The sequence below is a fragment of the Echiichthys vipera genome (genome assembly GCF_963691815.1).
Source record: "Echiichthys vipera genome assembly, chromosome: 14".
NCBI classification, from domain to species: Eukaryota; Metazoa; Chordata; class Actinopteri; order Perciformes; family Trachinidae; genus Echiichthys; species Echiichthys vipera.
Window position 1 is genome coordinate 25,213,725 of NC_139839.1, and position 71,859 is coordinate 25,285,583.

At 41.2% G+C, this 71,859-nt stretch overlaps 4 protein-coding genes across 8 annotated transcripts in view; all 4 read right to left on the reverse strand.

Moving 5' to 3' along the window:
• Positions 1-53, reverse strand: part of LOC310956442 (uncharacterized protein) — a gene marked incomplete at its 3' end in the record, with an annotated part of 2,998 nt that extends 2,945 nt beyond the window's left edge. Inside the window, exon 1 of the mRNA XM_083926650.1 lies at positions 1-53. This exon is cut by the window's left edge and continues 26 nt beyond it.
• A 699-nt stretch (positions 54-752) lies between these two features.
• On the reverse strand, positions 753-8,220 carry capns1a (calpain, small subunit 1 a). The gene is made up of 11 exons (XM_083926400.1): positions 8,114-8,220; positions 6,897-6,951; positions 6,613-6,649; positions 6,428-6,520; positions 4,976-5,033; positions 4,750-4,814; positions 4,183-4,251; positions 3,043-3,121; positions 2,365-2,481; positions 2,179-2,237; positions 753-2,055 (listed from the first exon to the last, which is right to left on the reverse strand). Exons 2-11 carry the CDS (start codon positions 6,941-6,943, stop codon positions 2,029-2,031), a joined length of 651 nt encoding a protein of 216 aa, XP_083782526.1. The 5' UTR covers positions 6,944-6,951; positions 8,114-8,220; the 3' UTR covers positions 753-2,028.
• A 17,748-nt stretch (positions 8,221-25,968) lies between these two features.
• On the reverse strand, positions 25,969-44,724 carry LOC310956541 (RNA-binding protein Nova-1-like; the record flags this gene model as incomplete). Of its 4 annotated transcripts, none has more annotated exons than XM_083926801.1 (4): positions 44,428-44,724; positions 36,751-36,894; positions 27,357-27,523; positions 25,969-26,988 (listed from the first exon to the last, which is right to left on the reverse strand). In XM_083926801.1, exons 1-4 carry the CDS (start codon positions 44,600-44,602, stop codon positions 25,969-25,971), a joined length of 1,506 nt encoding a protein of 501 aa, XP_083782927.1. In that variant the 5' UTR covers positions 44,603-44,724. The 4 variants fall into 4 exon arrangements, with proteins under 4 accessions (XP_083782927.1, XP_083782926.1, XP_083782925.1 ...); XM_083926800.1 differs by having other exon boundaries at positions 25,969-27,018; positions 27,333-27,523; XM_083926799.1 differs by having other exon boundaries at positions 25,969-27,009; positions 27,312-27,523.
• A 2,272-nt stretch (positions 44,725-46,996) lies between these two features.
• kptn (kaptin (actin binding protein)) lies at positions 46,997-60,407 on the reverse strand. 2 transcript variants are annotated; one of them, XM_083926439.1, is made up of 13 exons: positions 60,003-60,407; positions 55,419-55,501; positions 55,259-55,343; positions 55,131-55,185; positions 54,321-54,399; positions 52,854-52,961; positions 52,681-52,754; positions 52,063-52,169; positions 50,536-50,640; positions 50,335-50,398; positions 50,071-50,206; positions 48,416-48,589; positions 46,997-47,498 (listed from the first exon to the last, which is right to left on the reverse strand). In XM_083926439.1, the coding sequence occupies exons 1-13, from the start codon at positions 60,202-60,204 to the stop codon at positions 47,334-47,336; spliced, it is 1,437 nt and encodes a 478-aa protein (XP_083782565.1). In that variant the 5' UTR covers positions 60,205-60,407; the 3' UTR covers positions 46,997-47,333. The 2 variants fall into 2 exon arrangements, with proteins under 2 accessions (XP_083782565.1, XP_083782566.1); XM_083926440.1 differs by lacking the exon at positions 52,854-52,961.
• Positions 60,408-71,859: the final 11,452 nt, after the last annotated feature.

Here is a 71,859-nt window from a genome sequence, read left to right on the forward strand (position 1 = left end):
ATCCAGAAATCTAATGATAAACTTCCTCATCGACAGGGTAGCTCCTGTAAAGCTAACCAGAATGAAGCTAGCGCGACACAAAGATGTCCGGTTCACGTTAGTTCACTGTTAGCTAACTTAGCCACAGCAGCTGGCTAAAGAATTAACGCTATTGACTGACGTGGTTGTATGACAATAGTACAGGATATGTACGTATTACATAGGCTTTCACGTGTAACTCAAACAATAATCACGATTATTCTGGTGATTTCGCAAAAACGTAGCCTCGTTTTGTATTTTTCATGTAACGTACTTTTATTTTGAAGGAGTACGCCTATCCTCTGGTACAGCAGGCTGACTTGATTCCACCAGTCCGTGGATTCAGTAGCGCGCACACAATAATGTGGAGGGATCAGGGACGCCAATGTGGTCAGAAAGGCTCGCGTACCTCAATATAAGCCATGCATAATATTTGAAAAAGTTCCCTTTAGCTGGATCTTTAAGGCGCCAGAGGTAATAGATTGGTCTGCATACACTATAGGTCAGAACAGTGACACATTACGGATGAATGGGCAGCTCTGAACCAATCTTTAAACACCACTAGCATTCCATTGCTAAATCCTGTTACTCCCCTTTTGGGTAAAAAGAAAAACGTTTATTAATGTTCAACAAGTCATCATTTTCAATCTTAATGGTGCAGAAGCAGACCCCAGTGCAGCCCGAATCAGATCCCCATACATACAGTTTGTAGTGCATCAAGAATAAGACTGATACATGTTAACATACCCTTTTTATTCCCAATATGGCACAGGTATTTATTTGACCACACTTTTTCAGTAACAGTTTAATGACTGTGGCTATAACTACATGGTTAAAAACGTTTAATAATGGCATCTTTAACATTGGCTGCATGCATTAGTGGCATACACGTTATATATATTATCAATGTACACACTGTGCTGGCGTTATCTGGTGCAGGCATTTTCGATAAGTACACAGGGATAAGTATAGTGATCAGTAAGCTGAAACAGAGATTGCTATGGCTAAGATGCATTACCAGCGTTTAACATTATATGGCAAAATATTAGCCTGACCAAACAAAATACTGTCTCTTGGATGTTTGTATGATACTATGAGGAGACAGAACTGGGATTCCTGACTGCGATGCACATACAGTTACAGCGCTACTCCGATGCAAAATTTTGCACACTACCACCTGCACTGATCATACAAATACACTCACTTATATTTAATGTATATAATTCAATGCCATATGTTTAGTTTGCTTGTGTTCATGGTTATATTTATGTAGGCACTGTCAAATCAAGTCAAATTCCTTGCAATGAAAATTGCCTGGCAATAAACCTGATTCTGATTCTGATTAAACTGTGATCTGCTTGCAGTAGGATGGGGTGCAAGTGCACCATAATTCTCACATCTTCCTTACCTTTTTTTTTTAATAGATTTTTTTTGGGAGTTTTTCCACACCTTTATTATATACCACAGACAGGACATGGGGTGAGAGAGAGAGGAGGAGACATGCAGCAAAGGGCCACAGGTCGGAGTTGAACCCGCAGCCGCTGCCTCAGGGACTGCTCTAACCACTGTTTCACCGACCGCTCCATCTTCCTGACTTTTTAAAGCTTCAAACAGAAAGATGAGCTGTCTAACATCTCACATGATGTTGGCCTGCTTCCTCTCGGAGATGAGGAAGATCAAAAGCAAATGGCAAACAAGCAGACCAAATGACACCAATTCAACATACTATCATCTTTATGTACCTGAAGCCTGTTTGGATCCTCAGCTATGGGGACTTTTGTGAGTGCAGGTCTGTGCTTGTCTGGCTTGGTAATAAAGTATAAATTCTGTCTTGCACGTATAATGCAACATTGAACAATCCCAAAACACTTGCATTGCATTCACATTCAAAGGAAACCTGCACACACAAAGGAATTGCTGAAGTTGTAGGGATGGGTGAGAAAATACGATGTACTGTGTAAACAAACAAAGTGGTTCTGTATAACAAGCAGGACGGGGCATCGTCTGGACTCAAGAGTACATGGTCAACTGGAGCCACTGAAAAGACAGAAGAGCAGAGAGGATGACTTTAGCAGTGAACGTTTACTATTTGCTGAATCTTTCAAAAGTCTGAATTCCAGTCGAAGCCCAATGACGATAAAATAAGTGAGATCCCTTTACCTCCTGAACATTGACTTTGATAGTCCCACTGTTATCCTTATCCAGGGTTTTGAAGGCACCTGCATCAGAACAGATATTTAGCCTACAACACCCTTAGTTTATGAGTCAATCATTATTATCACAAAGATAAAGCCGCAAGATCTGTAAATACATCCATTTATTTTAGGGCGGTTCTTTCACACTTACGGCACATGGCATCCAGCCTCACAAGGCATCCAATGTAGTTGTCAAAGTCCAGGTTCCCACTTTCATCGCTGTATCTGCGAATTATCATGTTGAACAGCTGGTCATTGAGAGGGAAGCCTGAGGAAGAGATCGAAAGATGAAACACTGTCTATGACTTCTAAACAGCATTTACACAAAGGCTACATGATGTACACAGGCTTAACACAGAGTACTGTACATACAAACAACTGATACGAGACTCATATCATGAACCCTTTACACAGAGAGTTCAGAAAGATTTGACTTTTATTTGACTGGCTGCCCATATCTGTCAGGCACTTTATCTACACTGTGTAACTAGTGTTCACTGGCTAGACAAGATGATCGAATCATGCCAGTAGAGGCTAAGCCAAACATAACCTCACAAATGCCCCGTTTGATGGAATTGAAGGATAGCTTTCCGTCTTAGAAAACACTGATACACATCCAGTATCTTGGATGTTTATAACACGCACAGCCACATGACTGTTGATGATTAATCACAAGCCCATTTGTAAGTTCTGTTACCGCATCCATGACTATGCTTTACCTGTGGCTGCCATTACTGGTGTTAATAACGTTTTATTTCACATCTTTTCAGTAGCTGTGCAAACATTTATATTACAATAGGGAAAATAATTATTGAAGAACAAATCTCACCAGCAGCTCTGAAAGCGTTGGGCAGCTCATCTGCACCAATGACACCGGAGCCATCCCTGTCATAGGATTTGTACACCCCCTAAACATAACAATAAAAAGCATAAAGCATGTTTGCGTGAACGTTTTCCCCGTAAGCTGATTCACAAAATACAAAGCTTTAATATGGGTAAGCATCTATTAGAAATTCCTTTAAAGAGTTATTTTTAACTAAAAATAAATATAAATGTAACTTAAGCTCCTTTCACACAGAGATTCTGCAGCAGTGCCGCAATGACCCTCATCCCCCAGATGGGTGGTTTTCTTGGTTTAATTCAACAAGCACCAAACACGTGTTTCATCACTGACAAATGGGTTCTTACCAAGATTTATCTGACAGGAAATTAAATTAATTCAAATCTGTTCCACATTAATAATGGGTGCCCTTCAGTCAACCCAGTATACTGATTCACACTATGTATACTGTATGTCTCTGTGTGGATCTATCAGTATATGTGGATGTATTGCACATTTGGCACACTTTTAGGGCTGAAACAATTAATGGAGTTACTCGATTACAAAAATGCATCGAGGCCTCTCGTGCGTTATGCACAGGGATCATTTTTCCACACGGACCGTTTTTGCGGCTGCACATCACTACAGCTGTAAAAGGCAGAGAATAAGATTGGGATCATTTCACACTTAAAAAAGAAGCCAAAAAGGTCCATGTGTCCACTGTGAACTAGAACTGTTCTACCACAACAGCCCGTTGTTAACGCAACTGCACAGAGCGCCGCTGTTCCGCTTTAAGGAGGGCGGTTGCCGTAGTGACGGATAAACAGGAAGCGAGTGTGTAACGTTGGCTAAAATATAATACAATTTTACGCAAAATAATTACTATTTTTCTTTTTATCCAATTACTCGATGGAATAATCGGTAGAATACTCGTTTACAAAAAGAGTCGATAGCTGCAGCCCTGCACACTTTACATTCCAATCAAAGTCCTTCATAACCTTAAGAGACAGCTGACACTGTATATTCTTCAAGATTCTGTTTCTTCTGTGTTCACTGTTCCTGAACATGACTAACGTCGGCTGCGGTAAAGGAGCTCTGGAGCACAGAAACAGATGTGTGGGACAAATTAAACGGGCCTGCTGTACTCACCTGCCACTTCTTGACATTGTTCCAGAGGTGTTTGAATTCATGAAAGCCGAGTTTCCCAGTGCTGTCACTCTGGAGCAGCATTAAGGACAACAGTCTTCTTCTTTGGCTCCAGCTTAGACAAACAGTTGCATTACTTGTGAGCAGGATGTATTTGCCCAAGGTGTGTTTTTTTAATGGGCCTTCCTCATTCTTGTGGTATACAATTCACGTGGAGCTCCCATTTAACAACCTTTGCACTGTTTTCTAGTTAAATGTGCTATAATTATTGATTGCTTACACATTTGCAGATTACATTACTTTCAACAGTTCCACTTAATTGTTATTATGACCCCTTACTTTTGGATAGCTGACATGCGATCAGTGCTTGACCTTCATACAATTCAAGGTCATTAATCCTTACCGTCCAATGCTACAGGACAGGAGGAGTGGAGCCTCATCCTAACTGTACACCAACATGTCCCAACTGTTGATGCATCTGTTCTGTTTATTTTTACTTTGCCATCGCTGTCAGCTTCATATGCACACCTGGATTACACAACATATACTAATTAATGGTAGAAAGGATACATCCATGACTGCCACCATGCTCCTACAAGACTCAATGCTGAAACCATCTGTCTTCAGGTCTCCATCTGAAATACAAGACACCATGTTACCATGTTATCTTATCTCTTTTAAAAGATACGTGCAGATGTGTAAATGTTGTAAAGGACTAAATCACAACAGAGTATGGATCACAAAGAACTACAAGAAATACACACAGGGATGTGGAAGAATATGACACACATCTTACGTTTTGAAATTATTCTGTTTAGGATGTTCATCAGCTCCGATGGGCTCACTTCCATGTCCTGTATGACAGATATTTAACAGTGTGAACATCCCAAAGTCAGCAGAAACTTGTAAGGCTCCCAACTGTACGGTGGAACAAAATGGAAGATGGAGAAACAGTCTTCGAACAGTTAAAACACCATTTAGGTGCTTGTACTCGCGTCCGTAAAGAATACTCCCACAAGAGAGCATGTTTAGAAGCAACGAGCAACACTCGCTCACCTCACAGAACAGATACAGTTGCACTGCATTAACTATATCAACCCCCACCAGCGTTTTCTACCACTGTATATGTGTTTTTTACATAGTCTGATCAGCTCTGTCTGTGTGTCTCTCTACAGACTTACCTCTCTGCGCTGTGCAGGGAAATAAAGTCAAGTCAGGTCTGCGGGGGTCCCCACGTGTTTGGGTTACATTGCTGCTTGTATTAATTAAATCTAATATATATATATATATATATATATATATATATATATATATATATATATATATATATATATATATATATATATATATATATATATATATATATATATATATATATATATATATAGTGTGGTTACTAGTGATCTCACGATACCAAAATTATGACTTTGGTACGATACCTGCCTAAAATATCTCAATACTGAAACGATACCATGGCAGAAAACTAAAATATCATCAAATGTAATGGAATAAAATATTAGATGACAGAATATGGAACTTTAAATGATCTATTTATTTTTAGTAATTAAAACACTTAAACCTAAAAGTCAAAATAAAAACATATATTTTTGTTAAAGCTGCCGAGATGTGTAAACCCCACCGGACAGTTAAACAGTAAGCTTTACCCCTGACTGCTTCGATCAACTCTGACAGTGAAAAAAGTTCAAAATGTCCCAAAATAAACACTCGCTTGAGTTAACGTTACATCCAGGGAATATTTATGTTATCGATCTCTAACCTGATCCTCTCTGAACCCTTTGAACAAGTCCTCATGTCTGTCAGCTCCATGTTTCCCAAAGTTGGACATTGGTCAGACAGGCTTCGTGCTGTCCGTGAGCTTGCCCTTACTGTCAGCAACGTAGTCAAAATACTTCCATATTTCGCTCTGTGCGTTTGCTTTTTCAACAAGCCTAGGACAGTCAGCAGGAGCACCACTGTCAGACATGTCTGTCTTACTGTAAGTGACATGGCCCCATGAAACCACGCCCACTCTGGCTGCAGGCAGTGAGGAAGCCGAGAGAAGCTGCACACAGACACACTTCCCTGCTGTCACACAAAGTTCATAAAGTATCCATACTAAAAAAACGTTAAAAAGTATTGTTTTAACGGCTGGGTACCGCGGTACCTTTTTAGTATTGGTATATCGTGCAACACTAGTGGTCACTGCAGAAATTTGAAGTCAAAGAGAGGTACATGTCTCGATGCTCACCTCTCCAGCAAGTTGCTGGAAGACTCTGCGGAACTGTTTCTCCTCATCGCTCTCATGCTGCTCTGCATATACAGCTGGCCTGCGTGGTGGAGGCTGCAAGACAGAGGCACAGTAAACATTAGAATCAAGAGTTAGCAGAAGAGCGATGGTTAGATAGGGATAGAAAGGTAATGGCGATCACTCACAGGGTCGGAGGGCACAAACTGCTGTGGGTCGATGTTGCTGGGATCAAAAAGGAAAAAGTTAAGTTACAAAATCACCTTTTTCAATTGATCGATCAAAACTTTATTTTAAGCACTTTTCATGCGAAGACATCATAAAGTGCAAAAGAAAACAAGAAGAAAAAGAACAATCTCAACCAAAATAACAACACCTAATAGAACAGTGCTCACTAAACACAGCCCTAATAAAACAATTATGAAGCAAAATAGGCAGGTTTAGACAAGTTAGAATGTGTGCAGATACTTACGAGACAGCATCAATGACGCCGCTGATGAGGGTTTTGGCAAACCACATCTCTGCAACTGTGAATGCAACACACAAGTTAAGCGACATACTGACACCACACACACAACACAAGCCCAGATTTTTTAAAACACTTCAACTTCAACACAGTGGGATCGTGGTTTTAAAACATGCATCTATCCATTTAGAAGTGTAATGCAATAATTAGAACTTCTGGCACCAGTGATCACTTGTGCCTTGGATAATAAAGAAGAAGAATTCCTTTTATTTATCTCGCAAGGGAAATTCAATTTTTTCACTCTGTAATTATTATACAGGTTACACACATGCACAAACAGGACCTATATACATGCAATGAATGCAGGTAGAAGAAGTCACAAAACTGAAAGTAGACCCTTATTCCAATGTGCTGCAGTTTCTCCTCTCAAAAGCAAATGTGATTATTGTTTGGAAAGTGTCTGGGGTTGTGTAGAGGTCTATTTAGTTTCAAGTGAAAATATATTAGTGGAGTTAACCATAACAAGAGAAGAAAGGACTAACGTACACAAAGTTTCACAATGTGATCGCATGTCACAGAAATGCACTGGCTCCAAAAGCAGCGCGGGTTGAGCTCGTTATCCATAAAACGGTGGCGTGTCCTGTGTTTTCTTCTACCACACATCGATAACCAGCGGCGCACCCACTACCCTCTAAAAAAGCTTTCCTGTTGTGGAAACAATTCAATGCCGCACCCAGACAGCGAAAAATAGATCGGAGCAGAACACGTTTCTAACGACAGTGAGCGTTAGAAAGGCCACTAGAAGACGAGCACAATGTCCCACCACAGCATTAACGCGACGTTACTGCTAAGACTGGGCCAAACATAAACTAATCTAACAGTTGACATACACTGTACAGTACATTCACATTACGCTCGACAGGCTGGCATTATGCAGGTTATCCTGTGTTACAGACCCAATCTGTTACGGCTGCTGAGAGCCACTGAGACCCTATCTAAACCCCGTAAAGCTCTTAACTGAACAGGAATGATTTTAATAAAGAACTGACGATAGCCGTACTTACAGTTAGCTAACTCGGCTACACTTGAGCTAAGCTAACATAAAGCTAACTTAAAGGGCTACAGGATCTGTCAAATGGCCGTAATTAACCACTATTTAATCCTCCATTGTTTTTTAAGGTGAGCAATACTTTGTCCATCTAAAACTCGACGTTTATACTCACCGTAGAGCAGCGGCGCTTTGTAGAGTTGGTCGCAGTTTCGGCTGTTTGACTGACACTCAGTGAGTTGCTCTGAACTCAGCTGGCACGAGCTCCGTCAACACGCCCCAACTGACGCCGGAGAGGAACCGGGAGCAGGAGGCTGACTCACGGTTGTTTCCGGCTTTGCTTCGGGCTTCAGGAAAGGAAAGGATTGGTTCAACGAGATGCGATACACTTCAATGTTTCCGTTTATACTGCCGTTTGCGCAAATGTCAACCATTTGCGAGAGTTTGTTTTGGGCATAAAGAGTGAAACAACGTTAAACACCGGTGAGTTACGCAACTCAGGTTGTATTTACACGTAAATAGTTAGTTTAAACTGCACAATTAACTGTAGCATTACATTTGGTATTGATGAAATATAAGTAGTTGAAAAGTATGAGTTGTCATTCAATATGTCTCATCAAAATATGCTGGAATTCACGTTTGACGGGCTTGACAGTGCGGAGATCTCCATACCGTCACGACAACTTCCGGGATAGACGATCAACCTCTTTTCATCCATATCATCTTTGTTGTATTTCCTCTTTCAACATGGGAGCCGACGATGTGTGGCTAAGCTGGGGTTTCTTCTTTTGGTTTAAAGTCGAGCAGAACACTTCTGAATAAGTTAAAGGTTGAATATGTAGAATCTTTATTAAAAGCTATACATTAAAAAAAATACACCCAAAGGGCGTTCTGAGGGGTACAGAATGAACGTTTTGCTTTTCCATAAAAACATATATTTTGTTTGAATTAATTTTTTTAATTTTTTTTTTGAAGGGTTTGACAATGACCTTCTGTCACATTCTGTTTACATTGGAGCAGCCAATAACGGCAGGCATTGCGGATTGCCGGGGTTGTCTGTTATTGGGTGCAGCTACTGTAGGCTGGCACTGGGTGAAATGGAGTTTGCCAATCCTGCAGCTGCTTATTTGTCCCAGAAGCTGAGTGACCGTAACAGACGGGCAAAAAACAGAGTCACTATAGGCCAAGCATTCACTCCATGGACGAGAGAAAGGAGAGAAACGCCATTCAAACGCAGGGCCAAGTGGCTACGCTTCTCCTTGATCGCTAACATCACTTTCATCTTTACTTAGCTGGAACGACTAATGCTAACGGCTAACGGCTTGTTTTTATGTCTCCTGTAGGCTACTGGGTCTGACCAACCTGGCAACCCAACTGCTGGAATTATTTTTTGTTGTTGCGACTATGATCTTGAGACACTAGATGGCGGTGTTCTGCTCATTCTCCATATTCAACCATTTACATTGTAGTGCCTGCAGTGCCTTTTAAAACCTTGCCTATTTGGAGTTTGGGCCCGTTCAGGATGGGGCGATTACTTGGCCCCTGCAGAGTTTTCAGGGGACTCGTCCACTCGGAGGGTGTGAACAGAAAGCAAGCCAGTTCTGAGCATTTGCTTTGCCGATTGCTTCGTCCACTGAACTGCAACATTTTTCCAAACAACTTCATACTCAACACTGCACTCCCTTGGATTGAATGGTTCTTGAGATATGCAAAGGACAGTCATACATTCATATATACTTTCACAGATAGACAGATATTCCTTCCTTTATAGTTAGATAATCCTGCTATAGCGCCTCTTATCGGGCACATGGCACCAAATTTTCCATGGTCACTCAGACATCATAGCTACACATGTCGACCAAATGTGGTTGCAATAGGAGATAAAACATTTTTTGTAGCCCTGCCCACAGCATTCGAGCAAAGTTTGAGGGCCAGCTATCAAAACTGTATGGAAATCAAAAGATGTTCTGTAGACCTACCAGATTTAAAGATGATTTCCCAGCATTTGTAGGAGTAGTGAGGAAAAACATACTTATTAGGATACAAACTAAAAATGGTTTATAAAAAAAGGTTTATTATAATTCCTTCATCTGTCCAAATTGCACCAATTTCAGCACAAAGCCTGTCTATGGGTACCCAGCAATACACCCAGTGTGATCAGATGAACAGTTCTTGAGAAATGCAAAGAACACAGACAGACAACACAGAGTTGTTCCTTGTTTAATAGTTAAATTTGTTTTTCAGCATGCTTTATTGTTTTCACTGTATACAATGGGCCCGCCTCAGTCACTATTTTAGAAAATATGGTACTAGAACTTTTTTATGCCTTCAAAACACAGTAAAAAAATATGAGGATGTCTGTAGATCAAAATAAGAAAACAAGTTATTCACTCAGAACTTGATAGAATATCATCTGTGGCTATACCACTGCTGTAAGTGTATGGTTTTTTTTAAATAACCAAGGCACTTCAACAAAAAACTTTTATTTTGTGAAAAAAGAAGTAATCAAAATTAGGGAACCATTTCAGATCCCTCCCAGTCATTGGTGTTAATCTGACACCTGGTGACATTGACTTCATTGTTGGACACACCCTATTTATCTGCAGCTCTCCTGGTTACTTTGTAAGATGGCAGCTGCTCTAAGGAGACTGAAACCCTGAGACAGCAGGTTGTCCAGATGAAGGCCAAAGGGATGACCCTCTCAGCCATCAGACAGAGGTTGGGCGTTCACAGTCTGTGATTTCAAGAATACTGAAACTTTACAAGGACACAGATAACACAGATTTGAGTCCCTCAAAAAGGCCGGTCGTCCACGTAAAACATGTGCACGAGAGGACAGGATGATGAGAAGACTCTCAATGGGGAATCAGTTCAACTCTGCAGCTGGAGTTGGTCTCCAGTTCAGTGCTGAACAGGACAAGGATCTATCTCTGCACACAGTGTCTCATCGTTTAAGACAATTTGGACTGAAAGCCCACTCTGCAATGACCCAACCTCTCATCAGCAGAAAGAATAAAAAGGCTAGACTTGTCTTTGCTGAGGAGCATGTTGTGTGGACAGAGGAGAACTGGTCCAGAGTGACTTCAGTGAGGAGAGGACGTTCACTTTATTTGGGTCTGGTGGAAACATTATGTTCAGCGTAGGACTGGGGAAAGACTGAACCCAAAGTGTGTAAAGAAGTCAGTTACATTTGGAGGAGGAAGTGTCATGGTTTGGGGATGTTTTCTGCAGCAGGAGTTGGGCCTCTTGTACAGCTACATGGCAGGTGAATGAAAATGTTTATGTGAATCTCCTTCAGCAACATGCAACACCTTCACTCCAACTGTCTCCCAATCAGCTGCACTTTTCAAGACAATGTCCCCTGTCACACTGGAAAACCGGTGAAGCAGTTCCTTAGAGCTAAGGATATTGAAACAATGGAATTCCCGGCCCAGAGTCCAGATCTAAAGCCCATAGAGAATCTCTGGAAAATCCTTGACCTCAAAGTAATGTGTTAGAAACCCACTACAGTTATTGAACTGTGGAAGAGACTGAGTCAGAATGGACTAAGGGTGTGGATGTGCTGAAGTCATTCAAAGCTGTGGCCTCTACACTTCCTGTTCATTTTTCAATCCTAGAGAAGAAAACATTGTTGAAATCTTCTCTTCTGACACAATCAACACTGTTCTCTCATTTTACATTTACTTTTTCACTAAATAAAGGTTTTTGTTGAGGTGCCTTGGTTATTTTAAAAAGTCATGCTAGTACAGCAGTGGTACAGCCACAGAGGATATTCTATCAAATTAAATCAAGTATTAATAGTTTGTTCTCTTATTTTGATCTCCAGTGTATTTTGAAAGAGATTTACCTCTTTAGGTTAATTTCAGCTTTGACTTCCACACATATATCATTTTATTTGAGGGTCATGTATGGCGCACAAAGGAGAACAAATGTCTTTTCTGTCCAATAAACATAATAATAATAATAAACAAAATATTGCAAATTTAGTTTATATATTATCATTACACTACAATTACATCATATGTATTCATATAAAGATGTATACATGCTGTACTCCATGCTTCTCTCACAGAGCCTGGCTTTATAAAAGTAGTTCTCAGGCATTCAGATCTGTGTTGTATTATCTGTCTCTACCACAGGTTTGTATCAGAGTGAGCCCTCTGATCAGGAAGGTCAGCCATTCTCTCACTGCACAAACCCTTACTGAATGCTACAAAAGGAAAATGACAGTGATCCTCTTTTAGTTGGAGCCCTCGTGGAGCCCCTTCATGGTCCCTGGACCCTAGTTTAAGAACAAATGCATTATAGTGATAGTTTAGGCCCACTGAAGCTTCAGCAGGATACTTTGCCATATCGGCCATATTGGTTTCCCTTGCCATACATCCTTCAGTTTTACTTTGCCATATCTAAAGAAACATTTTTATAGCAACTGAACTGGAACGCTGTTAAAAAAAACCTAACAATCCCTCTGAAGATTTGCCAATGGACTTAGGGCATGTTTAAAATGATAGCATACCACATTGCATAATTGAACACAGCTTAATGAGAATGAGAGACGATTGTGTTTTCTTTTATTTTGACAATATCCTTTTCTCTGATAATTGGATCATATACGCAATGATTACCACTTGTAATGGATTGTGCCAAACTGCCAGGGGAACTAATCTCAAGTCAAACTGCTTCTGTGTCTGCAGATGGACTGTTTCGGTCAAATGTTACATTTCATCCATCAGGATGTACTGGGGCCTCTGGGTTTCAGGTGATAATGAAGAACCACAGCTTCCCTTGTTCAAGTTCGACTGGCCCATCACCTCTGATGTCGATCCACTAATAGAAGACAAGAAAGATTTTAGAAGAAGCCACAAACCCCTGCAGTTCATTCATCATTCATTCGTTCATTTTATCAATCAGTTGATCAGTTTGTAATCTTTAGGATGGTATATCAGAAATTGAAAGTGAAATTCTTGGCCAACTGGCCTAAAAACTATTGAATAAGAATAACTGGAATATTGGCACAAAGATCCAAGTCATCTGCCTGTCCTGCCACAGCTCTTCGCAGGCCAGGAGGCTCAGCCACAGAACAGCACCCCCTCAGGCTTAACTGGCTCAACATGGGACTGAACACAGGTTTAAGAGCTGAAGGACAGAAAGTGTTCACCACGCTGCCTCCAAAGTGCCATGTCTTTGGACATGCAGATTTTAATGACGTGTGTGAGGGCTGAATGAAACCAGCAGGTGGAGTCCGAGAGCATTTGACAGCTGAGCCAGAGCAAACACATTACTGTATATTCTGCATTCAGCGTGCGACAAATAGGTAAAAGTCATTTACATCAACGTAGATCTGATATCACTGTTGTGAATCACAATCCTGTCTGTACTGCTGCATTTTAGTCAGGGCCCTAAAGCTCTGTCTGATTTTAATTATAACCGTGTTCCTAATGGATTACAATACATTTTTCTCCACAAATAAATTAGATTATCCTCCACACACACCACTCAACAACAAACTAACATGATATATTGACAAAATCAGACATCTGTGCTTATAACCTATAGAATCATCTGAAAATCTCCCCCTGCTAACATTTCTAAAAGAAAATAGTTTCCATTCATCATTCTATTTTCACCTATAATCCATAAAATAATTTCAACAATCGCCATAAATGTTAACCAGCGGCGTGCTGTGAGTCTGACATTTTGACAATTGAGTCTCTTGTTTCTTGACTTCAAGACAGTGTCTGAGTTTTTATCATAGCTACATCTCCTCTTAATCCCTCGTGGCCGGCACTATTACGGTCGCTTTGACAGACACTTCTGTTCTCTCCTCAACTGATAAGTCTCAGCACTACGATCATTCACCTTCATCACACAGCAATTGGATTTAGAAATACAGCAAAATGTCCATGAACAACAGATCAAATAATGTGCAATCTCAGAATATCTAAATATCATTTGGAATCCTGAAGAATCCGATCTGTAAACATTTCTCTTCTAGGGAGTCACAGCTATGATCATGATATGATTCGGCTTTTTCCTCCTTTTCCTAAACTCTGCAATTCACCCCAAATGGAATGCTGGTGTATAATCTGCCAAACTGCCATTTACTACCGTGTTTCAATATCTGGAGTGTAACCTGAAATTTAAGATGTGATAATATAACATGTGCGGTGCAGAAAGCTTGATATCTGTCCTTCAGATCCCACTCCAGCTAAAATTACTCCATCCATGAAATAGAGGTATCCATGGTTACATCAGGAGCCATGTTAAAGGGTGCCTCAGTGTGTCTCTGTTCTCGAGCAGTCCCCACCTTTTTCCTCATTCATCATTTGAAAGAAATCACTGTGCCACCTCAAGGTCGGAAGACAGCTATGATTTGGTTTTGCAAATGAGATTTGCAGTGAATAATTCCAATAACATTGATGAAGATAGACTGGCTATTAAATATCTCTGAATTATGAATGCAAACCACATCACATCCGCAGTTACCTGCCTGACTTTGAGGGAGTGAAATGCAGAGCTGATGTAGTCCGCTGCTACAGAGGCTGCAGGTTGAAATATCGTATAGGAGCATCCCCAGTACGACATATTTGCAGTCTTCAGAACAACTTGTTACCTTGACAACGCAATTTTATCATTCAAGCCCATTGCTACACTCTCTCACAGCAGGAATCGAATGTGCCTTAAATGTATACTGCTGCAGGGTTTTCGCCTCAATTCAATGTAGAAATGAGACATCGGATGGGTTGAGATGTGCAGAAAATCTGGAATTATGATTTCACTGCACAAAGGATGCTTTATAAGGTTAGAGAGGTGCTTTTGATGTAAAGTTCCAATCACAAAGCAGTTTGGACGATAAAGCAGACACTGACAGACAGATTTGAATTAAAATAATTCAGACTGAAAATGCTGTTGTTTCTCATAAATATATGAAACTATAGCGGAGATATTTGAAGCGTTCAAGTATTTCTGTAGTGGCATGGCATTAGGAGGGACGGACTGGAGGGGATCAGAGAGAGGAGTTCATACATTCAAACTGGTAAAACATGTGACTCCCCAACACCCAAATACCAGTGACCTTAGGCTGGTTACTATTCCCAATGACTTACTCATGCCGTTAAATGCCTAATTGTCAGGCCATGTCTGCAAGTTAGTTAGTCATTCTGATAAATGTTATGCTTTCCACGAGGCAAGTCCGTCTGATGGTGCGTCTCTTTCACTCAATTCCACAAGTTCCAAAGGACCTAAATCAAATTAGCGTTCTGGAGCGTAGAAGGAGAAAATAGGGAAAATACTATTTCACAAGTGGATACTCAGACGTGACTTAACGTTCATGTTTTATTCAAATAAAGGGTGGCATTGAGAGTTTTAGAAACACTGAGATCGTTAGCGCAGCACTGTTGTAAACATTATTCTGCTGCAGATCATTTTGACTACACACCAAAAACAGTAATATTTATTTGATTTTTGTACATCTATTTGTCCAGCTGTTTAATTTTAATTTCAATTAATGTGTCACTTATTGGCACCCGTTTCCTATTTGCATGATTTTCTAAATGCTGTATTCTGACATGGGCCACCCATGTCCTTCACACTGCAACACTGCAGGAAAAAACAGGATTTGGGGAAAATACTGAATCTTTTGATTTGTTCTGTTTCTCTTGGTCTGAATTTAAACATACCAAGAATAAAACACAATACCTTAAAAAATTAGCTTCTATAACAGAATTTAAACTGTTTCTCAGGAAAAACAATATTATATATATATAGACATTGTGGACACAACCTCAGTATAGCTGCCCTGTGTATGTGTATGTGTGTGTGATGTCACCTTCGTCACGTAGCTGAGCTCAAAAGATTAGGGATGTACTTGTTGGATCATGAATAAGGTCAAACAGTGTAGGAGGATGGGCTGTGTGCTGGATGGTTCATCTATGCCATAGATATAAAAGATATGAACTTGCAGAACATCGAGCTGTACACACTAACTTGACTGTTGTTCTGTGCAAGTGGTATAAAATATAGTTAAATATTTAGGAGTGCTTTTCATTAGGCTGTGCACCAATAGACCTGGCTCAAACCATATTCCAACTAAGTGACTGCGTGCACTGATCATCTTATTAACACTACATTGTTTGTGCCAGTGGCTCTCAACCAGTGGTCTGTGGACTTTATTGTTGCTATTAAAGAAGTGAGCCCAGTGTGAGTAAGACTGCATTCACATTACAGGGCTTTATGCTAAATTCAGCTATTTTTCTCCCCAGGTCTTTCTGCCTAGACTGTTCACATTCGTGTTTGAAGTGACTGATATATCTGACATCAGCGTGTCTATGTTGTGGACGGATCTCTGCCCTGAAACACATTACATGCAAACTATAATGTCACCCATATGCATGTTGGATCAACAACTGTCACATTTTATTAACTGACCGCTCTCCTGAGCTCCTAACGTCCGCTCTCCTCCCAAGGAATAGGAGCGAGGCGGATGGGCTGTGCTGTTCTGCTTATTTTCTGTAACCAGTGTTGTATTGAAACACGGTGGAGTCAAATAAAAAATATTAATAAGAATAAGAATTTAGCAATTTAAAGCTTCATCCACACAAGGCGTGTCACAGGGTTGGCGAAGATGCTATCGCCAAATGAGTGATGACTTAACTTTGGCTCATTTCCTGTAAGTGTAGCATGACAGTATAGTAGAATTAGCAAGCTAGTTAGCTACCTGGCTTTGCTAAAATTAGCCTAATCAAGTTGTCACTCATGTCCGCATAGTAATCAGAAGGACGCATTGAGGCAACAAGTACTAACCAATCAAAACACAGTAGGTCAGGAGGAGGCAGAAGACTGATGCTAGGGCCTGCTCAGTGAAGCATCATGATGTAGCCTCTGCAAGTTGATCCAATCGTCCTTGCCTATGAGAATTGCCATCTGTCCTTATTTCCTCTTACCAAAAACGAGCATTAATGTGACATTGGGAGGAGGGAGATATGCCCATCTAGCTGACTTATACCGAATTAGCCACATTAGCACGACCGCCCAGGAGCTATGTCCATGAGGCTAACGACACATGCTACTACGTAGATAACCGGGAGTGGGAGTCAATGGTGAGATTTTTTCCGGGACTGGGAGGGAACCAGAGTCATTTCTTAATTTTGTAACGGGAGCGGGATTTCTTGTTCCAGAAACTCTCGTGTCAGTCTCCAGCTGAGAACACACCGGCTCTGGGAGTCAAGTGCAGGCAGCCAGCATTTATGATATATGTTTTAAACTTATATTCAACACAATACCTGATCGGGGCTTAGGAAAAACACACATGAGTTCTGATCTGACTGTTCTCACAGCAGTCACAGAGGTATGAATCAGATTTGTGAAAGTGGTCCAGATCTGATTCACTACTAAAAAAATCAGATGTGTATCACAGGAGTGCACACATTTGCTTGTCCACCTCTGGTTCCTCTCTCTGTGACCACAGCTACAGAGAGTTCTCAAATGAGAATCTACAGTCATTTTCTCCACTTTGGTCCAGCCTGAAATATCTCAACAACTGCTGGATGATTTCAATCAACGACTACTGGATTAGGAGTCGATGGTTGAAATAAACCAGCAGTTGTTGTGGAATTTCAGTCTGGACATAATATCTTTGGTTTCAAACAAAATACATGTTAAACTATTTTGCTTGGATATAATCCGAGCCTGACATTAAGGCCTCACAGAGCCACTGTCTAGCTTCTACTCTCATATTCAAAGTAACTCATTTGCATCCCTCCCATGGTCCACACACACACACACACACCCACAAACACACACATACACACACACACACACACACACACACACACATACACACACACACACACACACACATACACACACACACACACACATACACACACCCACAAACACAAACACAAACACACACACACACAAACACACACAGTGATTGACATTTTCACCAGTTTGTTTGAACATTTAGGTCTGATATCCTTAGCATAGCCCCACCCAAAAATACCTGTGTGGGTGGATAGTGGAAGTCATAGTGGATCGGCCTTTGCAGTAAAACAGCCTGTGTTCAAAATGGGACCACAGAGGAGGCAACCATTTAACTAAATGAAACAAATGCTCCTGTGTGTAAATGGGCTCTGACCAAAGTCACACGGCCCCTCTATGGGAACAAAACACGCTTTTTAAGCTGAACAACATAATGAGGTTCTAAATGTAGTGTCCATTATCTAACACCCTCAGTAAACAAATCCAACTATCAAATGAATTCATGTCCACCAGGTGTGAAATGTATGCTGTTTTTCACCACATAACTGATTCCTCATTCTAGGAGCATTGTGTCCATGTAAACATGGCCCTTATTCACATCTATTCATAGAACGTGTTGGTTGCAATTCTATAAACACTCGACCTTTCACTCAAGCGAGACAGTGTAGAGCCGTGATACCCAACTTACGGCCTGCAGGCCAGATTTGGATAGGGTGCTTTTTATTTCATAATGACAAAAAAAATCTATTCTCACCGGACTTTTTTGGACTTTGAATGTTAATAAGGTGTCCTCAGATCAGTCCTGTGAAGATTAGAGAAAAGGTTGTGGTTGTCTTAGTACTTCCAGGACATAAACAGCAGCCCCCCAGGAGAAAGTCCTTGTTTTGGGACTCATCCACCACCCTGACCCTCCTGGTGTACTTTTTTTCTCTGGATGTAATTTCTACAGTCATAAATATGTGGAATAGATACAAATTACAGTGCATTAGTCTTGGTAAGTATATACTAACAGTGAATGGGGACAGCCTGGTACAGCTGACCTTGGTTTATTTGAAAATAAAAAATTTCAAACAAGATGAGAAACTATGGGCCTTGTTTGTTCATTTTCTCTGGTAAATATTATTAATGTTTCTTTATGAATTGGCCCCTGGCCTCCTGTCATTCTGCAAAAGTTGAGTATCCCCGGTGTAGAGGGGCAAGGTTGAGAATAAAAGGAACAGAAGACAAGTGATGTTAAAATGAACATTTATAATGACTCTTTGTTGCCGTCGCAAAAATAATCTTTAAAAAACAATTCAATTATTAACACTGAAATGCTGACTTCACTGGTAGTCCACGAGTCATAAAACACAACTCACTGAATTTCTTTTACAAACACAGTACTACAGTTACATTAAATAGTCATTACCGTTAAATCTATTAATGAATAATGTTCAAATAAACTGAGAATAAAAACAATGACACTTTTAAAATCCTCTCATTTCCTCACCATAGTAGCTGTTGTCTTTTAACCAACAGTGTATCATTTAGAAAATATACTGCTTCTGAGATGTTTCTCTGACAAAAGCAGAAAACAGACTGGCAGCATAACAATAATGGCACATGAGCTCAAACGTCGTACAATTAGGGTGATGTTTTTCAAGGGGAGTGGAAATGGGACGTAACCAATCCAGTGATCTAACATTTACTTATGTAGGCTGGCTGCCTTTTGGCTCAGTATGGAATTATTTGGCACTCTTGCTGACAAATATTTGCCACGTTTTCTATAATGGCACACTAAGACATTTTCCTCTCATTTCTGAATATATTCAGAGGACTTTTTCATTTTAAAAGACATATAAACGCTGTCCCAGAAAGCCCTTTAGGTAGTTAACACTGTGGACTTTCACAGATTCTCCTCGTCACAAACGCAAGACAGAACCGTTGTCATTGATATCAAAGAGAAATATACCCAATCGACAAAACATCACTTTTCTTAGGTTGCAATATTTGATCTTATGCTGTCAGTCCATTTTTTTTTCTGAGATGCAAAGAACAGAGGTTAAACAAAGTAAAAAATGAACCCGGAAAGAAAATTTACAATGACGTGTAAATGGTTGCAAGGTACTGGCATGCTTTCTTCAGTTTACACTTAAGCAAGCGTTCAACCCCGCAGAATTGTCCAGATAACCAGAAAACAAAAGAACAGTCTTGCAGAGTTTGACAGATAAAGTGGTGTAAAATATCCAACACATACATGAGTTCTTGGGGATGGAGAAGGTCAACTAAGTTCATGGGAGGTTCAGAAGGTCAAAGACAAAAATGGCCTCATGTCAGGTTGGCGAAGAATCCTGTATTTTCTCAGACGAAAGGGCTCAGAAATACCTTAATCCGTTTAAAGGGCGGACACAGTAGCAGGTGCTCAGTCTAATGGAACACAAACGCTGATGTGGTGTAGGCTGAGAGAGTGACTGAGAGGTTTTAAGAGAGGAGCGAGCAGTCTTTGCCAGTTTGTAGTGTTTCAAACCAGTCCTAGCCTTCTTGTGAAAGGGCTCTGTGGGGGCGGATGAACGTCCAGGACACATTTGGAGTGAAAATAAAAACAAACATAACAACTTTTGGAATGATACTGTAATTAGTTTGGCATTCAGATGTTTAGCAGTAAATGCAACGGCAGGGGTCTGTGGCACAAAACAATGAGAAATATCATTCATAACTAGGCCTTTACCTCTCAAAGTCTAATAGGTTTCCTCTGTGATTGTATCGTGTTGAGGTGGCAGAGGCAATCTTCATTTTGCTGGTGCCGATTTTGTCTCTCAGATCCGACTGTTCTATCAGCCAGACTTTGAGCATCCCTAAATACCTTCAGCCCAGTGCTTCAATCCTAGTTTGCTGGAGAAATGAAAACCAATTTGTAATTTAATGCAAAAGTGTACAAATCCCTCCTGGTTTTTACATGTTAGTTCAAAAGAAAAGCACTCAGTGATTGACAGAAACCTCTGCTGAAGGGAATGTGAAGGAGAAGCCTTCGAGTGAGGAAACAGGTGCTACTTTTCTATTTTGTCTGAGACTCCAGCCCTTTCCATCATTCATGAGACCACACAGGATCAGGGAATAAATAAACAAAAGAAACATCAGAGCAACAAAGAATGGCAGGAAATCAAATGCTGTTGAAAGCCAACACGGTTTGCTTCATTTCACACCCAAAATGACCCACTGATCAGTAAAGTGCATTTATGCAACACCAAACAAACAAGATAATGTTGACAGCGAATCGGAAGTTGTGTTAAAACATATCTGGTTCATGACTATGGCCGTGTGAGGCCTACCTGACTATATCTGAAATCTGTTATTGACATAGATATTAACTCTACATGTATCTGACATTCCTGCCCTGAATTTACATTAAAGACTGATAACATTCGACAGAAATTAATCAAAAGTTGTAAATGGGTACATTCATAGATTAGATCTGGGCTTTCAAGCTGTGACATAAAAAAACAACCTAAAAACATTATGGGACAGGTTATATGAGGTTCAACCTGTTTGTAAAAAAAATGCATGTCTGATATCTTAAAAAAGCAAAACACAAGTAGCCAATGCACTGAATAACATTTTCACGTTTGCTTGTTTCACATTTTTAATACTCCTCACTGTACCTAAAAATCAACAGATCTTCTCTGATGACAAGTAGAGACATGAACGTGATTGATGACAATTTGATTGTGTGTGTGTGTGTGTGTGTGTGTGTGTGTGTGTGTGTGTGTGTGTGTGTGTGTGTGTGTGTGTGTGTGTGTGTGTGTGTGTGTGTGTGTGTGTGTGTGTGTGTGTGTGTGTGTGTGTGTGTGTGTACGTGTGTCCGTGTGTTTGTGTGTCTTTTTTTCGGGCCAACATGACAATAATGAGCTCCCTCCCAACTCACAACATAAAAAACAACTTCTTTTTTTTTTTTAACATGAGGCGAGTAAACTTAAGTGCTTTACATTTGACTGCATGCAGCGTTATGTCTTTGAATGTTGCGAGACACCTCGCAAATTTTTGTAATTTTTTTCCTCCATAATTTACTTTGATACCATGCAATAGAAGACGTGCAAAAAGATAACACCTAACTCCACAAACACATTTTTGATTGTTAATGGTATGTTATGAATGCTTATAACATGTTATGCTTAGTCCATGCTGGCCTATAGAGACATTTGTGAGACAGCAGTACTTAAGCCACAGGTCAAACAAACACACAAGGGATGCATGGAGTGTAAAACAACATGGATCCATAAAAATCACAATCTTTAACTCTTACTCTATGTACCTATGGGATAAAACAATGCACAAAAAGTTCTTTGTCCTTTGTTTTCTTAAGTAATGTATTTGATTATCTTTTCTTAACTTAAAAGACAGTGTTTGATTGGCACTTGATCAGCACTTCTAAACAAGTTATTGATATCTAACATTTGATCGCACATCTACAATTTCAGAAGCTGCGGAGGTCTAGTTTGGCACAGGTTGTACTATGGAGTCTATTATTACTTTTACTATCTTACCAATACTGTATAGTATTCTATACACCTCGTTTTATGCTCCAGCCTTTTAGAGCATGTTTCTAATCAACAGACCAGACATCTTTTCAACTAAAATATTTTGTATAGTTTACTTATCAAATAGCAGCATTTTCATAACTTACAAAAAGTACATGTAAACCTATTCATTCAAAATCTTAGTAATTTCAAAGGTTCATACAACAGACATAAAACACAAAACAGGACAACATGCTACTATATTGCTTCCAATATTCTTTACATTTTCTTACTGTCAAACTAAATCATCAATGACAGAAATATGGACACCACCGGTTGATGATGAGTCATCATAATGCACAAACAAATTGCGAAGCTAATCTTAATCAGGCTTAGTTGGCACTCTCATCATCCACACAAATATAACATAGTTCACATTGTATCGACAACGCTGGACTGCATTTGGACTACAAACTAGAATAGCTACAATAAAGTACATATAGATCATATGACATGACATATTGTATTCCACAGAAATGAATTCTAGTCATTTTCAGATAAGAGGATATGCATAAAGGATGTCATTGTTTCGGCTTGAGGTCACAAACAAGTTCCCACCTTACTCTCACTATCTTATGCATTCTGTCCTGACTATGCTTCGTTTAGAGGCTGAAACTCCAGCTCTGTTTGTTCAGCCGACATATGAATATCTATTCAACCAAAATTTGCCTTCTTTTGGAAGAAAAAAACAAGACTTTCTCTTCCCTTAAAAGGCCATAGTTCACGATTTTAACATTTCTAAATCTTACTTGTTCTTCTTATAGAGGGAATTTGATACTTTGAGCTAACATTGCTGGTTGGTCTTGTGGGTGTCACAGTTTTGGAGGCAGGTGTTTTCTGTGCATTTAAGTTTTGTGAACTCTACGGCCTGGGAAAATATTTTCATACCCTTATGACCTATAGTGCATAACTCCCACCACCAGCACACCCAACACACCACCCATGAGAAGACGAGACAGGAGGAAGGAGAAAGAGGGGGAGAGCACAGTGTAGGAAGAAGCACAGACAGGGGTTAATACACAGGAGGAACCTCAGAACGGTGAGAAACAGCAACATGCAGGGGAATAAAATGTTGAGAGAAAGAGGAAAGTCAATGAGGGGCAGAGAGAAATAGTATTTGGCACAATGTAATGATCAGAGAGCTTTGTAGGAGAGCTCTCTGCAGTCAAGCAGTCCAGTTGCATTGATAAAACATCCCCTTGTTTTGTGCTTGTATCTTATTATATGCTAAAACGTTGGGCAGTAAAAGGTTATTTTATGTTATGATTTCATTAGTGGCCAGATTGTAATTATGGATGACTGTGAAGCCTTCCAGACACGTAGTGATAGGAGAGATTTCAGTTAGGAAGAAAGGCTCACTGTTGCAATGTTCAGACACAAAGAGTTGTTTCAAACACTTCCAAATCAATTCACTTTCAAACATGAATTATGAAAATGAAAAGAGAAAAGGCTATTCGTTAAATTTGCCCAAAAACGGGAGTGGCTCTGATTTTCTAGGACACTGCTCAGCACCAACCCTCACAGCCGTGTATTCAGATAGCTGATCATAGAGCTTGGGTTGATGGGGACAATTGAAAGATGTCTTCAAAGTGGGGTAGTGGACGTAATAGGACTGGAGAATACAGTGCAGGAAAGTGTGGTGGGAATAATTTGTGGTTGGCTGATCAGGAAAAACGTCCGCTAATTTAAGTGCAGTGCATTGGTACTGGTAAACAGAAACATCGCAAGACGCTGGAGTATAAATGCTCTTGTGGATGTATCCCTTCTGTCAGTATTGGTAGGTTTTGTTTATGTGACATAGATGTGCACATTAAAATATACTCACATCCCAGCAGGGACAGACATGCTTTACATTGTGTTCTTAATGTCTCACAGTGCAGTCTTCAGAGACCCAGTGTACTCAGGATGAACACCATGGATAGCAGCACAGAAGGAAGCCAAGGTAATTTTCGAGTGCTTGGAAATGCTCTAGACAATTAGCCTCCCTGCATTAGACAAACAATTGCCCATAAAAGACAACGATGCCAAAACATTTCATGATGTTTTATTACGTGCTCCACCCGCAGTTAGTGATCGTTAACGTGTTTTTGGAAACGATAACAGACTGCCTGGATGAACTGAAGTATCGGGGGGTTTCTGTCTTGATGCAAATTGGGAAGGATGGCTCACAGAAAAAAGTGAGTCCAAACCTTCTTTTCAAGTGTCATTCTACTTCCCTTTCATTGGTGTATGTCTCTTGACTATTTGGTACCCTTAATGTAAAGGCAATAGTTTCTTTGTTCACAGATATTGGTTCATACAGCTTTTCTTATCAAAAAGCTTTTGTAGTGCTTTGTTCCCTTTGCCGACTGAACTGGTTAGACACTGCTTCAAGGTGGTCAAGGAGCTTTGAGTTAATTGTCGGGAGTTACACATGTGTGACTAAGGCAAACATATTATCTGATGGAATCTGGGGTATGGCCAATTTTTATAAAAAAAGAAAGACCTGCATTGGGAGCAAGGATGGACTTGAAATATTAAGACTGGATTGCTTTCCATCATGAAAGGCTGAAATCAATCCTTTTTCATTAGGTGAGAGGCTGGGTCAGATCCAATGGGCTACTAATGGCTGGACGACATATCTGCTTTTTTGAAATCAAGAGAACAGTCGCCAGAGAGATTCTGATTTCATGGTAAAGGAGATATAAACCTAATCCTATAGCACCAAGAAAGGGTTAAACAACATATTCCTGTGTGTTCGTAGCTGTGACTGAATATGCAAATATGTTTCAGTGTTTGTGGGAGCATTATCTATGTTTGTTTGTGTAAAATATATTCATACATTCCTGTGTGTCTCCTCTATCCTCTCACATTGATTATTTAACCCCTGAACTATACTTGCAGACAGCAACAGTGAAGTTCAGACTGGGTTTGAGTTATACATTTCTTTCACTGCAACACAATATTTGATCCCTGTAAATAAAAAATAGCAATAGGCTAATATTGTTTTTACATTCAGATCAACCTGTATTCACAGGTTTAAATAATCTATTTGTGTTTGAATGAGACCATGTCAATAAATAAAGGATGAAAATATAAAATACCCAAATTTAGAAACTTCAATTATGATATGAGCCAGAATTCAACATATGTCAACATAGATATGATTTCTCTAAAGAAATTATACTCAGGTGGCTTCCCCATAGACTGAGATGACCTCAGGTGCTTGTCATAAAACCTCTCCCCTGTTCACAATGCCTTCTGCATTGTATACAACGAGCAAGGTTTGTAAAACAGCTCTATCAGCTGACTGGAACTTCATCTGACACGCTCAACTCACCGGGAGCTGAGGTTTGCAACTGAAATCAAAATCAACAAAACCCAAACAGAAAAAAAAGGAAAACAGCTATGAGGTTTTGGAGGAGGGTGAAACCCTGCGGCCTCACCCTTGAATCTGCAGCTTGGCAGTGGACCAGTTCAGCTTACTCTGATCACCATCGTCAAAAGGACTCGACACAAACTTTTAAAAAACATCAGGACGTCAGTCCTAAAAACACATTCACATATCACACACACTTATCTTGGTTGTCTCCCCCACCTCCTCCTTTGTGATTCTTTCATTTGATACTGAAATATTGAACAGATATTTGGACGTTTCTTTTTTCTATTCATCGTGACCCTCAATTCTCTTCTATCTCTGTCTTCATCCTTTCCTTCTTTCCTCTTCTTTTTCCTTTTAGCCCACCTTTTGTGGGTTGGTAGCGCGCACGCCCTGCTCGTAAGTGATCCGCTGGCTGATCAGATACTGCGCTGCTTGCGTAGCGGCTGGCGACCCTGTTATGGTAACTTTACGGTTCCGAGTACCAGGAATGAACTCTCCCTTTTTGGAGATCTGGATGCGGGCTCCTGTTAGCTCCTGGTACTCTACCAGCGTTTTCCCTCCTTTCCCCAAAATGGCACCAACCAGATTCTCGGGCACAGCAATCTCAACCACGTCCTTGGCCCCATCTGCCAGCTTCTCGGTTGCCAATAGGGAGGAGGCCATCAGTGGGGATGAAGCATTTAGGTAACCATTGGAAGCCCCTGTAGCAGCTGCTAGAGAACCCAGGGAGAACCCCCCGAGGCCTGCAGCTGGGTGGCCAGCACTGCCGGAGGCATCGCTAGCGTAGGAGGCCAGTAGGTTAGCTGCAGCAGCAGCAGCCGGGTTAGCACTAGCTGCTACGGCAGCAAGGACCCCAGAAGCAGCTGCGGGGTTGAGGCCCAGACCTAGGGTGTTAGTGTTGTAGCCGTAGCTGGCCAGCGTGTTGAGGGCTGAGGTGATGGCCAGCAGATCATTGCCAGAGAAGCTGGACATGGTGGCAGGGAAGGCACCCATTCCTGTCAACCCGGCCTGGCCTAAAAGGCTGGAGGCAGTGGCGGCTGCTGCGGCTGCATTGGGCAGCACCTCGGCCGTATTAGCGTAGGGGGAGCCGGTGGGGTTGGAGTTGGCCACTGGGCCGGAGACGTTGGAATAGCTGATGTTGAGGCAGCTGCTGCTCTGAGGGTCCTCCTGGATCTTCTGGACTATGATTTCCACAGCCTTGCGGTTCTGTTCAGGCTCCCCACTGATGGTTACCACCCGCTCCTGCAGATTGATGCCCTCTGGCTTCTGGGAGAGCTGCACCCAAGCCCCTGACTGCTCCATCACTGCTTTTACTGTGGCTCCGCCCTTGCCAATGATCAGCCCAGCTGTGCTATTGGGCACGATCAATTTGGCCTGTAGAGGAATAGAAAGATTGAAGTAGCACTAAAAGGTAACACGGAAAAGATTTAACAGCATATGTGGTTGACAGAAAGGGAGGGATACTTCTCACTGAGTCACAGTACTATACCAGCCCCGCTTTACTCAGCGATTTGTTAATCCCAGGGGTTTAGGCTGCAGCTGCCACACAGCTCTGTCTTGCTATGAAAGACTGTAGGTAAAAATAACCCCATACTCTCACATTTTCCTGACCTACCAGACTGTGGGTCATGGCCCATTGAACAAGTAAGACGGTGACTAATAAACAAGGTGTCCTGAAAGTGAACTGTTTCTACCACATAGTGACCACACCTCATGACCTTACTGACTGTACTGTAGCTCACCTGTTTGACGCGGTCCGGGTTGACAGTGGTCTGTGGCTGCAGTATGCTGACTGGTTCAGGTTTCTGGGCGCTCTGGGGCATCTCCCGGACTTTCTCTGCAATGAAGTTGTGGACACCATTGAGGGCTTCGACTGTACCCTGTATCAGACACACACGTTCTGTTGTTCCTGTTATAAGAAAGGTAGAAGAAGACAAAGACAAGTGATCAGTTACTGTAACAGGCTATGAATGGGTACTTGGCCAGCAGATTTTGAGGGATTTGCTGCTAAAATCTACATTTCTATTAAGATGTCTTGGCAATGAAAAAATGTTCCTTGACATTCCACAAAGAGACCCAATTACTAGGCTATTCCTAGCTTCCTCCATTTACACAATCAACAGAGAAACAGCTGAAAGACAGAACCGTGCTTGGTTAGTGAGCCACAGGGGGGGGAGTAAGATTCCTCCTCAATGATGTAACTCTTTCAGGGTTTAATATTGAGTCCGTCCTTGCCTTGCAGCTCTAATAGACTAAACACACACTTGTTCCTCCTCTAGGCTTTTTTCTACACCCACATTGACGACCCAACTGGCATTCCGTTGCCATGGTAAAGGGGCCAAGCCATAGAAACAGGTGATGCAACAGCAAGTCCTTTATGCTTGCTCGCAGGACTCTGCCTTTTGTATCAACCTTCCTGCCTTGCTCTCTTAAATATTTGACTGTTCTTTGGTTGAAGTGAATAGGAAACTTGTCCTGATTTTATCAGATGCCTTAACAGACGGCATTAATCTGAATAAGGCAAATATTTTAGTGAAAGTGTCCCCATTAATTGAGTCAGATTTGTAATGGGAAGACAATAAGCTGATAAGGAGATCTTGAGGCGATCTTGAGGTGTCTGAGAGGCGCTGCTCTACTTCATTGTTGGCATATGCATTTCTAATTCAACTGAATCTCAAATTACAAGACTTTGTGACACACACATCTGAACCGACCCTCCGAGAAATTTATCAGGACTCAGGAAATGCTCAAATGAATCCAGGGACATTAATCAAAGTCCAACCCCATTGGCATTAAGCCATAGCCATGTCTAATAATGTGTGCAAATAATCAATAGGTCAGTTCAAGCATGTCAGGAAACCTCTTATTGGGCACAATGGAGGAAAGGACACCTGACCTGCAATTGACCTTATTGCCAAAGTTTCCTGGTTAAGTTCTCGGCAAAATGCATGAAGAACATTAAAAAATCACAGTTCAAGATACAGGTTCTGCACATTTAACCTAATTCTGATTGTCACCTTTTTATTAAAAGTGACCAAAATAAGCCAAACTGCAAATGTGCTGAAAGACAAACAAGCAGGTCATAAATCTCTTGGAACTTCCAACAGAAGCAGAGTTGGTGTTTCTGTGCTGTACCTGCCCCTCATTCTTGAAGTGACAGAGTGACAGACGGAAGCTTTCCAGTACAGGCACTTGACCTGTTATAGAGTTTCATGTCAGCACATGCATCCATCATCATACAATATTATTACTAAAATGTACAAAATCCAGTTGGAGGTAGTGGTAAAAGGATATTATTTCTTGTGTATGAAATGCTCTTGTTTATGAAGCCAGGACACAAACAGCAGGCACAAAATATAAAATAAAGAATTTGGAGGTTGGCATGGATGTATGCAAAACCTAATTACACTGGAGGTGGACATAAAAAACATGGGTTTGCAGACAGTTATTTTACCTTATTCTGATTTATTGGAATAAACTTAGACTGTGCAATTGCTCGCCCGTCCCCAACGCATCAAATTATAAACTAGGCCATCCTGAGTGACACAACACGTCCTTAGAAGACATGGAGCCTTGTGCAATCATTGCTTTTTCTCAACATTCATCACTGGGTGAGGAGATCCCTCTACTTTGCTTGGTTACCGCTACACCTTTCGTCTTAGATAAGACACCATAAAGAGGACATGAAACTATCTGAATGTTCAATTTTTATTATCAACACTTCCTAAATTGCTTGCATCAGCTTTTGCCTTCTGTCTCTCCTTGAGGGTGACAAATTTCATAATAAAAGCTCTGGGCTTTGAATTGCAGTGAGAGTTGGCTCGTCCTCTTGTTGGCAGGAGGGGAGAGAAATATGTCAGCGCCCCTGAGAGCACACATCTCAGTCTTCAGTTTTTCCCAAGACACCAGTGACTATCTTGATCCTGATGTAAGAAATGTTCAGTTCTTCTGTCTTGTTGTTTAAGCTTTTCTGCGACGAGAACATGCCTCTGCCTTAGCTTGTCCAAATCATTTGTCTGATTTATTTATTTATGCAGACTGCTAGCATGTCACATAATATTATTACTGTCATCAGCAGAATTTTAAAGTAATTATTCACACTACAAATTGAGCTGAAATGTTTTAGTTGAAATCCCAGTGCTGAATATATTATCACATCATATTGTTGCCATATGGCTTTTCAAAAATGTAAACACTGATTTTACTTTATTTTATTTTGTCAAATCAAGTAAATCAGAAACAGTCTTTTGGACGACTTTGACATGACATGACACCTTGACCAGGTGACCAGAAGTCCACAACAATCAATGTTTGAAAAAAGACGGTAAACACACCATGCATACCATTAATGTGTTCTGCCATTTAGAGCAAAGAAATAAGCCATTCAATTATTAAATGTCATGTACTTGGTCCTAATATGCTATAAGACAGTCATGTAATGCTTTTAACCAGTAAATTGTTAATGTAGGCAGAAACGGGATACTGTAGGGCCTTTTGTATAATAAATAGTTTCATTTAGGACTGCAATGGTCTTGAACTGATGTCTCTGACGCATTAAAATGGGGATTTTTGAAGGAATTCTGACACAAAATGCAGTCTTCCACTGTAGGACTGCAATCGATCTAAGTTGCGATAACCTACATTTTTGTTATTATATGTCAACAAATCTCATGAAAAGACCAAATCCAACAGCCCCAAGTCCATTGGTTCTTTATAAATCTTTTAAAAAGGGGTCACAAATATACAGTATAGTTAATTTTTTTTAATGCTCAGTAATTTCCTTAAACAGCTGAGCAAAGATGACTCAAACAGGAGGGGATTTGCATTTGTTGGGGACTATTTTCAGCAGTGGATTAATATATATTTGGTGCTTTGGTGCTGGGGTATCAGGTTGGTGTATGTGGGATAATCTACAGTGTCTGTGTTCATGGTAATGGTATAATAGTGTGGCTCACTGGAGCGTTCTTAATCAACATTTCCTCATCAGTGGGTTTTTGTGATATCTTACAAAAACTTATGCACAACAATTTGTATGATATCTATGAGATATGACATTCTATTTAAGTTTAGGCAAGACTGGCGTCCTGTCCAGGGTGGACCCCGCCTCACGCCTGATGTCAGCTGGGATCGGCTCCAGCCCCCCCACGACCCGAGAGGGACAATCGGTTGAAGATGAATGAATGAACAAAAGTTGACGGTATAGGACTTTGTTAAGATTAGATTAAAGGTTGTGCATTGGCTTAATACTTTACAAATAGTGGTCCTCCGGGTCAAAGTCCTGTGTTTTGGGACCCATCCACCACCCTGACCTCCTCCCTACACGGATTTTAGGGCTCTTATACTACATCACTTGATTCCCTTCTTTGCCCCAGACATAATTTCTACAGTAATAAATACGTGGATTACTACGGAAGCCCTAAAGGATCATACAGACATTTTATTTCCTCTGTTTTCCTGTGATAACAAGATCATTTTCCTCTATTTTCTCGTGATGACGAGATAATTAATTGGAGATCTCAAGAAAACAAAGCGTTAACGTAGTCTATTAAATAATTTCAGGAAACATCATTCAGTGAAGCGGTGTCAGAGGAGCAGGAGAATATGGATCACCATCACACATCTCTTCAGTCACGGCCTGACACATGAAACAGCTTTATGCCTTTCTATTACAGATAATGTTCACATTAGTGTGCGTCATCTAAGAAGACGGTTAGGAAGGCTTCAGTTTTTTTTTGTTTGTTTTTTTAAAGATTATTTATGGCAGTTTTTCCAGACTTTTTATGACAGAGGACAGATATGAAATGGGGTGAGAGAGAGGGGGGAGACATGCAGCAAAGGGTTGAAGGTTAGAGTTGAACCCCCTGCCCTTTGTTGTATGTATGTATGTCCGTAGTTTACATACTAATTACAGTGCATTACTTTTCATAGGACTATGTACGAACATTGAATAAGGACAGCCTGTCTTAGTTTTTGGACAACATTGGAACTCTATGTCACAGATGAAGCAGATATTTCAGGCTTTGGTATACACACAATACATGCTGGTAGGAAAGAAGCATAGTTGATTTGGGTCTTTACCTGGGATTTGTTGACAATAAGAAAAATAGAGAAAATAATTCAACTTCTCCATTAGCAAACATTCAAACCCTTAAAAAAGACTATTATGTATGAATCAGAAATACATATTAGAAACATAAATCAAATATTTAAAAAAAATCAAATGGCTTGGGGCAGGATTGGAAGCAGACAACTAAAATGTGGTGCAAGTGCAAAACAGCTGGTGGTCATGTGACGCTGTAAACCAATTATATGTGAGCAAGTTCGGCTCCATGCTAACTGTAACTAACAGATGACAACCTTAGCACACTAAAATTAATACTGTACTGTTGAAGGATTCCATATACAGCGATGTACAACGTAAAAGGAGGAGCTACACAAAGCTAACAAAATGAATACAAATTGTTGAGGGTGTTTCTGAAACAAACAATGAGAGAAACGATTGGAACGTTTTTTTCTTTGACTTGCTAACGGTGAACCTCTCCAATTCGACATTGACTGTAATGTTCCAAAGTCCCGGTTTTTGATGCCAAGAAGAAAATGTCTGGTAACATAGTAACTTAGTGGGCAAGAAAAGAGGAGCAGAAGATGTTTTTTTCTACCTTTGACTCCTCAACTGCCCCTGCCTTACTTATTTCCTTATTAAATCACAGCTGGCAAATGGTTAGCAATTTAATTGTGTAGGCTATCATTTGAAAACTTCTAAAAGTGGCTAGCATAGCAATTACCAAAATATCCTTTAAGTAATGAACATCTCCACCAATCTATTGGCTAGCATAGCTGCTCAACAGTGACCATTAGCAGCTATGCTAGCCACTAGATTGGGAGGGGTGATTTAGTATTGCATTCCCATAAAGTTTTAGGAATTTAAAGAGACAACATTTTAAAAAAGAATGGTTGAGGCTTAGATATCCTGACTTTTAGTCTTTAGTATGGAGTCAAGCTGTAACAACGCAGGGTTCTGTATTTCCCATAATGCAACTTGGTAGTGTCTTTCATGAGACCCATGCCCATATATATATTTCTGAAGGTCCCATGTTGTAAAACGTGAGCTTGCCATGTATTTTGGATTATGAAGCAGGTGGAAGTGCTATGTAAATACTGTAAGAGTATCAGAATGAGAAATGCCCACAGTCTGTATTCAGAAACTGTGCCTGTAAACGTGCTGTCAGGACTTTGTGATATATCACAACTATAATATATTTACTGTGGGTAGAAAGTGCTGCTATCGTCATTCCCCCCCAACACTGACCAATCAGAGCAGACTGGGCTTTTTTTTTAAAAAGACAGGCGCTAAAACAGAGTTTTTCAGACAGAGGGTGAATCCAGATATATTCAGACAGGATGAAAAAAATAATGTGTTTTTGAACATTAGTATGAACCTTAAATTGAGCATAATATGGGACCTTTAAAACTCCAAACCTCCAGTTTGTAAAGCAGGTTTTCGGTTTAAAATGTATAGTCTATGACGAAGAGTATATTAGCCTGATTACATCATACACTATTTAAACAGTCTGAGCGCTACTCCTTGTGACGAGTAAACTGACCTCCACGTGTAAAATGGAGTGCCCTTTTAATCGACTGACCTTTGCCGATCACAAAAAAATTGCAGCAGCTGTTTGGTTGTTGTGGGGACACATCTGATATTGTGCTTGTAGGTCAGGCAAACAGAGAGTCTTGCTGTCCAATACAACATCAGCCCCTTAAAGCAGAACCATACTTCAGGATACTACAATGTAACAGCTTTTCTTGGTGGAAGTTGGTCACTAGGAAGAGCTGTTGTTCACCATAGGCTCAGACATGAATCTGGATTTTAAAAAAGGCTGCAGATTCCATTGGTTTGAAATCACTGCCCATGATGTCATCACAGACAGAAGTGATAGTGTCCTATAGGGAGCGTTAGTGAGTACAGTATACATACTGCGTATGGAGATACAGTTGGAAAAACAAAAACCTGTGCTTCTGCTGTAGATTCTTTATCTGCTACTTTTTTAAAGGAAACACCTCCCATTATACTCTTTGGAATAGGGTACAGTATGAACAGTATGAGGTCACATATTGTGACTGATATTTTAATGATCACATAATGGAAAACATACTCCCAGTGTTTCTATGACATCACAACAGCCTGTTCGTGCTGTGCAAAGTAACTCAATACATGTACTTGGCCAGAGGCCAACTGCACCAAGCTAAGGGGTTGAAGTTTTGTTTCTAAGTTTGTGTTCAAATCGTGAACTCCCACGGCTCTCTCAGCAGCTGCTTAAATATGCGGATGTGTGTAAGTAGGTGTGAGTAGGTGTGTGTATGTGCTGAATGCGCGGTACGAGTGGGTGAATGCACTGCATGCTACATTTATAAGGGCTCTAGTAATACAGCCAAGGAACGCTTCATATGGGTTCAAACCAATGAATTAAAACAATAACCGTCATTGAACATGTGTGAGAAGCATGCAAACTAAATTTTAAGTGAAGTATGATGTCATCGTATCTGGCCTGAACTCTTCCAACAACCAGAAACCAAATCTGACAGAAACAGTGAGCGGGGAGGAGGAAAGAGGAAACTTGGCGTGTGTTGGAGCAGCTTGACTACAGCTGGGAGAGGGGTCATGTCCACAGAGAGAGATTGAAACAGGCTATTTCTGGGCCTGCCCCCCTGTCCCCTCACTCAAATACAATCATGCATCATCCACACCCTTCACTATCTCTGCTCATCCATCTCAGTCCGCCACAGCAGGGACCAGTTGTACAGTTCCCATCAAGACCTTTGAATTCACGCTCTCGGGTCTTACATTAACGGATGGGAGATGTGAGGTGGGTGTGAGTTTCAGACTGAGCCATCACAGAAAGGATTGCAGGAGAAAATGGCTGCATCAGTTGTTGTCCCTTGATTTCTCTAGTGTGCGATTGTGCTGTAGTTGGAGCGTGCTCAGGCTGCCGCAGGATGAGAGGTGAGGGCGTGAACTGTTTGTAATGACATTAGCCCGTATTGCAGCTGATTCAACGATGAAGTAGGTAAAACAGATGTAGCTGATACATTTGATATGCCGAATTACTCGCCTCTTAAATTCAAGACATGATTTTCTAATAACATCTATATGTTGCCGATACAAACTTCACCAAGTTGCCCGTACTTAATGCAGCTAGAGTTTTTTAAAGCTTTAGCGTCGAATGACTTCTCAGAAAGCAGCACTCTCAGCTATTGTGCAGTGTACAGTAGCAGTCGTTTCATTTTACTTGTGTGGGCCAGAACAACCACCCAATCAAATCCTTGCCAGCACCCTCTCCCTGAACTCCTCTTCTCACTCATCACGATAATGAGTAGGGGGATGGGCAGAGCAGGTGGTGGCCTATCACACCCACAACCCAATGAGAGAAATAAGGATACATATAACTCCTTGTTCATGTGCCAATATGGTAGCCATACTCCATTCCCCTAAACATAGTTGCCCTCGTATGTGGGAAAGCCGTACCCTCTGAACTCAAGCTAAACTGATATATCGTTATACTATCGGTGGCTATCGGCCTATCACAGGAATATCATATCTATAGGTATCAGCGTATATGTTTTCCAATACGCACTAATATGTAAACCTTTTTCGCAGATCATGAGGTGAGATTTAGGTGTCACACAGCTACGTTCTATTCAAATTGATTTAAATGTTAAACATCGGACTGATACTGAACATAAAGTGCTTAGTTTTTTGCAAAATTGGTGCACAATCCAAAAGGGAAAGGTCTATTTTCCTTCCAGCTCAAACATTTTACTATATCAGCTGTTATATCCATAACTGGAGAATTTTCCCCCTATAAAAGCGGTATCAGAATCTGCCTTAAAAACCCCACTCGGTCAAGCCCTTCTCTGAACAAGCATCCTTTCATTACGGCTAGCAGAAACATGGTGGAAGAAAAAGTACAGAAAAATATTTGCTAGCACATCCTTCTTTTCCTCTCCCCCAGTGCTCAGTGATTCTTTGCCATGATTCTGTCAGTCCAATATATCACATGTAACTCCCAACAGATCAGGTCCAATTCAAACCAGGCTGTGCATTTTTTCTGTAGTGTAAGATTTTGTGCTCCTTAATCTAAGGACTCAACTGAAATTGCAGAGGTCACAGGACAGAATCAATAATGAAGGAAGCCATTATGATGCAAAATTGAGTTCTGGGGAACAATCTTTCTCAGCCTTTGCTGTTTTATAGTGGTAGTTGCTTAAGGCAAAGAACTGTCTGTGAACCCCATAATTTAAAAAGGTATAGTATTTCTCACATGCTGCTGATATTTCATAGGTCATGTGCACCGCTACCAATTTCCTAAGGTAATTATTAGTTGTACTCACTAAAATGTATTCTACTAGACAGGGATTATTGCATCAGTTATCACAGGAAACATCTGGACCTAATAAGCAGCGAGGCGCTCAGCACCTGTTATTTTTCAGCAGGTTGAAGCCTCCTCTGAGGCATGAAGGACAAACACCCAGACTCCTCTCCGACTCAGACGGATAAGATGGTTCAGCTATGACCTCCACGTGATAGGGGTCACTAAGCTACACGAGCATCCTTCTCCTGTTGCCATTTTTGAGTGAGACTGTCCAGCACGATGAATGCTTCCTATGTACGCTGTGTCCTCTGCGGCACGACATTTGTGCTCATGTTTTGTTTGGGGTTTTTTTTTTTTTGGGGGGGGGGGGGGGGGGGGGGGGGTAGAAAAGTGAGTGAATGCACCAACATGAAACCTTCCATACTGTAAAAACAAGCAAGCCCTGCAATGAAGGGTGCAACCTGCTAGCCGAGCAACTTCATTTAAACTGCAGACTTAAATGTTACGTCTGACAGCTTTAACATCTACATGCATGTTTAGTCTCTCAAGGATAGGAAGGATAATCAAGTTCAAAGTGTTTATGATTGGCTTGTGATTCAAAATGGATTGCAATTACTCATGGGAAGCCAAATGAAGAGGACATATCAAATGCTCTCTTGCACCAGAGCATCACTCCTTCAGCTGGGTAATGAGTCCAACCAGTCCTCTCATATAGAGAAGCTTTTATGCTCATCGATTTTAATTACTGAGCGTTTATTCTTACCTGGGTAGAAGTCTTTGGATTTGGACAGCTTAATGGTGGCACCCGTCTCTTTCTGCAGTTGTACGATGGTCTGGCCTCCTTTGCCAATTATAGAGCCGGCTGCATAGCTGGGGATCAGCACCTTCAGGAAGTACTCACCCTCCTCTGGGGGGGGAGACACACAAAGTGGGAAAGGGTCACATCTTGTAAAGTAGCTGTGCACATCATCATATACACCCTACTGGTGTCCAACCCCCAAAACCCTGACAAAGCAAAAAATCACAATGGGGACACATAGCTTTGACATATATGGGGAAAGGCAATGATATAATGTGTGTATTCCTCTGGTGAAGGGATGGTTTCTGGAAGAAGCCTTTTGAGTTCTTTGTATCTTTCAGTGTATGCACATTTTATCAGAGACTGTGACATGTTCTGTGTCCTGTCCCAGATTTCTTGCAGAGTAAATGATGACCTCCTTTCCAGTTTGCAGAGGTCTAATTTTAACTGTTTTCAAGGAGTTTTAGAAAACCTCTCACTAAACACAAAGCCAGGTCCAGAGTTATTAATCACTCTCACACATGAATAAAAGGAATGTAGATTTACCAGTCCGGTCTGACTGCAAAACACAGCCTTTATATCCTAAGAAAGAACGTTCCACACAGAGGACTAAGTGCGAACACATGATGTCATTATCCATGCAGTTCATGAACGCCAACACAGACAGATCCTTCGTAATTAACAGACGTGAGAAAAACATATGGGAACCAATCCCAGAGATTTGTTCAAAGAGTACACTGCCAAGATGGTCTAAATCTCCTCCATTTTGGAAGGGGCTTTCTGTGGCTTACTGTGGCTTGTAGCCGTCAGTGATTGACACCCGGTCAGTTTGAAGAATTTGCAGGGAAACGTGTTCCTTCTTATTCAGTTGGGAAAGTCCCTTTTCCTTCAGTGCTAATTAAGAATTAATCAGCACCAAAGTGAGCAAAGTGTCTGTCCAAGAAAACCCTCATCACATTGAGTGTGCTAATCTAGTAAAAAGAAATCAAACCCATATTGAGCCTGGACCTGAATGTAATTAAATAACCTGCCAACAATATATCAGAAATATCATATTTATTGATGTGGGGCGGCAGTGATTCCCCACTAAATTCTAAATATAATATATCGATGACATCATGGTAAACACTTGGTACAGGTGCATTCTTAGCACTGGTACAGATGATCTCCTCTGCATGCTGATTTCGATGCAATGACGTCATGTTCGATCCTTTCAGCTGCCTCAAAGGTGACGTCACTGGAGCGGACAGAGATGTAAAGGGGCACTGTCCATCTTTGGTCGGACGAGATTTCTTATACATAGATATCTATACGTGTCAGGGGCAGTATGATACAGATTCCCGATCGCAGATGCTTAAGTCTTTCACCATGTCACTGCATGGTATGCTTTGTGGAGGGGATCGAATGTGGGGGCTTGACCGGCATGGTTTGGGAGGAAAGACGGATGGATGGAGGTGGACCGCCCTGCACTGAGACCAACCTGTTGCCTCAGTAATGCACTCATTAGATTCAGATGTGAATGAACATGGCACTGTGACATTAAGGAATTTCACAGCCTACAAGAAGCTCTTCTCCTCCTTATTGCATTAATATGCCCCTCATGTTCCATTCAGACACCGGCTTGTTTTCCTGCACATCACCCGTAATCAATGGCTCTCACAAATAAGCAGACAATGGCATGATCGTTAATGGGATTTCATTTTGATTTAGATTGATAAGCCATAGTTGTGGAACATATCACACATACATTTACCTTAAAGCACAGACATGAAATGAACATTTACATCACCATCTAAAGTCAGGTGCTGGTCAATATGTCATTTTTCTGAGAACATCCTAAAAAAGGAAATAAGAGATAAACCTATACACAGATCACACGACCAGCTTTGTTCATCCCTGGACATTGTCTGATCTTTATATTTTATGCTTTATTGCAGTCAGCTCTCTGCTTTTCTCACAACGAAGAACAATAAAATGACCTTGGTGAAAAAATAAAGATCATGCATGTCTGCCACGGTCGCCGTAAAGCTTTTGAGCCCTTACTCCTGTCGCAAGATATCTAGTAACGTAGCCAAAGACTTTAATTTGAATGACGCTGATTGCAGAATCCAAACATCCAAAGACCTGTTGTTGACAGACAAGCCAAAACCCACTGCGTAACTTTCTACTCATCTTCAACCAGAGTAAACGTAGCAGGGGAGGAAGCCACTAAGATTCCCTCCGTCGCCCTCACAGCCACGTTTGCTGTCACTAGTCAATAATTAATTCTGTCCTAGTGTCTGAGATCACAGTAACAGGTTTTAATGGCGTCATGTGGTAGAGTAAACATGGCAATCTGTTGCTGCAATCCGCCAGGGAACGGGAGCAGTGGGGCACATTGGGAAGCTGAGCCAGTAGGGTATTAGTTCAAACCCCTGCCTCCAATACTGGAAGGATGGCTTGGAGAAGAGACACGGACGCTGAGCCAAATGTGTTTAGTTAAGTCACTCTAGGGGGGTGGGTCAGGAGGAAATGCCTTGTGACCATCCTCCCTCCTTCTCACTACCCCTCCAAGTACCCATTCTGCATTTCAATGGACTAACCTGCTACTGACAGGCAGCAAGGACGATGGAACAAAAATTAGCAATAATGGACAAATGAGCCTTAGGTGTATGAAATAGTCTAGCATGATGGATAAATTCAACAAGTCAGACAAAAAGAGTTTGAGGCTTACCCATTCTGAGATCTACTGCTTCTCAAGTCCTCTGTCAGATCGCCATCAATGCCGGGGCACAATCTCTAAAGGGGATCTGAACATTAGCCTAGGCATAGGTGCAATGGTAGTGTTGAGGAATGCGGCCAGTCGACTTTTTTCACCGAGGTCTAATTCATCAGTGGGTGCAGAAAAAGAGATTTCACCGCAGCATCCGAGCCATGCCTGCAGCTGGCCAGAGCCTCAATTGTCTGAGAAAATGCTAATGCAGGCTCTCAGTGTTTTCAGTGAAAGACGGCACGCATTGTTCAAGCCTGCATCGGTTTGAAGGGGGGGGGGTCTTCCCTGCCGCATCACCCTTTTCACTGCTCTCATCCATATTCATCGAGTGGCCTGTCCGTCTGCAGCAGCACGCAGGACTGACACCTCGCTCGGCCAATGGGTAGCCTCCTACCTCCAGCACGTCATGTCCCCACCCCCCTGATGCCGGTCCCAAAAAATTGAATTTTCTCCTCTACTCCGCCTCTTTTGACGCAGCACTATAAAGTATGGCAGTCCATTCACTTACTTTCTTTAGTGGAAAGTGACAAAGGTGAAGTGGCTTGGGGAGCGGGCTTCAGCGGTGAATGGAGAAGCATGTAGATTGACCTTCAACAGTGGCTGAAGAGGTGTACGGATAACATAAGCAGATGATGAAGGAGATGGAGGAGGAGTGATCTCAGACAGCGTGCCTTACGCCACCCACCCTTCTTTCCTCCTTTCCCCCACCCCCAATCCCTTAGACGGCCATGTTTGAGAGGGCGGAGGGGCTCATCAACCATTGCAAATGGCAGTGCCGCAGAATGGTGGAGGGGGGTGATGAAGCCAATCACTACGCCTATAAATCTTACGGCGAGAGGTATCTTAAGTGACTGAATGTGTGTAAAAACGGCAATATGCCTGTGTGTCAGTGTCTGTGTGTCGACATGGGGGGGGGGGGGGGGGGGGGGTCCAGCTTCAGTTAATAGTGCTCTTCAGGGAACCTGTAAAAAGGGAACCCTTTTTTTCCTGGCTGCTGATTAGTTTCATCCGCAAATCAAACCCTAACGTTGTGGCCCGTTTGGCTTTGGAGCAAATGGCTTCCAGAAAATTCTACCAGTCTCATTCACTGAGAGATGCTCTGGTATATAGACACAGCCTCCCTGTAGACTCCACTCCCTCTCACGGTCTATCTATCTCTCCTTTTCTCTCCGCTTTGCTCTGTCTTCATTTCTATCGCTCTCCCTCATTCTCTCTTTCACTGCCACCTGGCAAATTCACAGTCCGCGCACGTCAAATCGCTCTGCAAGGGCACCTGTGTCCTTCCCACCAAAAAATAAAAAAATACAGCTCACATTCCTGTGCCAACCTTTCCATTAGCAACATTACGAGATCATACCTAATCCCTCAGCCACACAATCTTTTGGAAGGTGCATGCTTGCCAGCAACATGGGCACTGAGTATGGGTAATTAGAGAGAGGAATGAATGAAAGATGTTCATTTGGAGGAGAGAAGGGCAATGCTGATAAAAGAGGAGTCATTTCCCTCATTCAGTGTCCACGGCTTTTAATGCACAACGAGGAGCTCAGCTTTGAAAGAGCACGGGCTTTCTTCTCTTTGTTGTAACTGCCAGTCACGTTAATGATCAGTTCGGTAGGAATAATGTGATCAATATCAGACATAGTCGAGGGGTTGGTGATTACAGGGACGGCTGAGGATTATCAGGCTGCCTACCACTATTACCAGAACGGCTGTGGATTTACAATGTTACATGTAATGCATGTAGACCCCGTGAAATGGAAGGTGATGCTAAACACATTACAAAAAGCACACTGTGATAAGATATATGGATACATAAATAAATAGATAAATGATCTCAATGTGCATTTCATGTGAACATATGCAGAGAGCTCTGGTTCCTGGGCTCAGCCTGCAGTGCTGTGGTCCAAATTTGCCTCAGATCCTTCTCCATTCTGACATTTCACCTCTGTAAATCTCATTTTGGTGAGCTAATGCATATGCAAACACCTTAGAGACAATGCTACGCTGACTTGTACATTTATTTTAGAATCAAACGCCTTAAATACATGTATAGTGATTTTGGAAAGGATAAAGGTCCTGTAGACTGATGCTGCTTGGCTCAACTGTTCAGGTCAAACTATACACTAAATAAATTGTACAGGTGAGAAATATAATTTTAGTAATAAACCAGTGGTTCTTAAATCAGTTGAGCCCTATGGGTTTCTTAAGTATGTATTGTCATTACTGCACTGAGACGTTATGGGACAGTAAGGCAGCATTAAAAAAACAAACTAAGCAGTAGGGCCGCACCACATTAGGAAAATATGCGATATCGTTGAACATCGCGATTATGATATTGCTCGTGATAAATAAAACAGATATTAAAGTGGAGTTCTGCTGCTTTCAGTATACTTTGAAGATACAACCAATGACTTGAAATGATTTTATTGAACAAATTGAATATTGAAGTGAAAACAAAAGGCACCATTGAAAAAGAATAGTAGTTAGATTTTAAAGTGCAGCTTTCAACAGATACTCTCTCTAATTGCTCTCCTTCCAAATGTGTTTGTTGCACAAGTTGATATCGTGATGATGATTAAATAAATGTTTATATATATATACATTTATTTTGCAGCCCAAAGTACAAACTAAATATCACATTACAAATGATGAACATGAATCTTAACAATTATTCTAAAATATTCATCACAAGTTGTTGTGGTGACAAAAAAGTATATTGCATAGCACATACTTTATTATAAGTATTATAGAGCCACGTGCCCACCTTTTTCTATAACGCACAAAATAAAATAAAAAACCAGGCAGCCTGTTTAGAGTTCGACCGTCATCAGGACACGATTCATTGCGGTGCAGCAGGGCAGAGACACAGAACATGGAGGCAGGCTGATAAAATGGTGTGTGAAACCATTATAGAAATGACAGCAGTGAGAAGTCAGAGCTGTCTTTGTGAATTAGGTATTTTTAGTATTTATTAAGGTTTTCCAAGCGCAATTTCACACCGTCTAGCCGCTCATATCAGCTGGATATTGGATGGGGAGATCATGGGGAAGTCTCTGTACTACATCTGAATGGTGAAAAGTATCCTAGAAGCAAGGACACTATGTGACTTCTCTGTTCCACCATGGTTTTAGATATGTGGGCTGAATCTGCTCTAAAATACTGTATGGTGGCACGAGGGTCCTTATGTGCCCTACTTGAATTACATTTCTGAGGTGCAGTGAAGACGGGGTCGTGCTGTAAGCCATAGGATATAATGCTGCTGTCATCAAATGGTGGGGTGTCTGGGACACAATGACAGACAAAGCAAAAGGCAAATTTCAGCAACATATGGTGAAGAGACTGCCGGCTCTCCATGGACGTCCAATTAACATTAAGTTCTTGAATAAGTGCTCCCTTTGAGCTGCAGACCAGAACAATCACAAGCTGAAATAAGATGTACAAGACGTACAGTAGCTGGCATACTGAATCAGCCGACATCTTACTGATGAGTAATAAAGCAACACACCTCCTTGTTGATTTGTTATTGGCTGTCACTATTTCTCCTCCAGAAAGAGAAATCTGGATCAATTAGCTAAAATGGTGCTGCAGTGTGTCTGCGGTCTTTAACCACAGCAAGTAGCTCTCACTGCACCCTGGTTTTCTGGGATGTGCTTGTTACATGTCCAGTCTGTTATTATCCTTGAATTTAAATGTGTGAAAACACCATGACAGGCTAACAAAAGTACCAAACAGATGCTGAGATTTGGCTTACCCCGCAACCTATAAATAACTTGACTTTAATAGGAATCTATGCTTCAAGTGGTAATGGGTGTACCCGACTATGAGTACAGGGCTGTATGATTTTCACTGGGTGGTTTTCCTGCTTAACTCACCTCAAGATATGCTTATGCTTAAAAAGGCACACTTAACTACTGAATGTGTTCATTTTAAATCTCCAAACCAGTATCATTTCAGCCCTGAAGCTGAACTGCTACAAAGTCAATGAAGCATCTCAAGTGAACACAAGAGCGCTGTTATTATCTTGTCAGTGTTCACAAATCAACACTGAACTGTCCAGGATCGCAGTTGGTCCCTTTAGAGCCACTGTCCACCTTGTCTTGAGGGTTATTAGGTCATTAAGACATTATAAAGTGAAGTGATGGTGTAACACAGAAGGGCCCTGTACCAACACTCAGGTGTTCCAATCTATAGGACCCAGAAAGGCAGGATGTTTGACTTCACTACTGATTTACAGGATGTCAGCACTACAAGAAACCGCACTGACATCTCTGTCATATCCTCTCTGCTTCCACTCCTGTTATCTGTCAACAAAGGCCTCCTCACATTGTGTTGCTCGGGGAAAAAACGCAGATTTATGTTTGTCTCTGCACAAGAAAGCATTAGGGAATCCCTGTCTGAGCCTACAACATAATAAACACTGATAAACAGAGGACCAGTGTGAATTCTTCTCTGTAATATTAAAACATCTTCACACAAATCACCACCTCTCCGATGGATGGAAGACTTCACAGCAGAACTCCAGATGTGGAGCAGAGGTGATTGGGTTCACATTCAAAGCTGACCTGTGGAGGCCACTCACTCAGGCCGCCTGCTCTCTCCCTGCTGGGATATGCAGTGCGAAGTAACAGCCATAAACCCAGACAGTGTTGCAGAGGGCCAGCTACACAGGTGCTGCATGTTAGAGCCTTACATGTCAGAGCCGTACATGCAGCCTGAACGCGCTTCTGTGCTGCAGACTTTCTGTGCATGCGGTGGGTGATATTGACGCCAGTGTCTGGCTGCTATACTTCCACCAGTGCATGCAGAGGATTCTACAACAACACGTTTGACTTCAAGTGGAGGAGACACGGCGGATGAGCTGTGTGTTTTGGTTATTGTGTATCTCTTACCGCCAGTGTTGGTGCGCTTGGTGCAGCCGGCCTCCTCCGCCGGAGTTTCCAGCGGTCGTTTGCGGGAGTCCGGGTTATCTGCCTCCATATGGGGCTGCTGCAGGCTGTGGAGGTTAAGGTTTGAGTATATCCCGTTATGCTCCACGGCGGCTCCGCCACCACCAGCCATCATCATCTTTTTCCCCGGGAGCTGTATATAAATTCGCGCTGTTCCCCCTCACACACACGGCGCCCTCACCACCACATAACCTGATAACGCGCACCGAGATACGAACGAAGTTTTGGGGGGCTCGAAACGCACTCAAATGGATCAAAATGTCAGACAACACCGGGATCGGGGTCTCCTCTTTCCGCTGCTCTGCCGCTCGTCCCTCACGGAGCTAAATATAAAAAGCCAGTGAGTGAAATGCGCTCATTTAACGCGCTCGCCGTCGCTCCGACAGCATGGTTCTTTGATTGTTGACGCGCAAAAACAACCCCGCGCCTTAAAATAAAGCAGCCCAACAGTGTGCGAGCCGACCAGCCGTTAAAACAAGTGCAACAGCTTCGCAGAGGTAATGCGCTGGAACATGTCTTTCTTAAGTCATCTTCACGTCTTGTTTCCTTCCGAAGTCCTCGGTGTGATAAGTGCAGCTGTTGTTATTGTTGCCTTTGTAGTGCGAGAGGGGAGACATGTAGTTGGAGCTCCAGAGAGGACTACAGTGCCACTGACCGGCCGAAAGAGAGGCCAGGCCAGCACACAGCCATCTGATGGGGAGCGACATGGGTAGGAGCCGCTGCTCTTTAAAAATGACTTTTATACTTTAGGCTGCCTAAATGGGTCTTACATTGATTTTTTTATTTTACTTTTATTTTGTTTGATTATTTCTGAACCTCCAACTAGAACACGCCTCACAAAATGAGAACAGTTTCTTGGTTATGTAATGCTATGCTCTGAAAAAATGTAATCTTGATAAGGAAAATAAATAGATAAAAATGGTGCACTTGTTTCCGGTTCCACTTATCCCTGGAATCCTCGAGAATCCGGAGACACGTTGGAGCAGGAACTTGTTAAAAGTGACAATGTGAAATTAGTTTTAGTTTAGTTTTTAGTTTTTTTTTCCGAACATGTGAAAGTAATAATAACATAAATAGAAATAAAAAAACGAAAAAAGTGAATGTTCCAGTTGTGTTGATCTTCTACATATATAGTAGCTGCAGTTATTATTGATGGAGGAGAAAAAAATGTTGTCTGGGTCTATATCATTTTCCACATCTTGTGTATTGTGATCGGTATAAATGATTTCAGTTCCTCCGGCGTAAAATCAGGGTCTTTGTCGGCAAATACACTCATCAAATAAGCCGTCGAGACAGGTTTTTTTTTGTGTATGAACTATTAACAGAGAAATACAGTAGAGTCAACAGTAATTAATGTAATGTAATGTGGCTGACACTGATTAGCTTGGGGCAGTACGGTGAAGGCATTCAAAGGTCTTTTTTAACCATTAATACTGCTCAGAATAACACCAAACCTCTGCAGTAGCATGAGAAGAGTCCCTACACAGAAAACAAAGCACCAATGGGCTCCTTCCTTTGGGATTGACTTTATTAATCCACTTGAATGGACTTTACTATGAGAGGAGCTGGTACAGGGGCCAGTAGGTAAGTCTTTAAAACACTCTTTTAATAAACTCTGGGTTCACTAACTACGTTGTTGGTGCTTTGTTTTCTGTGTAGGGACTCTTCTCATGCTGCTGCAGAGGTTTGCTGTTATTTTCAGCAGTATTAGTGGTTAAAAAAGACCTTTAAATGTCTTCACCGTACTGCCCCGAGCTAATCAGTGTTAGCCACATTACATTACATTAATTACTGGTAGCGACTGTCCAGATTTCTCTGTTTATAGTTCATACCTGAAAAAAACTGTCTCGATGGATTATTTGGTAAGTGTATTTGCCAAAAAAGACCCTGGGATGATTTTCAGCTGAATTTCACTTGAAGCTCTCATTCTCAGATGTTTGCCGTTTGGAGTGAGATATCTGTGTGTGTGTGTGTGTGTGTGTGTGTGTGTGTGTGTGTGTGTGTGTGTGTGTGTGTGTGTGTGTGTGTGTGTGTGTGTGTGTGTGTGTGTGTGTGTGTGTGTGTGTGTGTGTGTGTGTGTGTGTGTGTGTGTGTGTGTGTGTGTGTGTGTGTGTGTGTGTGTGTGTGTGTGTGTGTGTGTGTGTGTGTGTGTGTGTGTGTGTGTGTGTGTGTGTGTGTGTGTGTGTGTGTGTGTCATGGTTGTGTGATGTAATTGCTTGTTACCTTACAACCCAGATGATCATTGATATTTGTTCAGTTTCCTGCCATTTCTGATAAGCACTTTAGCCTCCTCAGGTGAGCCGTTAAGTTTTTTGAATATTTAACAGTTTGTATTCCAAGTGTTTTGAATTTTCCTCTGTTTCCTTAGTCAAATTAAACATGAAGTCAAATAAATGAGCCAACGAAACAACACAGTGACAGCACAGGTGAGAAATACCCAACAAAAGACAAACAACAACAGTGAGTGTAGAGAAGTAAATGTGATTTATTATTTATTCAATCTACAGCACATCACCTCAATGTGAGCTCTCCAGTTTATCTTACTGTCCCCTTCAGTCAGCATGGGACCACAGAACCAGTGTTACTGTTTTTGGTGTCTAATGCAATACATCATAGAGTGTAGTCTGCACGTACTCTATATGGAAAGTGTCCTGAGATAACTGCTTTGACACTATATGATAAATTGAATTGAATTCATGCGATGTTCTAACCCGTGTCTGTCATCACAGCTAGATGTAACTGTTCAGGAATACACACCCCTGAGAAAATGCTCCGCGTTCCTCCTGTAAATGAGGCAAAGCGTCTGGAGCCTCAGGACTTACACATGGAAACTAAATATGCAGTTTTTCTTAAGCTGATGGTGTCTGAGCTGCACACTCCTCTTCCTTAGCTGGAGCATGTTTCTCCTCAGCGTTTTGCTCTTTGGCTGACTCCAGCTCAGAGCCGGCTGTGAGCGCAGACACCATCAGGGCGAGCCGCTGCAGGACCAAATCAGCAGTGCTGCTAAGAGTATGCTGAAAAGACAGGGAACAAGACAACAAACGACATCACAAAATGACTGAAAAGCTCATTTGAATGTGGAAAAGCAAATGAAAAAGCATTTTAGAAAGTATTAGGTCATTATGTGTTCAATATATATTTGTGTTGGATCTCTTCCACTTCTCAAGCTTGGTTCTTATGTGAAAATGGATTGCTTTTGACAATTACAGGCCACCGCAGATCCAAACAACAGGACACAAAACGTGCAAAGGATCTGTAAAGTCAGCTCGATCAATTTTGCTGCAATTGCTTCTGCTGGCCAGTAGAGGCCAACAACTACTTGATGCTTCAAGTCTCTCCTCCATAAGAAAAATAGATTTTCTCAGTTCAAGAGCACACTTTTGTGTTGACTTGTTAACAGATGATCCATCTTTTATGGTGCTATTCAGAACAACAGTCAGAGCTGAGGCAACAGAGCCTTTTCCATTGCTGCCCCCTCCCTCTGGAACTCACTACCCACACAAATCCGTGACTGCACCGACCAGCACACCTTCAGATCACTAATCAAAACCCATCTCTTCGGAATAGCCTTCAACCCCCAATAATTCACTATTTCATTTCATTTCTATTGCATCACTACTTGATTTTAAATGTGCCTGCTTTTTCATCAATTTACATCTTTTTACCATAACTTACTTCTTAAATATAGCCTCCTTGTTTTTAAGTCACTCACTTGTAGCCTACCTGTTGCTAATTTTATTTGTTTTAAATGTATTATAATGATTTTTATTGTATTACCGTATGTAAAGTGTCTTTAAGTACCTAAAGCTACACAAATAAAATGTATTATTATTAGTTATTACCAACAGCAGAGAGGCACTGGCCCTGACAGGAAGCTATGTTGCTTTTATTAGCATCTGAGATCATTGTAACTCAGCTTTGTGCTACATACCTGCAAAATATGAAGCCCCTTTAGTGTGAGGACAGCCAGCTCTCTCAGTCCATCGCCGGTCAAGTCTAAATAGATGATGGACAGCAAAGGACTCTTGAAGCTCCTCCTCCAATGCAGCTGAAACTGTCCATCTTGTCCTCGCCCTGACGGCTGGAATTTGTAACAAAGAAGTTCCTGCACGGCAGAGAGAGAGAAAACATCATCATCGGCAAGAACTCACCACACCAGTGGGTCGTTAGAATGAAATGCCTGAGAACTGAAGACAAATATGTCTTATTATGTCATGTTCCATTACATTCAATTGATCTGGACGCACTCTATATGTAATTTTACTTCACGTGTAAATCTGGTATGATTGGCTGGACATTACGGACAATGGCAGCCCCCCCCCTGCACACAGTCATCAACAACCAGAGGAGCCTGTTCAGTGGAAGGCTGCTCCTGCCCAAGTGTAGGACCAACAGGCTTAAGAACTCCTTCGTCCCTCAGGCCATCACACTCTACAACTCCTCACTCAGGGGGAGGAGGAAATAAAGAGGACAGAAGGGAAGGAGAGGGAGCCACTCACTGTGCAATATTCTACTCATACATACCTGGACACTTATCTACTTCTTTTCTTTGTGCAATAACTTTATCCACCACTTAAGTGCAATAATTTAATCTTGCTGCTCATTTCTGTCATATACAGTCATACATATTTGATCTGATACATTTCCTCTACATTTAAGTTATCTGATTTAACTTTCTGTGAATTATATTTGATCTGTGTTCATATCTCTACCTCATATATATCTGACCAAGAGTTTATTGCTTACTGTTTATTGTTTTTTATACTTTCTGTATTTTTTTAGCTAAGACTTTATTGCTTATTGTTTTTTCTATATACTTTCTGTATTTATTTAGCTAAGAGTTTATTGTTTATCCTATACTGTATTTCTTATACCTTCCTTGTGTGTTTGTAAGCTGCTGGTAACTCAATTTCCTTGTGAGAGTTCATCCCAAAGGATCAATAAAGAGAAGTCCAAGTCTTATTATGTTTTCTCATTGTCAACAAATCACATGAAAAGACCAAAACCAACAATGAATCTATCTACTAACTATTAATGTGCATACTGCAAAACTTACTGTACTAGTGTTTAGGTTTATTTATTGTTATTATTAATGTAATGTTGGTGTAGTGGCAGAGGATAAAAGCTTAATGTAATGTAATCAGATTATTATTATACATAGAAACATATTTAATCCTGGGGAAGGCCGTTTATTTTTGGTGTTGCAAAAAAACCCTAATAATCTTTAATCAGATTTGTAATTCAAGAGAAAACTAGACTTGCTCTGTGCTCAGGCTTTAGAATAAGGAACCGTGATGGGAGACACCGGCCAATCACAGGTTATTTCAGAGAGAGAGAGAGAGAGAAACGTGTTAAGAACTACAGTGTCCAGCTGTGTTGGGAAATGACTGTGCCTTTCTTAAAAAGGGAAAGGCATTTTATTAAAAAGATGAATGTCTTCAGTAGAAAATACTGGGTTTGGAGCTGAGAGCCACAGACAGGCTGTCAGAAAGTTTAGAGCTTTTCGTGGGATTTACTGAAAATCTAGAATATGACAATCTTTTAATGTACTATTGATGAAGTCCATTGATAAAGAGAAGCTCTGACCTGCCCATATGTTCCCAACAGCACCTCCTTCTGCCCGTCAAAATCCAGGTCAATGACCAGAGCGCAGAGCACTGCGTCCCACTGGTCACTCTCTGAGAGGCACACCGAGTGAGACAAGCCTCGCTCCTGGACATCTCTGAGAACACACACACACGCACACACACACACACACACACACAGCTCAGCGTAGAGCCACGTTCTCAAGCACAGTGATAATGTGTGAGTGAACTCCACTGATTCTTTATAAAGTTATCAGATTCTGACCTGTACACAACTGCCATCTCTATAGTACTGGTTACCAGAAGGTTGTAGCCTTCACTTTCCACACCTGAAAAAGAAGTGTCTCAGACTTATCCAGCATGACAGCCAGATGTGACACTGAATTTCCAGAAAGAGCAAACTGAAGAAGAGACAGACAGGGGTACAAGTGTGAAGATGTGAAACTAAAACAGGCCAGTAACATACTTCTGTGTCCGCTGGGCTGGTTGGCCTCAGTTTGGCAGCTCAGAGGGAACAGCAGCACTGAAGAGATTGGACTGTCAAACTGGAAGCGCCAGCTCTGCAAAACCTCTGATGAAGACCAATCACATCATATGTCAGTAAAACAAAGTACGGAGTAGTTCTACGATTGATGGTATTATCACGATTACTGCATCTTGTAGTCATTAAATACAGGAGATGGAAATGATACAAAATATGTATATTTGGAACCCAGGTGATTAAAATCACATGTATGGGTGTATTATGTCATTTCAAATAGACAGTCCTGTGCTAGTGTTGGAGAACACTTGGAGTAACAGAAATACATCTAAAGCTTATCAGCGGCGAAACACTCCACAATGGTTTGTAATACACACAATGGAGCTGGAGCCCTATGTGTTGGCACCCCACTGACTGGTTCCAATCAAATGAAAGAGAGAGCTGCATCCACACAGGGCTCACATCGGTCTGAATGAGCCATCGTTAATGTTATTAGTGACACATGCTTTTCCTAATATGAAAAGTCAAAATGTCTGCTGTGAAAAAGGCCCATGGTGAACGAGTGGAAGAGGGTTGGATTTCAGACATGTGCTGCACTCACACAATGTCAGGGATCAGAATGGGAAGAGCAGAAGAAATAGTAGTTACTGGATGTAACCAAAGATTCTCTTTATGAAAGATGTTGCAGGCTGTACCAATGGAATGAAATGGTATACACGTCTGGTGTCTTGTTTGAAAGTGTAGTGAACATCATGTGGATGGATGAAAAGTTCATAATAATATTAATAATAATGTGTTTATGTTTTATTTTCACAGCTAACACTTAACCTTAGCACGACAAAAACGAGTTGTGAATGTTAGATCTGGAAAGACTGTTGCTGAGACAGAAACAGAGTTAAACTCATAATCCATAACATTGGAGATACGTTGTTTCTGGGTCGAATATTTATACTCATACTCATTGACTAATGGGCTAAGGAACCCTTTATTTTCATGTTCACTTCCCCCATTGGAATCGATAAACTCAGGACCTGCCGCTAGTCTATGGGGCAGTGGTGAAGCGAATGATACAGGAAATGACTATGAGTTGAACCATCCAGCTTCTAAAATGTCCCTGATGTCACTACTTCTAGCCTTTTACATGCTTCAACCCCATAGAGGCCACGGCACCCTGAGACAGATCTTTACACTCACCGCCCGATCAGGAGGTAGCAATCAGACATTATAGAACACCAGCCCAACTGCTGCTCGCCCCCCTTTAAACTCAGAATCAGGAATAGAACAGGGTCCAGTTGATGTTGCTCTGCTCAGTCTTGCCACGGTATATGGCCTTTGACATGAAACTGTCTTACACAACCTTAACGTGGCAGCCAAATACTTTTGCACAGTAGTGTATATGCATACTGGGATCATATATAACACAACTTACGAGTCTCTGTATTCCTCTATCACACTCTGGAGGGAAACAGAGTGATAGAGTTGAACCATTATTCAGTGTTTGGTCTCGCTCACCTGGTCCTGTCTGGTTCACCAGAGCCAGCCCAACGCAGCCATTCTGACAGCCGAATGCTGAGAGTCGCTGGCCCCCAGCTATACTCAACATATCCAACCACAGCACACTGCATGGAGGGAGGGGAAACACAACCAATACACACAGAGTCATGGCTTATACCTAGAATTAGCTCAGCAAATGTGATGGCAGTAGAAAGAAACGGTTTTCCTTCAGCTTATATGCAACATTGATGCTGCGGATTTCAAAACTTCTTTATTCGTCTTTATTCTCTATGTCTCATTACCTTATTGTGAATACAGTTCACTCATTTCTCTTTCCTCTGTCTGTTGCATTTATATTGCTTCTGTCGTCTTTTGTTACATTTCAATTTGTAATGACGGTGTCTTCAAACATTCTCACTATGTTTTAATGCTTTCTCTGTCACAGTACACCTGTGAATTAGATTTGGGGGTAAACTTTGACACTGTATTTTATATCAAACCCAGTAGCTGAACATGAACAGAACACTCTTTTAAATTAAGATGTGAGAATAAAGCAAATTGGACTGAGCAGGAAAATCATAAGGCTATATTGCCTGGCCTCAATAAGTGAGAGAGCCAAAGGGACGGCAGACTAACTTGCTGGGCAGTTGTTGTAGTTCAGGGAAGAGTCTCTCCACTGGCTGTTCTTCAAACTGGTGGAGGGAGGCGTTCTGTTGGAAACAGGAGAGTCAGGCTGTATAGTACTCTGATGTTGATGTTGCATGATGAATCAAAGTGAATGTCTCCTACGGATATGTAAAACTCATTACCATCCTGTTTAATCTCTTGCTAAGGAAAAAAGCCTCCCTGGAGCTTCCATCCTGTTTTATCCACAAGACTTCTCTTTGACAGAACAATGATGAATGTTGTTGCTGTTCCTGAGGTCAAGGATGAAATTTAAAACCCAACATGGAAGAGGAGTACATTTCCATGACAACTATTGAAGAAAATGCTGGGATGTGATTGAAAGCATTTTGTTTTCTACTTTAAACACTTTGAGTGAAAGACAATTCTAGTGTTAAAATGGTTGTATGTTCTTCTATGTTTCCCTGGGTTAGGGTTGTATTTAGTCTCTTCTTTAGTCATGAGTGTGCCTTGGGCCAAACATGAATGTCATCACCCATTCCCTTTAAAGTCATAATCCGTAAGATTTGAGATACGTTGTTTCTAGGGGCCTCTTTGGTTGTAAGATGTAACTGCAGGTGAGCCTGTTCTTTCAGAGCCATTATGACACGTTCACGGTCACTATGTGTGTTGGCTTTTTTGTAAACTTTATTGACACACATTCATCTATCTTCTTTAGGTCTGTCCCCTATACTGTACGTTACTCTCTTAAAGTGTAATTCTGGTGCAAAATCATCCCATGGTCTTTTTCGGCACTTACATACATCAAATAAGCCACCATGAGAGTTTTTTTCGTGTAACAACTATTAAAGAAGGAAATCCGGGATGGCTAACACTGATTAGCTCGGGGCAGTACGGTGAAGGCATTCAAACGTCTTTTTTAACCACTAATATTGCTCAAAATAACAGCAAACCTCTGCAGCAGCATGAGAAGAGTCACTGCACAGAAAACAAAGCACCAACAACGTAGTTAGTGAACCCAGAGTTTATTAAAGAGTGTTTTAAAGACTTACCTAATGGCCCCTGTACCAGCTCCTCTCATAGTAAAGTCCATTCAAGTGGATTACCAAAGTCAATCCCAAAGGAAGGAGCCCATTGGTGCTTTGTTTTCTGTGTAGGGACTTTTCTCATGCTGCTGCAGAGGTTTGCTGTTATTTTGAGCAGCATTAGGGGTTAAAAAGTCCACTTCACCGTACTGCCCAGAGCTAATCACTGTTAGCCACATCCGGCTGTTAGTGACTCTCCTAATTTCTCCATTAACAGTTGTTACAGGAAAAAAACTGTCGCGATGGCTTATTTGATGAATGTAATGGACAAAAAGGTCCATGGGATGATTTTGTGCCAGAATTACACCTTAAATCCCAATTATCTCCCAATTACACACACACACACACACACACACACACACACACACACACACACACACACACACACACACACACACACACACACACACACACACACACACACACACACACACACACACACACACACACACACACACACACACACACACACACACACACACACACACACACACACACACACACACACACACACACACACACACACACACACACACACACACACACACACACAGTCTCTCATCTGACCTCCTTATACAGGTGGATCCTCTGGTCATGCCCGCTGAGCAGAAACACGGTCTCTCTGCCTCCGTCGTCACACTGCACTCTGACAGAGAGGAAAGACTGCTGACATTAGCCGTCCAGATACTCATGTCTCATGTCACATGTCATGTTTTCTGTCAGACAGACACCATCTGTACAGAAGCTGCTCTCTGACAATACAACCACACTAAAACTCATTCACAACCTCTACAATAAAACAGCATATTAAATCAGGTGTAGTAAAAATGCCGGAAAATGAATTTATTGCAGCAATAAAAGTAATGTTGCAGTGAGGTAAAAGTTACAGCACTAATATGTAAACATTGAAAGTAATACAGCTATTAAATACTAAAAGCAGCTATTCTAATGTGAATATATATTTATGGGAATGTTTTTGCCAGGTCTTTTAGCTTTACTGTCTATTAATAATCCCAATAGTCCTAACATGCTGTTGATGTAAGGGTACTGCAGATAACTGTTAAGGATGGTTGTGTTTTGGAAGGGGGCGGCGGTTATTTTGGGACGGTGGAATGGGGATTCCATTTTTCCTCACAACTGATTGGTCAGCAGTGGGTTATTTCATATGTTTGGATCTGTAATCCTGAACAATACGAGCTCCTTACTGGTTTGGCCTGCGGCGGTAGTTTCCATGCCAACTGAAGTGTGAACCTGAGCGATCCATGTGAGAGTGAAAAGCTGGGGTGGACCCCAAAGTTAGCTGCTAAATGCCTCTGCGTGTAGAATGAATTGTCTATGGGCTCACAGTGCATCACGGCTCTGCAGCAGCACACTTACTCAGTGTGGTACAGATGGAAGGGCGTGAACTGCAACTCCAGATTCAGACAGCTCTCTGCAGAGACACACACTAGCATCAGCATGTGTCAGAGTAAGCACCGTACACTTGAGGACACTGCTTCACTCACGTGCAATCGACTCTAGGTTGAACTCTGAGCCGGGCTCATAGTCACAGTAGATATTCAGGAAGGGCGTGGCTTTGTCACCAGAGTCCTGCAGGAGGTCAGTCATTATTAACAATGTATTTACAACGTGCTATGACTTGTTAACTTAAATATGAGCAAATACCTTTACAAATGTGATGCCCACCACCAGGCCTCTTTTGGGTGGAGACTTGGTGAAGGCATCAATGGATACAATCTCTGCATCAACTAGAAAAAGAAGATGGGATCAAAGCTGCAGCATCAACCAACAACTGACAACTGACACGTACGGAAAACAACACAGTTTCAGGAGTAAATACAAAAACTGCATTCTTACTAAAATACAATCTGATCAGTATACTGAATGGAACATGACTGGGGAGGCTGCGGTTCAGGAGGTAGAGTGGTCATCCTCAGTTCAATTAACATGCCCTCTAACAATCACAAAACAGCACTGGGAGGACTCCAATCGCAGACTCCAATCGTGTACACTCTTCATCCATATGTGCACGTCACAGTCTTAGCCCGTACAAGGTATTTTACCGCTTACATTATTGTAAGGCTGACCTGACAAAAATGTACCCAGACATTGACCCTCTGCCCTGAGACTTTATACCATATGTTCTGGGGTTGCCCTGAACTACTTCGATTCTGGTCCTCTTTCTTTGATTTATTTTTAAACTGTTACTCCCTTTCCCCTTATGACCATTTTTGGGGTTACCTCAGGAAACATATCCTTGACCTCCTGTCAGCGCAAGGCTCTGGCATTCTCCTCCTTACTAGTGCGGCGGTTGATTTGGCTAAACTGTAAATATTCTGCCCCACCTACCCACACACATCTCATTAAGAGTATCATGTGTAATCTCAAATTAGAAAAGATCAGGTATGCTGTTAATGGTGTTCTTCAGAACATCCATGGGACGTGGGATGGCTTTGTTGAGTTTGTGAAGCGGTTCGATGGGCTTCAGTTGGAGTGATAGGCTTTAGCGGACCCACTGAGTGACTGAATGCACAACTGCACCCCCCACCTCCAGTCCTTCCCCTCCTGTCTTTGTTGTCCCTTCCTGTGTGTCTGTATGTGTGCTGAAGTGAATCCCTCGTGCCCTGGCATTCGTTTTCATCCAAGGAAAACTCAATAAAAAGATTTTTGAAAGAAAGAGTGGTCGTCCTCTAATCAAAGATTGTGAATCAAAGTGTCCTTCGGCAAGATACTGAACCCCAAATTGTGTGAATATTTGTCCCAGGTGCAGAGGCTGCCATCAGTGTATGAATGTGTGTGTGAATGGGTGAATGCAGGTTCATATTGTATATCGCTTTAGGGGTCGCTAAGACAATAAAAGCATTGTATGAATGTTAAAAGTCCATTCATCAGGAGTTGTTGGTTGAGATTATCTGAGGCAGAGAAAACCTTTGAAATTTAATTTGTCATCTAGAGCCAGACTAAGGGCGCACTCACACTGTCGATCTGTACCGTGCCCCGTGCTTTAGGGTACTTGTCCCCCCCTCCAGGCCCGTTTGTACTCACACTACCTGGGCCTCTGCGAATGCTTCTTGCTGCCTGTACGTCATCACGCCGTAACACATCACACGCATTGATGACGTCATCGCAATGTGTGGCTTTGTTTACAAATCTTTCCATAGACCTCAGAGTTTTTGTGCGTCTTGTCGACTGTTTTAGAATATTTTCATCGACCAAATCTGCAGTAAACACTCCACCTCCGAATCACACCAACGTGAACCTTTCACCGCCATTGTTTTAAATGTCCGCGCATGGTCCCTCCTTTTTTTCTCTATGTCCGAACAGGCGCACATAAAATGACGTCAGAGCCGCCGTAGGCCTCGTGCTCGTGCCCGTACATGTGCAAACGTGCTTTACAAAAGTCTACCTCTCTCTAACGGGCCGTGGCCAGCAAGTGTACCGCTCTCAGGCGCAGTACGGTTGCACTCACACTGGTCAAGCGAACTAGACTTTAGCCGTGAAACGTGCTTGGGCACGGTACGCTGATATTATCCACCAAGATTGGTCTATCCCAGACATATTTGTATCACTGCACGTTTTCCGAAATGCACAGACATGAAAATCTTTTTTACAGAATATATAATGCAGATTTGTGATTTTGAAATGGAGACCTATAGCTATTTGTTTAATTTAAATGTTAATCAATTAGCTAATTATTTGTATCTATCTAGATTAGTGATTTTTATTCTTCTATGACAAAGATCTATTCTGTTCTAAATGGTCAGCAATTAACTGATAGGGAACATGATGTTTATTTAGCTATTTATTTGATTTCTATTTATTTGTTATTTTTTCCAGTGTTCATTTCTAGAATGGTTGACAATGTAACACATTGTATACTGTATATAATGTATGATGATGTATAATAATATTAAGTATTCTTAAATAAGTTATTTGTTTAGGAAAGCAGTCTTCTGAGTACCTTGGCAAAATCATATCAGTGCATATCCACAAAGAAAAGGTCTCTTTACACTCCAGCTCAGAAATGTCACTATGTCGGCCGCCATATTGATCTTAAAAAAATCTGTTGGGCTCTGTTGTTATCTTTCATATTATGGTCCACCGTGTAGGAAGACTGTTGATAATTGCTGTTGAAAATAATAATAGATAAAGGGGAAAAAAATGAAATTAGGATATTTATTAAAGGGATACTTTATTTGAATCCGGATCTGTGTCATGTCAATGTGGACAGTGTGTTCAGATAAACGGGGTTTGGCCTGTCTCAGTGACAGAAGTCCCAACAGAACAGAGCGTCAGAGATGTGCCGAAATCCAACGATGCCATGACACAGACCTGGATTAAGAAAACGTCAAATATCTCATTAATCCACTCTTTCATTAAACACAATCCAATTCAGACGTGATTTACTGTCTCAACATGTCAAGTATGCATACAGGCCGAGTTCAATGCACATGTTCTCTTTGTCTTTTGAATTGACAGGTGCTAACTGCATGTGTGAAGAGGCTTCATCTGGAACAGCTACCGTCATTTGATAAAAAATAAAAATTGGCTACTTTTCATCATGTGGAAGATTTTATTTAGCATGCCACAGTTTAGGACTAGAGAGGGGGACAGGAGTTGAGGACAGGAGCTGTCCCTGTTGAGCACATCTGGAAAAAGACCAGAGAACACCGGTCAAAGGAGCCCCACCGTGGAACCACAGAGTCACATGAACACAGGCTCTGATGGATGCTCTGCTTTGACTCATCTGTTGCTTTACAGGATATGTGATGATTATACAACCGGATTCTTTTTGACAAACTAAATCAACAGGACAGCACTGTTAGCAATCATAGTTAGATTGGGAAAAAAAAATCTAATAAGGGTTTTGCATGATACTATATTTTATTATATTATTACAACAGCTGTTGTTCAGTTAGCTTTGTTTTTTTTAATTATAGTACTCTTGGCTGTATGACCTATGTGTTTATATAGCCAATGACTGAATGATTTGTACTCAATGATATTCACTACTGTATTCACTTTTGCAGATATCATTATTTTTTTCTTTTTCGCATACTTGGGACTTTTGTTTCTTTGTTTCCTGATGTTTTGTGTTTATTTCACTTACAATCAGTATGTCTGAAATGTACAGTATATGTGCAGTGGGGGATGAAGTATTCAGATCCTTTACTTCAGTAAAAATAGAAATACCACAATGAAATGAGTAGAAATACTTCATCACACCTTAAGATCCCCTCCAGACATGTATTAAGACAAATGCAAATAGTCTGCTTGGAACAAGTGTATCTCTATGTGATTTCTCCAGTGGCTCAGTCCATAGAGACCATGGAGCACATGGTTCAAACTCATCCAGTAAAGGGCCGCTGTGGCTGCAGGTTTTCATCCCAACCAAGCAAGAACACACCTGACTCGACTTACTCAATTAACTGAATCGTTGGAACAGATGTGTTCTTGCTTGGTTGGAATGAAAACCTGCAGCCACAGCGGCCCTTTACTGGATCACTTTGACACACCTGGGGCTTAGGAACCGAAAGGCCGTTGTTCAAGTCCCCATACGGACAATGAGAGGAGGGTGGACTGGTGGCTGGTGAGGTGCCGTTTCACCCCCTATGCACTGCTGAGGTGACCTTGACCAAGGCACCGAACCCCAAAACTGCTCTGGGCGCTTCTCATGGGGCAGCCCTCTCGCTCTGACACCTCTCCAGTAATGCATGTGTAAAGAACCCATTTGTGCATGTGTGCATATCTGAGCCCTGTGTGTGTGTGTGTTTGTGTGTGTGTGTATGTGTGTATGTGTATATGTATGTGTATATGTATGTGTGTGTGTATGTATGTGTGAATGTGTGTATGTGTGTATGTGTATGTGTGTATGTGTATGTGTATGTGTATGTGTATGTATGTGTGTGTGTGTGTGTGTAAACAACAAAAAAGAGTGGACAAGTGAATGTCCCCTCCCGGGACTAATAAAGGCATGCTTTCTTTCTTTCTAACTCCCCTGTGTGATCATTGATATGGTTTCACTATCAGACCAAGGCAAGTTTATTTATAAAGCACAATTAAACAACAGGGTAATTCAAAGTGCTTTACCTACAACATTAAAAGAAAACATTGGGAAAAATAAAAAACATAAAGGGTCATTTAAACCAGTGAGCCATGTTCCATCTGATCCAACAAATGCGTCACTGTATCAGAATAGAAACCGCTCTGTACTGTAAGTGTAAGTATACGCCAGTGTGTCTTGAGTACCTGGGATGTAGGTGAACTGGACCTCCTTGGCCACAGGGCGGATTTTGTGCTGCAGCTCCTGGTACCTGAAACACACCACCTTCCCCTTGAGAGTGGCCGCCAGCAGCTCCTGCTCCCCGGCCTGACACAGCCCGTAAATGTTACTCTGCGACGGGAAGCGGCTGAAACTGTCCTCCACGAAGGGATACGACTCTCGAGGCATCCCGCAGGAGGAAACGGAACTCGCTAAGTGTCTGAGAAGAGTGAAGAATTAAGAGGTCCTGGTCGTCTCTCCATGCAGGTTCAGTTTAAATGAACTCCAACGGGAGAAGGAAAGGCACGTCGTTCATGTCAAAGCGAAGCTGTCACTGTAAACTGCTGTCTTAGATGTAAGGCTCGGTTCAGACAGAACACAGAAATCTGGTGTGTTTCTGGCGGAAACTAAACAGCGTGATGAAACAAAACATCCGGGTTGGGAGGAGGTGCGTTCAGGTTTGTTGGACATCATAGGATTTAGTGCCCATAAACCATCCAGCGAAGAGAAAACGAGGCTTTTCCTGACGAAGGTCAAGATAACACATCCCCCATTTCACTAAGAAGGGTCTCAGTTTCCTTTGCTGATAGTTTTCACTTCATGTTTGTGTCTTTGTTTGTTTGTATTTACTTACATTATAAATTCTGTCACGGAAATGCGGCTGCGTGCTGACTCATTGTAAACACTCATTCATCCTATTCCACAGTGAATTATCACAGTTATTTTCAAGTTCAAACCAAACTAGAATTCATACCATTAAACGAATATGAACGTGTGCTTCTGAGCCGTGTGGACTTGTTTACACACCAACTCGAGGCTCTGAAAGGCAGCGTGACTTTTCTCTTCTTCTTCGGTGTTTTACGGCAGCGCGCACCCGCAGTGTTGCTTTGCTCATAGACATATAAAGAGTAGATGCCGCATCGAACGTTGGGCCGCGAGAAATGCGGCCGCCATCTTGGATCGGTCATCCTACCAGATCAGTTCTATGAGTGACTCGTTGAGCCTATGAGTTGAGCAGCAGAAGGAACAAGATGCCAGAGCACTGTGCAGCGTATTCCTGCTCTAATCTAATATTACAATATTACAATTCATAATCAGTACGGTACAGTACAATTTTAAACAATTATACATAAATCCATGCATTTTTGAATGTTATAGTGAGTCCCTCAGGCTGTGGCAGGTAGATACATATTTAGCTGCCAGAGGAGCTGCTGTCCCTTATTATATTATTATTATCTCGTCACAGTAGAGGCATGGAGATTAGCCTCTGTGGGAATGTTAGTTAATTTACCCCCCGGCCAGATGTGTGTGTGCAAGCCTGTGTAGATATGAAAGGAGAAGCAGGGAGGAGAGGGGTTGTCGTACATGTGGTCTAGTGTAAATGGATTGCACATTTCCAGCAGTAGGTCAGCGGAGGATGTGCTGTGGTTTCATGAGAGGAAGACACTTCAGAGACAGTTAATCTCAGGTCACCTCAGATATTCTCAGTTTTGTTTTTTTAAATATTGAACATGACATTGACATGAATTATGAGATTATTTTTCATGTCATGTCACTTTTTTTTTTTTAAAGTTTAGACTATCAAAGGAGAAGTGACAGAATCTGACCAATATCCTTTGCTGTTAAACTGTTTCATCAAACAGGAGCAACATGATGTGGGCTTTATTATAAAGAATGAATCAGAGATTTAACATGTGTTTCCACTCTGTGCCCGATATTCTCACAGCTGAACTAAATGTTCCATACATTTTTACTTGGTTCTCCACATCTCCACTTAAAGCAGGACGAACGTCACATGTTTGTAAACCAGAACTGATGAGTCCAGGCTTTTTTATTTCAGTTGTACCAGAGAAGTTGAAACAGTCTGAAAAGAAAAAATCATACATTTATTTAACTAAGGAAAAATCTTAAATGGTTTGTATAATTTAAAATGTATATTACTGAACTATGCCCCGTGTTTTTGTTTGCACATTAAATACAATTACTACATAATTAAAATATGTAATAAAGAAGACATTCACATAATTAGACCTTGCCTAAAAACAAGGACACAGTCATTTTAGATACTATACAAAGTACTCCTACAACATCACTTTCTTTACCAATTAGAGCTACACTTTAATATGTAACTGTGCAAGAACAAAACAGTGTGAAAATGATCGATTTAACAAAATGTTATATATATTTGTATACCACACACACTCGCTCAAATGTGGACCCTCCCTCTCCTCTCCACTACCACGACTATGCGACTGGCAGAGCATGGATCATTTCTAAATATTTATAAACATATAGGGTTCGGCTCTTGCTTTTTTTTTTAGTGCTTTAAATGAAAGTGTGTCTGTGTGTGTGTGTGTGTGTGTGTGTGTGTGTTTGTGTGTGTGTGTGTGTGTGTGTGTGTGTGTGTGTGTGTGTGTGTGTGTGTGTGTGTGTGTGTGTGTGTGTGTGTGTGTGTGTGTGTGTCTGTCTGTTTGACTTGTATTTAGATGTGTCCAAAATGTCATCTCTCTCTCTGACCTAATTGTATTGATACTCTTGATTTATATGTATTTTAATTTTCTCTGAGTGTGTGTGTGTGTGTGTGTGTGCTTGCGTGTGTTTGTGTGTGTGTGTGTGTGTGTGTGTGTGTGTGTGTGTGTGTGTGTGAGAGAGAGAGAAAGAGAGAGAGAGATTTATGTATTCATGTATGAAATACAGCCTATTAATACTCTATAAATGATTTCTATTGTTGTGTTTATATTTATAGTGTTTGTAAAACACCTATCATACATCACATATATCATATATCAGAATATTCTATTACTGTTAATCCCACTGTGAATATTAAAATACGCTGAACCGTGTCCTGTCCTTACACTGAGTGGAGCGGGCGACCGGGCCAAGATGGCGGCTCCACCGCTCGTCAGCGCCAATAGGCCCAACGTTCGATGAGGCGTCTACTCTTTATGTCTATGGCTTTGCTGCCCTCCTCTGGTGTCACTCCAGTACTGTCCCGTCTTCATATGAGAGGCTTTTTATTAGTCCACAGTTCTTTCCTTTCCTTCCCCTCCACACTCCACACAACTCTTTACTCACGTTTGTGTTGGAGTTGTTAGAGTTAACACTATCAGTGTGTTCTGTTGTCTTGTTCATATTTTGTATTTTATTTTGTATTTTATATTGTATTTTATTTTTAGTACTTCTGATTGCTTTGTACCGCTTCTACGATGACCTAATTTCCCCTCGGGGATAAATAAAGTTATCTATCTATCTATCTAACACTGAATAAGGTTAAAACCATATAAACACTGTGGAGAGTGTTGTATATAACTCAACATAGAAATCTTTTATGATGATGATTTCATTGATTGAAAGTTGATTTCATTTCAAAAACACGAATGTTATCCAAACATGTATTCTTCTGTATATTCATCCACACTTTTGTGCTAAAGGAGCATTAATGCACCCATCAAAACATAGTATACAACAATCATGCTAACCTTAACATGGGACTATGTCCTGATCACAGTCCAGTGGTGTAGTGGAGGGTAGACCCAGGTTTACGCAGTATACCCACCTCTTATTCTGGCATTTTACCGTATACCCACCTAGCAGCCAAAAAGACATTGGAATATACAGTATAGGAGTATATGATCTTTTTTTTTTTTTTTAAATAATTGTCAATAGATGTGCTGGACATGTTATTTTTGCATGAGACAATAATAAAAAAGTATACGTTTACCCTCTTCCTTCATGGTTCCATACTGCTCTACCTAGCAGAACCCCACTCATAAACTACCACTACACCACTGTAACAGTCCATGGTCTCTGATTATCCACACCTATAAAATACTACTGCATAGAAAGTATTATTAAAGAGACATGCTGCGTTTCTTTTACTTACACACAGATACTCGGCGAAAACAAAGTTAGTTGTTGAATACGTTGGAATTCTGGGAGCGACAGTGTTCAGTGTTGATTTGAACAGAGTTGCTTGGATTTAACTCACTGGATAAACACCAGCTCTTTTGAGACACTAACTCTCACATAGTTGAATTAGACTGAACAGGTATTGAATTGACTCTGTATTTGAACACACAATACCAACACTGGAAATCTAACACTTTTGATTTTGCTGTGTCAGTGTTACATTGATTGCAAATTAATGCAAATGTGTGTTAGAGTCTTTATAAACTCACCTAACCATAGACACAAACATTCCCATGAGGAGCAACATCTACGGTATATACAGGACATGTACAATCCACCAGTCACATTAAAGACAGTTAGTGATGTTTGTCCACCAGATGTCAGTGAAAACTCACTCAACATTTGTTGGAAGCTGCACGCTGCCCTCCTGCTGGATACCACCAGCTTGTATTTCAACAAAGGCTTCAAAGAGACAGGGAAAAATCATCCTCCCTTTTATAAATAAGCAGACAAAAAAATTAAAAAACGCTGCCGTTTTATTTCAGGTTCTAGTATCACTACTGTCTTCTCATTTGTGAGGCTTTCTCGTCCTGATTTAAGTAGAAAGGAAAATAGTGCCACAGAAGGTTTTGGGTGAAGCGGGTCTATTGCCAAGCCTGGGATGAGTTTCAACTTGGCCTACCCTAAACTTGAGCTAATGCCACCTCACCAGCCAGTGCTTTTGCTTCCTCTGCTGCAGTGAAGAAACCTCTCACATCCTCATCACCGCCAAAGGCATCACAATTCATCTGGAGTCGACTGGAAGTTAAAGTCAAATATGCAGTAACACATTTGACAACCATGGAGAAACACTTCTGAATTGAATCTGGGGTGAAAAGGGGGTAAGTATGACCCTATCAGAGTTGTTCCCATCTGGTTCTCATCACCATCAAACTGGTTGGTTTCGGTTTCTAAATGCACTTGACCTTCACTGTGTTACAATATTCTTGGTATACTTCACTGCAGCATCAGTATAAATCCAGGGAGCCCTCTGACACGCACATGTGATCATTCAATACTGTCTCTACAGTCTTCTAAACAATCTAACTATGCTGCAGCTATCACTGTCTGTTCCATGCTCTGACCTCTGACACACAACCTGCAGTGTGAGGAGGAAAGAGCAGAATAAAGAAATAAGCATGTGATGCAGCTTCTGTTTGAGCAGCACCTGTGAGGAGGTCACTGATAATACTGGAATATAGCATTTTGAATGGCCCAGGCACTGACCAAAGCATCTCACTGAACAGCAAATCAAGTGTTTGCACCTTCACTTGTCACACATGACTTACTTATTATGGGAATATCACTGGAATAGATACACCTTTGAAAAAAACACGAGTTATAGGGAGAGTAAAAATACAATTGTAATTCCTGAATAAGTCCTTATATCCCCAGGTCCAGTTCTGATACAGAGAACATTTCTACTACTGTTATACATATCATGAGGTCATAGTTCACAATAGAGAATGCCAAAAACTGACATCCCAATAAGTTGTAAGTTTGACTTTAAAAAATGATTTATTTATCCATTTAATGTTAATTTGTATAGGTACAAGTATGTGCATATAGTACATAAACCAGTGCCACACACCGCAGCATTTATAGCCTAAGCTAATTTGCGATGCCCTTCCCTAGAAGAGCCTTTTAAAACACATAAAACTCAGCAATAAATACATAGTATTTATTTTCAAAATACGTATGGGGCACTAGAAAGTTCACTTATATACCTTTGTTTGCAGAGGTGACAGAGTGAAATAGCACATCATTACAGGAGGAAAACTTCATGTTTATGTTTGCAATTAAATGTCAAATTTTCAAATCCAAGTAGATCAAGTTAAAAACAAAGCTGCTCATCATCAAGCTAAAAAGACATTTCCTCCGTAGAGATACACAAGATTGTCTCCCTGCACCCACAACAGCGACTGTAGGCCTCATCGCTCGTTCATCGCTTCAGTGGCTGTCATTCATTTCATGTGTGTTACAATGTCCAGCGTGTGTTGCCGGGATGAAGCAGACGGAGGTTAGGCCCTGCGAGCTGCTGCTCCATATTGTGACAGTTCAGAGGTGGCAGTGTGCTGCACCCCACCCCCCTCTCCTCCTCTCCTAATACCACCTGCTAATCCATCTGCAGGATTACTGTCCACTGTAATCACTCATCCTCCACACTGACACACCTCACCTCACTCTGCAACTCCTGACTCATTACACACACACACACACACACACACACACACACACACACACGTACCTTGTATAAGAAGTTTATTATGGCTGTAGTTTTACATGGAATGTCCCTGTTTTTTTGTTTCCGACATGCATCTCAACAGTTAATCCAACGTCCAAAATGCACTGATGTGACAGAAACACCTGATGCTTAATATAGATCTCAGGATTAGCTTTTGTACCAGAACATTTGTCTCCCAACACTTATTTACTCATAACACAATAACCTAAAACACTAACAACAAGTAGCATTGCATTGTGTATCACTATAGTCTTCGAAGTAGCTTTTATTTTTTTTGTGTTTATACAGAATAAAGCGAAAAGTAGGGCTCTTCATTGTTGCATGGATTGTGCGACATAACAGTAGGCTATATATCGCAATCAGTCATACTGCTATAAGCTTTAATAGGCTCCAGAGAGTTAATCCAAGTGCACAACTCAAGTAGATCCAGAAACTATACATTTTCACAATACATACAATGCAGTTCAAAATTAGAGAACAAAGTATTAACTTTTGATTTATTCTGAAATGTTGTTTTTTTCCGAATTTGATACAATATCTATTTTTTAAATAACCAAGGCACTTCAACAAAAACCTTTATTTAGTGAAAAAAAGCAGTGATCAAACTTAGAGAACAGTGTTGATTGTGTCAGAAGAGAAGATTTCAACAATGTTTTCTTCTCTAGGATTGAAAAATGAACAGGAAGTGTAGAGGCCACAGCTTTGAATGACTTCAGCACATCTGCGCCCACAGGACATCACTAGTTTCTCACACTGCTCTGCTTTGATCTTGGTCCATTCTGACTCACTCTCTCCCACAGTTCAGTAACTGTAGTGGGTTTCTAACACATTATTTTGATGCTGAAGATTTTCCAGAGATTCTCTATGAGGTTTAGATCTGGACTCTGGGCTGAACATTCCATTGTTTCAGCATTCTTAGCTCTAAGGAACTGCTTCACCTGTTTCACAGTGTGACAGGGGACATTGTCTTGAGAAGTGCAGCTGATTGGGAGACAGTTGGAGTGAAGGTGTTGAATGTTGCTGAAGGAGATTCACAAACATTTGCATTCACCTGCCATGTAGCTGTACAAGAGGCCCAACTCCTGCTGCAGAAAACATCCCCAAACCATGACACTTCCTCCTCCAAATGAAACTGACTTCTTTACACACTTTGGGTTCAGTCTTTCCCCAGTCCTACGCTGAACATAATGTTTCCATCAGACCCAAATAAAGTGAACGTCCTCTCCTCACTGAAGTCACTCTGGACCATTTCTCCTCTGTCCACACAACATGCTCCTCAGCAAAGGCACGTCTAGCCTTTTTATTCCTTCTGCTGATGAGAGGTTGGGTCACTGCAGAGTGGGCTTTCAGTCCAAAAAGTCTAAATGATGAGACACTGTGTGCAGAGACAGATCCTTGTCCTGTTCAGCACTGAACTGGAGACCAACTCCAGCTGCAGAGTTGAACTGATTCCCTATTGAGAATCTTCTCATAATCCTGTCCTCTCCTGCACTTGTTTTACGTGGACGACCGGCCTTTTTGAGGGACTTTAATTAATCTGTGTCTCTGTAAAGTTTCAATCTTCTTGAAATCACAGAGTGTGAACGCCAACCTCTCTGTCTGATGGCTGAGAGGGTCATCCCTTTGGCCTTCATCTGGACAAACTGCTGTCTCAGGGTTTCAGTCTCCTTAGAACAACTGCCACCTTACAAAGTAACCAGGAGAGCTGCAGATAAATAGGGTATGTCCAACAATTAAGGAAATTATCACCAGGTGCATGATTTTCACAAAATAAAGGTTTTTGTTGAAATGTCTTGGATATTTAAATAAACATGCTAGTACAGCTAGTACAGCCTCCTCCCAGCTGGGAGGAGGCCTCGGGGAAGACCCAGGACCAGGTGGAGAGATTATATCTCCACACTGGCCTGGGAACGCCTCAGGATCCCCCAGTTAGAGCTGGTTAATGTGGCCCAGGAAAGGGAAGTTTGGGGTCCCCTGCTAAAGCTGCTGCCCCCGCGACCCGACCCCCGATTAAGCGGATGAAGATGAGATGAGATGAGATGAGATGAGATGCTAGTACAGCAGTGGTATAGCCACAGTGGATATTCTATCAATTTGTGAACAATAAATAATAAAAATGTTTTGTAATAAATCACAAATTAATACTTTGTTCTCTAACTTTGATCTCAACTCTACATGTTTTTCTTCTGTTTATGTCTGCTAAAATGTCTGACCTTGACTATACTGTCTTGTATCTGTGCAAGTTTGCTTTAACCCTCCTCGACGGAAGGAGATGTGTGTGCACTTCCCTTGTGTTTTAGGGCACTTCTGCCTCCTGTCTGCCCCTGGTGTGAGGCTCAAACGAGTACGGCTGAAGTTCACCGATGTTTCTAGCCATCCCGATGCGCACACTGCTCTTTCATCGGTCAATAGTGCGGGCAGCAATGGTGGGCAGGGCAAGGCTTTCTCAATGAAGAAGGTTTTTGAAGTTTCACTGAAAGTACTGAATAGTGTGGTCCAGTGTGGACTAAACTGTGGATCGGTTGTGTTAACTGTGTGAAGAGTTTTACCAGTGCAACCACCTGTAAACAGTGAATCAGGGAAGGGTTAGTTTTTCCAGTTACCCCTTCTAAGCTGTGCAGAGACATTCACTGGGAAAAGGAAAATGAACAGGAACAATAAATAAAATGTTTGATAAAATACCATGAACATAATGAAAATATTACACTAGGAAAAATGATATTAAAAGCAAAAATACAAACAAAAGTGTTGGTAAGGGAGCGCTACCCCAATTTATATTACACTTATGACTGAATTTTATTTTTTAAGAATCAGGAGTTTGCAAAAGTACATTTACCCAAGTATGGTTTTAAGCACAATTTTAAGCTTCTTGTCTGGATTATCTCAATTGTATGCTATATACTGTATATATGCTTTATATTTCTACTGCACTTCATTTCAGGGGGAAATATTATACATGTTTTACTCCGAAACATTTATTTAAAAGTTAGTTACTGATTACCTGTCAGAAGAAGATTTTACATACAGAAAGATGATGTATATAAATATAATAAACAACATTTTGGGGTCATGATCCCTTACAATAAAACAGTGTCTTTTACGTAGTTACAAGTAGCTCCATCTTGACCAGCTACGGTACAAAGCTGCTCACACACTGCTTTATCAGTCTGATCACCTGATAGTGGACTGGAGCTTGTTGTTTTCCACAATTCAGGGCATAAAAGCAGAACTCTCATCATCTGCCCTGAAGGAAATAGAGATGCACCGATCCCATACCTAGATCAGATATCGGCTCTGATATTGACTAAGTAGCTGGATCAGATGTGTTGTGATGTGCTGTGATTAATGAGGCCGATACAGTGATCTGATCCAGTCATTTTTATTTATTAATATCATACACAGTAATACAGTTACAGTGATCTGATCCAGTCATTTCTGTTTATTAATATCATACACATTAATACAGTTACAGTGATCTGATCCAGTCATTTCTGTTCATTAATATCATACACAGTAATACAGTTACAGTGATCTGATCCAGTCATTTTTATTTATTAATATCATACACAGTAATACAGTTACAGTGATCTGATCCAGTCATTTCTGTTTATTAATATCATACACATTAATACAGTTACAGTGATCTGATCCAGTCATTTCTGTTCATTAATATCATACACAGTAATACAGTTACAGTGATCTGATCCAGTCATTTCTGTTTATTAATATCATACACAGTAATACAGTTACAGCGATCTGATCCAGTCATTTCTGTTTGTTAATATCATACACAGTAATACAGTTACAGTGATCTGATCCAGTCATTTCTGTTTATTAATATCATACACAGTAATACAGTTACAGTGATCTGATCCAGTCATTTCTGTTTATTAATATCATACACAGTAATACAGTTACAGTGATCTGATCCAGTCATTTCTGTTTATTAATATCATACACAGTAATACAGTTACAGTGATCTGATCCAGTCATTTCTGTTTATTAATATCATACACAGTAATACAGTTACAGTGATGTAGTCACTTCAGTTCTATGTTTGCAGCAGCGGTTAGGGTTTTACATCACATTTGAAAATATCTGTTTGCAGGGCACTTTACATGGAAGAGTTATTTATTTATTCTTGCTTCTAATGTACACTGTGTTATTTGTTAATAAATAGTATTAAGTACATTTATATCTGTGTTAATTAGTTCTCTCTTTTCAACAAGGCTAAATGTTTATGTAGAGCCTGATGCCTTCACTCACATGGACAGGTTCACGCTTCATTCATTCAACAGTAGGATCGGATCGGTGTCAGGTATCAGCCGATACGCTCAGCACAGGTATTTGATTGGATCAGAAAAAACTGGATTGGTGCATCTCTAGTAGGAAACATGCAGAACATTTAAAGGAAAGGCAGTGGAAGATCTGCCCTCACTTCCTAGTTCCTCACTGGGACATAAAATGAAAGGCACTCAGCGATATATGAAGGTGTGAGGCTTTATAAACAAGTAAAAGATGACAAAGAAGTCATAGCAGTGGGGAATGAAATCTCTTTTTTGTAATAGTAAACAACAGGTTCCTGAAATGCCAGAGCTGCGATAACAGCAGGAATAATCACTGGTACTGTGCAGTATTGTGTCCTCCCTCCTGCATTTATCCACATCACACTTAAAACTTTGCTTACTTGCTTAAACACAATTTCTCAAACTTATCTTCCTCTCATATGTCCTTGTCCTCCTTTTCATCTCTGCCATTGTTCTTTCCCCAACCTGTCTTCCCTGATCCATGTTGCCAAACCGAATAATCCCAAAGCTTTCCCTTGTTACCAATGAGTTTAGTTTGGAGTGATTATTATTTCATTTTATTGTAAAAAAAAAAGAAAAGAAATAAGATTTTCTTTATTTTCTTATCTTTGAAATCGAACGTGTTTTGCAGGTGGTGAAGTGTGAATGAGAAAAGTTGTTCTGGTAAAAGTTTGGTGCACACAGACCTCTGTTTCCCTGACTGAGGGAAGAGTTGTGATTATGTGACATCACTTCTAACCAAGGCATGTTACTACTGAGAAAATGTGAAGCTGCAGGTCATATTGGGCTTTATGTTGACTCAGCAGGTTGGACCAGTTTCACACCTGTTAGCTGTACGTCTCCGTGGTGGACCGCCTATAAACCAGGGGGACATTTAAGTGATGTTGAAACTACAATATAACGTATCTGTATATATACAGTATATAGTAGGTCCCAACTGGACCATAAGGGGTGGAGGTGGAGGTGGAGGTGGTGGTTAGTGGAGGTCTGTGCTGAGCTGCTGGTGGCACCTAGTTTGCACAGAGGAGATTATTACAGCGTGTGTGTGTGTGTGTGTGTGTGTGTGTGTGTGTGTGTGTGTGTGTGTGTGTGTGTGTGTGTGTGTGTGTGTGTGTGTGTGTGTGTGTGTGTGTGTGTGTGTGTGTGTGTGTGTGTGTGTGCGTGTGTGCAGGGTGAGTGATTGGGGCTGACAGCAGCCTCTGTATTGCTGGCCCGCCTGCAGATTTAGCCGACCTGTTTTAGACACTCTAATCTGGATTAACCACAGCACTGTGTCAGTGGGGATGAGAACCGGAGCTCCCCCACCCTCTGCCCCTTCACCTGCTTCTCCTCACTTCCCCTCCC

What these genes read in the sequence shown, in the direction of transcription:
- capns1a (XM_083926400.1), bottom strand. Translation starts at nt 6,943, where the DNA reads ATGTGGTTTGCCAAAACCCTCATCAGCGGCGTCATTGATGCTGTCTC. An exon ending in AGTTTGTGCCCTCCGACCCT is followed by an intron (nt 6,521 to 6,612) that starts GTGAGTGATCGC and finishes TCTGTCTTGCAG; the next exon opens with CCTCCACCACGCAGGCCAGC. An exon ending in TCAAAGTCAATGTTCAGGAG is followed by an intron (nt 2,056 to 2,178) that starts GTAAAGGGATCT and finishes CTGTCTTTTCAG; the next exon opens with TGGCTCCAGTTGACCATGTA.
- kptn (XM_083926439.1), bottom strand. Translation starts at nt 60,204, where the DNA reads ATGCCTCGAGAGTCGTATCCCTTCGTGGAGGACAGTTTCAGCCGCTTC. An exon ending in CCAGTTCACCTACATCCCAG is followed by an intron (nt 55,502 to 60,002) that starts GTACTCAAGACA and finishes TTCTTTTTCTAG; the next exon opens with TTGATGCAGAGATTGTATCC. An exon ending in TTCCATCTGTACCACACTGA is followed by an intron (nt 54,400 to 55,130) that starts GTAAGTGTGCTG and finishes CCTCTCTGTCAG; the next exon opens with AGTGCAGTGTGACGACGGAG.